Genomic DNA, 60,948 nt, shown 5'->3' on the forward strand with positions numbered 1-60,948 from the left:
ATGGCTACGGGAGCGGAGCCACATAGCCAGCACCAGCCGGGGTGCCTCCCAAGGGGCACGGGAGCGGATCCCCATGGCCAGTGGAAGCTGGGGTTTAACCAGATGGGAACAAGAGAGAAGCCCCTTGGCCAGGACCAGCTGCGCCATCTCCAGAGCTGAACGGGAAAGGAGGCCCATGGCCAGCACCAGTTTGGGTGTGTCCAGAGGAGGACAGGAACGGAGCCCCATAGCCATGACCAGATGGGGTGCTTCCCGATGGGGACGGGAGCAGAGGCCCACGGCCATGAACAGCTCAGGTCCCTCCCGAAGAGGATGGGAGCGGAACCCACTGTCCAGCACCAGCTTGGGTATCTCCAGTCAGGAACAGGACAGAAGCCCTGTGGCCAGGACCAGGTGGGGAGCCCCTGGAGGAGGATGGAAGTGGAGACCCGTGTCCAGCACCAGTTTGGGTGTGTCCAGACGAGGACGGGAACGGAGCCCCATAGCCATGACCAGATGGGGTGCTTCCCAATGGGGACGGGAGCAGAGGCCCATGGCCATGACCAGCTCAGGTGCCTCCCGAAGAGGATGGGAGCGGAACCCACTGTCCAGCACCAGCTTGGGTATCTCCAGTCGGGAACAGGACAGAAGCCCTGTGGCCAGGACCAGGTGGGGAGCCCCTGGAGGAGGATGGAAGTGGAGACCCGTGTCCAGCACCAGTTTGGGTGTGTCCAGACGAGGACGGGAACGGAGCCCCATAGCCATGACCAGATGGGGTGCTTCCCAATGGGGACGGGAGCAGAGGCCCATGGCCATGACCAGCTCAGGTGCCTCCCGAAGAAAATGGGAGCGGAACCCACTGTCCAGCACCAGCTTGGGTATCTCCAGTCGGGAACAGGACAGAAGCCCTGTGGCCAGGACCAGGTGGGGAGCCCCTGGAGGAGGATGGAAGTGGAGACCCGTGTCCAGCACCAGATTGGGTGTCTCCAGACGAGGACGGGAGCAGAACCCTGTAGCTGGCACTAGCTGGGGTACTTCCCAAATGGGATGGGAGCTGACACCCCTGACAAGCAGCAGGTGGCTTATGTCCAGAGTACGATGGGAGCGGATGCCCATGACCAGCACAAGCTGGGGTGTCACCATAGGAGAACAGGAGACTAGCTCCGTGGCCAGCACCAGCTGGGGTGCCTCCAGAGGGAGACAGGAGCAGAACCCCATGGCCAGCATTAATACTGCCTCCCAAAGTGGACAGGACCTCAGCCTCATGGCCAGCAGCCATCCTCCTGCCTCCCAAGGGGCCCGGGAGATCAGCCCCGTGGCCAGCACCAGTGCTGTTCCCTCCCCAAGGGGGACTCCTGAGCCCGGACCAGCCCCCTCTGCCACCGCTGCCACAGCAGACACAGAGGAACTGCCGGGCACCTCGACGGCTGCTCTTCAGGGAGGGCCCAGCTGCCCCCCCGCTCCCATCCCTGGGCAGCAAGAAGAGCTGCAGGGGGAGCCGGGGGAGGCTGCGGCACCTGACTCTGCTCCCGGGCGGGCAAGGGGCAGCTCGCTTCGGGGTCCTCAACGCGCTCTGAAGAGAAAGGCCAGTCGTAGGTCCATGGACTGTCCCTCACCTGCCAAGAAGCCACGGTACTCCTGATGCTGGAAGCAGGCCGCAGGGGCAGCTGGTGAAAGGAGGCACCTCTGTACCATCTGCCTGACGGAAATATTGTCAAAAGATCATCTACAATCTTACGGGAGTTGTTCGTTTTACCAGGAGTTGTAGATGCTGATTATGAAGGGGAAATAAGAATTATGGCCTGGACCCTTGTACCCCCGTGTTCAGTAACAAAAAGGTCAAAAAATTGCTCAGCTTGCTTATTTTACTGCGGCTCCCCCTAAGAGTATGCCAAGAAGCCGCGGTGACTCAGGATTTGGATCAGCAGGTACTCCTTAAATATTTTGGGCTCAGACAGCGACAAGGTTGACTTCTGGTAAAATGTACTCTCACTAAAGCTAATCTGTTGAGCTGACAGGCATCTTAGATACTGGTGCGGATGTGACCGTAGTATATGTGAGCAGATTGGCTCTTGGCTCCGGTAACTCAGATGCTTTTCAGGGTTGGTGTCATGCTGTAGCAATTCAAAGCAAGGATCTCATTCACGTAAGGGGCCCAGAACACTGGGTAGCAAATGTTCACCCATTTCTATTGGAAACCCCTGTTACATTTTGGGGTTGTGACTGTATGGCTCAGTGGGGAACTCAAATTGGATCAAATTTGTCTTAATCACCACTGCAGCACAACCCACCCTGAAACCCACCCTGAAACTAACCTGGGAAATGGAATCACCTGGCTGGGTGGGTCAGTGGCCCTTGCCAAGGGAAAAGTCGTGCCACCTTAATGATTTAATTCAGGGACAATTAAGTTTCTTACTGTAAAGACAAGTAGTAAATAGTGACTTTTACATCATCTCTGACATATTAATGATACCATGGAAGATAAAAATACTTTATAACCATAAATGCCCTCCCCAAAAATGATTACCTGAAATTGCCATCTTGTAGTAATTGATCTAAAGGATCGATTTTTTTTTTTTACCATCCCCTTGCATCCCAATGATGCACCGAAATTTACCTTTTCTATTCCCACTATTAATGTTAGTGAACCTGCAAAACCACTAGGTTATTTTAACATAAAAAAAATGTCCCACCAGTTTTAGCACAGCTATTATATATCATTGTATGATGACATCCTTACAGCAGCAGAAACACAGGAGAGCATGGAAAGGCTCTTGATTAACGGAAGACTCACAATCTCAAATGGAGTTACAAGTAGCACCTGAGAAGGTACAACAATCACCACCGTGGCAGTACCTGGGCTGGACAATTTGTGAACAGACTACTGTCCTGCAACAGGTTGAACTAAAACTGATATTAAGACTATATGATTTACAGAAAGTGTTAGGAGCCATAAATTGCATAGGGCTATTGTTGGGCCTAACTAATGATGATCTGCATAGCTTGATTGATATTTTACAAAGAGATCCTTCACTGACATCGCGCCAAGTTCTTACAGAGAAAGCGAAACAAGATCTCCACTGTACAGGGAATGCCATCTCAAACAGACAAGCAACATGAGTATATGTCACATCACAGGTATACTGCATTCCCCCACGGGACAAGCCATCGCGGAAAGAGCGCACCAAGACTTGAAAGCCCTTTTGCAAAAACAAAAAGGGGGAGAGATCTTGGCTCCAGGGCAGCCATATGCTCTGCTGTTTCAGTGGGATGAAAAACACATGCATTTTTTCCACCAGAATGCCAGAGCAATATGAAAACAGTTTTCTTTATCAAGACATCAGGCTAAAGACATCATTGCGACTCGTCCTGAATACCAGAAAGACTCCATCTCTTCAACAGGGAAGTGGTGTCGGCCCTTGGGGACTCACCTCCTCAGAATTATGCCAATCTGATGTCACTCACTTAGCTGCATTTCAAATGTTAAAATATGTACATGTGTCTGTTAACACCTTTTCTGGAGCACTGTTTGCATCCTGCCGTACAGTGGTGTCACGTCCCGCTCAGACGAGGGGGACAAGTGACTCAGATTCGCAAATCCCCAATTGGAGCGGACAACAAGTCTCCAAGTTCAAGCATTCATTAACTACCTACAATGTACTAATTGAACACACGATAATTGGCTAAGTACAGAGCAACTTATGGTGAGCAATATAATATGTCTTGCATTTCTTAATAGAAAAAGGAAAAGAGGGACATAGAGGGAATGGGGAAATACAGATCACCGGTCTAGGTTCCTGTGCTGATCCTGCCGGTGAGGGTTCCAGGAGATGGCCGTCTTTTTCGCTGGCACTCGTCTTCTTCGCTTCACTGCTCTCTCCAGATGGCCGGGGGGGCAGGGAGAGGAGCAGAGAGAGGGGGGCATCCCCTTTGATTTATACCCACTTTACTTGGGTCCGTCCCCTAGGTCGACCCACAGACCTACGTACCCCATGTACAGGGAGGGGTAAGGTGTTCCATGGGATGATGTAATTAGCATGATCATGTCAGCCCTCGTTAGCATATTGAGGGGTGTTAACTTTAATATGCATTTTGTGGATAATGATGCAAAGGTCATTCACCGGACACATGGCCCTTGAAATTTGCCCAGGTGCCCCAGGGCAGAGCCGTCCTGTCTCCACAGGGCTCTCTCCCCCAGCTACATCGGGCAGCGTTATCAGCTTCAGCCTCCACAGCATGCACCCTGTGACTCAGAGTTTTGTCTTGCGAGTGTTTGAGGCATTTCTTCAATCAGCCTCAACTTTTGCCTTCCCAGGCTGTTTGTTTTAGTTTCTCACAGGCCTGGTTTCTCCTCTCTCACAAGTGAGGAGTCAAGCATCTGACCGGCATTCCCCACTCACCGACCAGTCAGGCCACTGTGGAGCATACAGCTGGCAAGCTAAAGCATCTATTACAACAACAACAACAACGAAAAAAAAAAGGGTGGAAGATGCAAGGTATCAATCTACACCTCACGAAAGGCTAAATAAGGCATTATATGTCATGAACCTTTTAAACATTTCCCCTGTCTCACAGGGGCCACCAATATTGTGTCATTCCTCATCACAGATACCTGATCAACAAGAAGTCCAGAGCAAGGCTCAAGTGTTAACAAAAACCTAGAAAGGGGTAACTGGGAAGGACCATTTTCTTTAATAACCTGGGGAAGAGGTTATGCTTGTGTCTCCACAGGTCTCAGTCTCCAATGGTCACCGGCAAGGTGTGTGCAACCACACGTGAGGGTGAGAGGCAGCCAGCACTCAGGATCCAGCTGTGGGTGCTGTGAGTGCCCCTGTGCGGACAGTTTGAGGTCTCTTCGACTGATGTTTTAAGCAGAATGTCTGGGTAATGTTTGCTCCTGCAGCAGGACAAACTACACCACGGTTGCCAACTCTTAAAAGAGAAAATGCTAACAGTAATGGCAACTCCTTAATGAAATATATAGGCTTACTAGTCATTAGTGAAAGATGTAGTTTAGATTAAATGTAGTTATTACTAAGGATGAAATGCTGTAAGAATGTGTGTATTCCACTTTCTTTGTTTAGCAATATTAAGAATTAAGAGCTCAAAGTGTTTAACCTTAGAAACTCCCTTGGTTTTCCCCCTGGAGTGCTGGCCAGGCTCTGGGTGGAACCCAACAGGAGGATGGAATCAGATGTTCCTGCTCAAAGAAAATTGCCAGTTATTTTGGCCTGTTGATTTAGAGGCCGGACCTGCTTGCAGCGACGTTGGATGCCTCACCTACGGATGGACGCATCGCGTAGGGTTTCCGGTTTGTGAGGAAGGGCACTCTGGATTCTCGCTGTATCCAGGGTTCCCCAGCGATTGCGGATCTGAATGTTAGTACCCCATTACTCCGTGTTTTCCTTACAGTTTATTTTGTAGTATTTAGTCATATCCCTTATTTATAGGTAGTGAAATCAGCCTACTCTTTTAACTAGTAATTGTAACTGCTGTATAGTTTTAACCTTCTGTGGAACTATTCTAAGTACGTTATGTTTTTGAAGTTTGTCTAACCTTAACTGATACAGCTCTCAATTGCAGGGGCCGCTGCAAACCCAAGAAAGGGGAGATCTGGGAGGCATCGGCCTTACACAGCCTCTGACAAACAGCTAAGCTTTGATGAAGAAGGGGCCTCGTAAGATAGATAAGAAACTGCTGAGCTGTGCCAAGGTGGCAGGGAAAAATCAATCAGGACAGCAGGCATTTTGCCTGGGCTTAGCAACTGCTGCCGACCCATCCCAGACCTGTTTGATTGGAGTTAGAGCTGAGAGGCTCTCTTCCCCCAGCAGCTGGGAACAGCATGCAAGATCAGGCCTGGGGATGTATATAGTTTGGTGGACAAAAAGCCGATCTGACAGATGGTTGGTATAATCAGACAGTCTGGCTGGAATGGCAAAACGTGACTCCTTCAGCAGTACCGGTAAATGACATTTGGTTTTGTAGTGTCGCTTACACGATGGGTTTACATCTTGAAGAAGGAAGAATATTTAATAATGATTTGGCTAAAAGGTTACCAGTTACTGGATGGTTAAAAGATTAGTTTTTATAATCCTTTTAATGATGCTAAACTGTGTGTGGAAGCGTTTTGAGAATGATAGACTGAGCAATAAAAGGGGTCTGGATTGCTCAAAAAAGAACAAAAAGAGGGATTTGTGGAATGGCTGGAAAACAACGGGCATATTATGAGTGATCCAGACGCAGTGTCCTCACTGTAACAACAGCTGTGAAGAACACCTGCAAGGCCAAGGGGCTGAGAAACTGCGCGCGTAGCAAAAAGGAAGCTGGACTGTGGAAAACAAGATGTTTGCCTGGCAGGAGAACGGCTCGTGGACACCACACCAGGACCAGTCATAGAGGGTAAAAGGGCGCATGGACAAGGACCTTTAGCCTATGAGCAATCAAGTAGCTGCACGTGTACTTTATGGTGGTCTATAAATTGCTGTGTGTCCTTTAATAAAGTGGCATTGTGGAGGCCTGGAGAGATTGTCACTGCATCTCTCTTAGCCCCTGGGAGTCGGGGTTGTAAAAGCTCTATCCACCTGGAACAAATTAGCCTGTTGGAGTGTAGAACAATTTAACTTAACATCTATTATAATAAGCAATATGTTGACAGATGTAGATAGTGTAAGGCATGCTGTTTTGCAGAATAAAGCCACTATAGATTTTTGTTACAGGCACAAGGACATGGATGTGAAAAATTTGAGGGTATGTGCTGTGTGAATCTTTCTGATCACTCTCAATTTATATTTAGGCATTGTTATTAACTGCAAGACAACGTGCATAGTGGGATTATTGACATGCTGTCTTCCTGTTGTAATGAGATGTTGTCTGTCTTGTGTGGTAAAGAGGATGGAGGCCTTAATAAAAAGAAGAGGGGGAATTGTGGGTGCGTATGCCGGGTCGCGAACCATCTGCGTCACTGACAATGTAAAAGTGTCATCAGCATTCAGGTTAGAAGATTAATGATGTCTAAATTAACGACACACTTGTGTTAGAAGACTAACGGCGTCTAGACTAACGACAGCTAAAAGTGAAAGGATTTGTGCTTGTTAGGGAAGAAACAGAGAAGAAGGGAATCTTTAGAATAACAAAACAGAAATTTATCTACCGGTTGTGCACGCTTAGTAGTGCTTGTTGAAAGTGCTGAGAGGAACGAGTTTGAAATGAGCATGTGCCAGAGCAACACACGGATTTGCTGTTACAAGAATATATAATATATATACTTGTTTTTCTAATAAACGTTGGAGCTTGACTGTTAACCATATTGGTCTGTGTCTTGTCTCACAACCTCATCTTGCAAATAAAAGGTTCCCTGCAACAGGGCAGCAGCTCCAAGAACTTAGGGCAAACCCTCTGTGCTGACCTGCAGGAGGCAGGGTGGAAAAGAGAAAGCAATGAAACCACTCAAGCTCTTTATCTTAAGGCTGAGATGGATTACAGAATCATCACAGAATCATTCAGGTTAGAAAAGCCCCTTGAGTTCATCAAGTCCAACCATCAGCCCGACTCTACAAAGTTCTCCCCTACCCCACATCCCCCAACAGCTCATCTAAACGACCCTTAAACACACCCAGGGATGGGGACTCCACCCCCTCCCTGGGCAGCCTGTTCCACTCTCTGACCCGTCTTTCTCTGAAAAATATTTTACTACTGTCCACCCTGACCCTCCCCTGTTGCAGTTTAAAGCCATTCCCTCTTGTTCTGTCGCCAATCCCCTGTGAGAAGAGACCAGCACCAACCTCTCTACAATGTCCTTTCAGGGAGCTGTGGAGAGTGATGAGGTCTCCCCTCAGAGGCAACAGTGGCTGAAGCAGCAGAGGCAGGTTTTCAAATGATCCCTGATCCTCAAGATCTGTGTCCAAAAGCTGACCACTAATTATTGTAGCCTCCACAGGAGGAGACCTGGCAAGTGCAAGGGGCCAAGTCTTGCTTTTCACATGCAAATAAATGACCTCATGGGAATCAGACTCAAAACTGCAACGGTCAGCTTGACTTCCTCTAACTGTGCTACAAAGGAAAGAGAAAGGGCTACAAAGGAACTGCAGGAGCAGCTTAAATTTTCACCACTACTAACTGCTGATGGGGGAAGATGAAATAGATGATGCTGTTACTGCTTGGCTCCAAAAGCCTCTGCATTTAAAATCACTAGCGAGATCCCAGCATCACCCACACTATAATTATTTCAGCCAGGTTTTTTTACAGCACAGTTGACAAGCAGCTTACCAAGCTATTCCCTCTCCTGCTGCCAGACTTCCCAGCCCTGCAGACAGAGCAGCCCCCATGCACCCTCCATCTGCCTCACTCAATTGCCATACCCAAACTTCTCCATTTTCCTGCCAAGCAGGACACCCCACTGGGTACAAGGTGCTGCTGGCGAAGGGAGCGGCATGAGCTGCATGTCTCTCCAGAGGAAGGACAACAGGGCAGGTGGCTAATGCTGCTCCCTCCACCTATGCCAGCTCACGCCCTTTAGGTAGCTCTCCATCGCCAGTGGCACCAACTGCTGGGGGACTGGCTGGGGGCACAGCATCCTCCAGAGCTGCTCTTTCCATTGATCACAACTGTGCCAGGATCCAGTTGGCAGGAGTGACAGCGGGGCAAGGAGTGAGACTGTCACAGCAGCACCAAGCTCTGCCTGGAAGGTAACAAGCCTCCCCCTGATTGGGACACAGTTTTTAAGCCCATTGGTGTCTCACCAATGGTAAAACATTACCCTGACCACTTGGGAACCTCACAAACATATGTAGATGATTCTGAAATCATATATTTTGATTATGTTTAGGCACCTTGACTCTTGTATGGGTCATCACTCACTCTGCCTTTGGGATATGACCATGTCACAGCCCAGTTGTGCTGGTTTAGTCGTGTGGGACTCCACACAGCAGCCTTCCACTGTTGATGTTTTCCCACAATTTGACAAGACCCATCAGTGAACAGGGCAGATCGCTTCTCCTCATCCGGCAGCTCATTATATGGTGGGGCTTCCGTAGCACGTGTCACCTCCTGTTCTGGTGACATCCCGGAATCTTTGCTCTCTGGCCAGTTCGTAATCACCTCTAGTATCCCTGGGCAGCTGGGGTTCCCTATTTGAGCCTGTTGTGTTATTAGCACAACCCATTTACTCCACGTGGCATCGGTTGCATGATGCGTGGAGGAGGCCTTTCCTTTGAACACCCACCCCAGCACCAGCAGTCGGGGTGTCAGGAGGAGCTGTGTTTCAGTGCCGACCACTTCTGGGGCAGCCCGAACTCCTTCGTACGCTGCCAGTATCTCCTTCTCAGTTGGTGTGTAATTAGCTTCAGAGCCTTTGTATCCCTGGCTCCAAAAGCCTAGAGGTCGGCCTCAGGTTTCCCCAGGTGCTCTCTGCCAGAGGCTCCAGGTAGGGCCATTCTCCCTGGCTGCGGTGTAGAGCATGTTCTTAACGTTCTGCCCTTCCCGGACTGGCCCGAGGGCTACTGCTTGGGCAATCTCCCGTTTAATCTGTTCAAAGGATTGTTGTTGCTCAGGGCCCCATTCAAAATCGTTCTTCTTACGGGTTACGTGGTAGAGAGGGCTCACAATCAGGCTGTAGTTCGGGATGTGCATCCTCCAGAACCCCACAGCGCCCAGGAAAGACTGAGTCTCCTTCTTAGAGGTTGGTGGGGCCATGGCTGTGATCTTGTTTATCCCCTCCATTGGCGTGTGGCGACGCCCATCTTGCCATTTTATCCCTAGGAATTGAATTTCCCTTGCAGGCCCCTTAACTTTCTTTTGCTTAATGGCAAAGCCGGCCTTCAGGAGGATCTCAATGATTTTCTTCCCTTTCTCAAAGACTTCCTTGGCTGTGTCCCCCCATATAATGATGTCATCAATATACTGAAGGTGTTCTGGAGCCTCACCTTTCTCCAGTGCAGTATGGACCAGTCCATGGCAAATGGTGGAGCTGTGGTTCCACCCCTGGGGCAATCGATTCCAGGTGTACTGGATGCCTCTCCAAGTGAAGGCAAACTGTGGCCTGCACTCTGGTGCTATCGGAATGGAGAAGAATGCGTTAGCAATGTCAGTCGTGGCGTACCACTTGGCTGCCTTCGACTCCAGTTCATACTGGAGCTCCAGCATGTCCGGCACTGCAGCACTCATTGCTGGCGTAACTTCATTCAGGCCACGGTAGTCCAGTTAGCCTCCATTTGCCACTGGGCTTTCTCACTGGCCATGTAGGGCTGTTGAAGGGTGAGTGAGATTTGCTGATCACCTTCTGGCTTTCTAGTTGACGGATCAGCTGATGGATGGGGACCAGGGAATCCCGGTTGGTGCGGTACTGCCGCCGGTGCACCGTCCTGGTAGCAATCGGCACTCGCTGCTCCTCACCCTTAAGCCGCCCCACCACTGAGGGATCCTCTGAGAGGCCGGGTAAGGTGGACAACTGTTCAACCTCCTCCAGGGCAGCTACACCAAAAGCCCACCGGTACCCTTTTGGGTCTCTGAAGTGCCCTCTCCTGAGGTAGTCTATGCCCAGGATGCACGGGGCGTCTGGGCCAGTCACAGTGGGGTGCTTATGCCAGTCCCTCCCAGTCAGGCTCACTTCAGCTTCCAGTAGGGTCAGCTGCTGAGATCCCCCTGTCACTCCGGAGATGCAGATGGATTCAACCCCACTGTAGCTCGATGGCATCAGGGTGCACTGTGCACCAGTGTCCACCAAGGCCTTATACTCTTGTGGGTCTGATGTGCCAGGCCATCGGATCCACACTGCCCAGTAAATCCCATTATCCCTTTCCTCCACCTGGCTGGAGGCAGGGCCCCTCTAATCCTGCTCATCATCATTCCTTGTGAGAATGATTTACTGGTCCCCTCAAGAGAGTCAGACATAACATTGGCCATTCTATTCTGTCTGGGGGGTTTCTGCCTGGACACTGGAGCTACGCTCTTCTTGGAGGACTCCCCTTTTGTGATGGTCTTCCCTTTCAGCTGCTCTACTCGTGCAGCTAGGGCGGCAGTGGGCTGTCCATCCCACCTCCTCATGTTTTCTCCATGGTCGCGGAGGAAGAACCACAGGGTGCCTCGTGGTGTGTACCTTCTGCTGCCTTTCTCTTGGGTGGGGAAACGTTTACTTCTAATGGCTGAGACATCAGCCCGTGCAGGTGAAACGTATGACATGTCCTCTTCCATTTTCTGGACCTTCTGAGACAGTTCCTGCACAGCTGAGACCCAGGAATGCTGAGATGAAGGGAGATTTCCCTCATATTGCCGGAGCTTGCCAACCACTCCATCCACTGTTAGAGTCTGGGTGTCTGTACACCAGGACACTATTGCCAGTGCTTTCAAGTGTGCTTCTGGTGCGCTCTTCAGGAACTTTCGCCACATCAGGTGTGTGCAAGGGGCCTGATCTGGGTCCATGGGTTCAGATCACATCAAACACAGCCAGTTCCCTGTGATTCTGAATTCCCTTCTCAATGTTGGTTCATTTGCTTAGCTGACATGGGATATCATCCCTGTAGGGGTACCTCTCCCTTACATTGAGCAGGACTCAAAAAGGCTGAGGGTTTGAGTCTGCTTCCCTATTTCCCTATCAATGCCAGCATCCTTGGCCAAAGACCCCAGCTGCCTGGCCTCTCTCCCCTCCATCTCAAAAGCACTGGCTCCATTGTCCCAGCATTGGAGCAGCCAGGTTCAAATCTGCTCGCCTCCACGGTGGCCGAAATCTCTCCGCATATCTCGCAGCTCAGTCGGGGATAGAGATCGGATGATCACCACTGGCCCTTCCTCCTGTTCCCCTGATGGGCCTGGCTCATCCCCATCCCCCAGTTTGAGAGCTGACTTTCTGGTATATTTTATTTTCTGTATCGGGGCGACTGACACTGGCACTGCCTGGCTCTCTGGCTCAGTCGCTGTGCTGGTGGAGGCGACTGATGCTGGCTCTGCCTGTTCCCCCGGCCCGGATACTGTACCAGTAACTTCACTCTCAGATTCTGTAGCCCTTTCTTCCCCTTGAGGGCAGTGGGTGGTATTAAAGAGGACCCGGTAGGCATGGGCAAGTCCCCAACACATTGCAGCGATTTGTGTCTCCTGGGTTTTGCCAGCTTGGTAACACACCCTTTCTAAGCACGCCATCAGTTTATCAGGGCTCTGCATTTGTTCGGGAGTGAAGTTCCAAAGCATTGGAGGTGCCCACCGACTCAGGCTTCTGCCCATCTTTTCCCACACCCCTTGCCACTCACTATTATCTGACCTCGGGGCAGGTTTCGGGCACTGCTACTGTTAGAGAAATACCACATGGCCAAAACCAAAATTAGGCAGGCATTCAGAAGGCATTGCGCTGCAATCACACTGGCCTGCAGGCTCCAAGGATAATTGAAACTCTCAAAAACCGAGAGGATCTCTTCCCCTGGCTCACCCATAGAGGGGGTGAGACCCCTAACAAAAGCCCAGGCAGCAAACAGGTACTGCCCTGCCCCCACAAACAGCGATACAAACACGTTATAAGCAGTCAGTAGCCAGTACAGCAAAATAAGACCCTTTATACATTTTCCACCAATAACAAACACCAGCTCTGGGCTCATACACTGGATATAAGGATTAATCCAGCCTCACCACGCAAGCAAGTGGGCCAGCATTGCAAACATTTTCTTATCAAACAAATACAAACAGAAAAATTACACCCAACAGATTGCTCTAACACACTCTGGTCAGGGTCTGTCCCTTTTTGATTCCTCTTTCAGCCCTCTTGTGCCCCACGTTGGGCGCCAAAAAAGGCTGTGTTGGTTTAAGCCCTGCCGGGACGGGAGACCACGTTGCCGTTGCCCCTCCCCCACCCTCAGCCTGTCAGGCTGGCAGTGAGGCACAAACCCCGGGTTAAAATAAGAAGAAATTTAATACAACAGTGTGATAAATAACGATTTGAACAACAACAGTAGCAATGATAACAACAATAAACAATAATAACAGTGAACAAGACAAAAGATACACAGAGAAATACCGCAATGGTTACAGACAGCTCGCTCGCGATGCTCCCCTCCACCAAAGCCACAAAGGAAAAAGTTCCTGCACTCCCACCTGAGGTCAGCATGGTATGAATAACCCACCTGGAGATCCCTTCCCCCTCTCTGCTGGGGAAAACTTAACCCTATCCTAGCTGAACCAGGACACCAGCCTTTCCCCAGAATGCCCAGGTCCATTTTGGGATAATGGCTCCATGTAATGACCCATTTCAGGAAGATGCTCTCAGCCTGCCCTGCTGCAGTTGCAGCTTGGAGCTCTGTACCACATCCTGAGGGATGTGGGACAGACTCTGAGGAGAAAACAGGCTTGAAGGCATTTTTACAGCTGATGCATTTTTAGACAGAGGCACCTTTGGTGTCTTCTGGCTTTGGTCAGCCAGAGAAATTTGCAGTTAGACTGCACCCTCCTGTGTGCTCTGGGGTGGATGCATGTGGTGGCTGATGAAGGAACATGGCTTGAACAGCTCAGGAAGGGTCAAGAACCAGCTCGTGCTCACCAGGGCTTCCCCAAGCCTGGATGAAACAGTGTCTTTTCCTTAATCTAACCTTTAACTCCCATTTGGTCAAACTGGGAGTCTAACTCAGGGGTCAGGGGAATGTTAATTATTATTTGCTAAGCCATCAGCTACAGACAGTGGCTTCTATTAATACAGAGAGGTCTACCCCTGCTGCAGCCATTAACCATTTGGTTCCTCTGTCTTTCACTACACTTCCCAAAAAGTGAAACTTTCCAAATTAAAGACTTCTTAATAATGTTTTGTTGCTGCCTTCTGGCATCATCACCCACAAAGCTACAGAAATCCTACCGTGTTGCAGACCATGCTGACAAGTGTATCCTTTCTTTTCTACCCAAAGCTGAACTGCTGTGACAGCAACAACCAGCTCAGCTCTCAGGGTGACAAAAATCCACAAGGTCATGTGCTTTATTTCCCCCTACACTAGCTGTGGCCTGGATTTGATGTCCACTCTGTAGAAAGCAAGTTTTAATATATGCAATAATTTCTTAATGAAAGAGGCAGACTATCTGTACTCTGAGTGAGAGGAGAAATTTTGAGTGGTAATAAGAAAACACCTAAGAATTACACAGAAATTTGAAATCTGCTTTAATACAAGAAGGCAAAGCAAGAAAAAAAGAGTTAATTTTCACTTAACTTGAAGGTGACTCACACCCGGAAAACAATAGAATTAATCAGGATATAAAGGAAGGAATCAGGACCAGCATCCAGTTCTGTGTCTCTCCACGCTACAGGGATTTTGCTTGTTCTTTATGTAAAAAAAACCCTCACCTGTTTCAGCCCTTATGAAATCTCAACAGCATTGCATGGGATTACACCCATGGAGAGTTTTGCCTCTAGAAACTGATTCCTGTTAAAACAGAATATGAATAAAACACCGTACGCAGCTACAGAAGAGACTTACCTCATCCTCCCACAAGACTCAGACCGTGGTGCAGCGAGTGGCAGAGCAGCAGAATAATCCAAACTCCCTCAGACTTGCCAAGAGGAGAACTGATGGGCAGGACTAGGCTCTAGTGACCCCCCAACTGTATGGTGGAGAGGAGAGCTCAGTAATGAAACTGCAGCAGCTTGGATAACTACAGGCAGGAAAAGCAGCAGTTGATTTATAAGAACAGCTTGGTTTTGCTCAAAATCCTCCAAAAGCTGGAGGCTCTGGGGTTGCTCTCACCAGGGGAAGGTCTAGGAGATGCTGGTAAGTGGAGCACAATCCTTGCGTGTCAAAGATGCAGGTGAAGCGGTTGCTCTGATGAGCAGCACGTAGGCTGATCCCACTGAGCACCAGGGAGCAGGGTCCAGCTGCAGCAGAAAGCATCGAGGGGTGCAGAGCTCAGCAGGGTTGAGGTGACACTGCTCCCCCAGACTGCTGGAGTGCCATCAGGACAGTGGCAGGGCCACATGGGGTGAGCTGGGCAACCAGCTGGGGTTTCCAAGTGCCACAGACACTAATAAATGTGAGTAGCTGTAACCTCAAAAGCAGAATCTGACACCAAAGGGAGGGCTTCAGCTCTTTGGTTTGACCCAGCCTAAGACCTCAGCAGTTAAATCCAGCAGTTTTGGGGTGCTGTCTACTCTTTTGGCTTGGTAAATGCTGCAGATTCAGTGGAATCATAAGATCTGGATGGGGAGGCACGCCCTGAGTCATACCAAATACTCCAAGCAAGCATCATACTGTAGGTCAGAAAATGTGAATTTCTGAAACTGTCTCCCTGCTTCCTTGACAAGCAAAAAAAAGCTCTAGAGGGCTTTGCTAAGATATTCAGAAGATTATCTCTGGCATGTTGACTCCAGCAGTCTTCTGGTCCAAGCCCAACTCATGAAACTCACTGCCACCAGCTCTAACTTGTACAAACCCTTCGCTTTGTAAGGCAGGACAACATCCATCACTGAGATTAAAAGCCCAGAGGGTGAAACCCTGATGCTCCATCCCAATGAACATTTTGGGACCAGATGGAAACAGTCCCTGCAGGAAAGTTATTCCATGGATGGTCAAGACTTGGTGCTTTAAAACCTCCCTGAACGCTCCGGCTAGCAGCCAGTGCGGGGGTGAGCTGGGCTTTCACTTGCTCACTGTGGAAGGGTTGGAAACTCCTCTAAACTATTTCAAGCCAAAAGGGAAGTTTTCTTAGAAAAGTGTGGATTAGTGTACAGCCCACAGCTCACGGACTCTATTTAGAGCAGCACCAACAGCCCCCGCAGCCTCCCGCCCCTGGCTGTCATCTAAGGCGGTCTGAAGCCACACAGGGTGACTTCCCCCATCGCAGCACCCAAGGAGAAGCGTGGCCTGGGGCAGGGGCTGCACCAGGGCTTACAGTAAGTGCTGTATTCTTTTCTGTACGACAGGGCCTGGAACACGTTGTACGAGGAACGGATGAGGGAACTGGGGTTGTTTAGTCTGTTTAGAGGAGGCTGAGGGGAGACCTTACGGCCCTCTACAGCTCCCTGACAGGAGGGTGCAGAGAGGGGGGATGAGTCTCTTGAGCCAAGGAACCAGTGGCAGGACAAGAGGGAATGGCCTCAAGCTGCCCGGGGCAGGGTCAGGCTGGCTTTTTTTATACTAAAAGAGCACAGCTCAGTGCAGCGGCTGAGCTGGTTTAGAGATGTGGCAGTGCACGGGGTGTCTTCTCAGGAGTTCCTGTTTGGAGTTATTTCGCGTGTATTGTGTGGTCACAGCACAGCCCTTCCTTGCTGAGGAGTCACCCACCTCCCCTGTATGGGGGGTAAATGTGTGTCCAAGGGTGCTCCAGGGGAACAGCGGCGTGTGAGTGCAGAATCAGACCCAAACCCCCCAGAGGACTTAAGTTACCTCAGATTCAAGTTGGCTGCCCTTGTCTGCCTGGACCATCGGTCAACCCAGTTAATTGTGCAAATACCGATGTGAAGGTGAGCCCCTGTGGGGGTCCGGACTCGGGCCACCGGGTTGTGTTGCTCCCTCAGCTCTCAGGGGGCCACGCCACCAAAGACTGATGGATCCCGAGCTCACTGCCATCACTGCCTCCCACTGTGAGGTGCATTTCTTGAGCAAGATTTTCTCCAACAAAGCTGTGGAGTAACTTGAATATTTGCAAAAAAAGCCAAACCAAAGCAAAGCCTACAAGCATCCAAAACAGGACTCTGGTTTGCAGTCACATGTTCCTCTGCATAAAGGACGAGAGAACAAACATTTGTGCTATAAATTCAGCCACAGTGGCTCACCCCCTCACACCGTCCCTCTGCCAGCCACTGCCCTTGCTGGCTCCCAGGCTGGGAAAGCCAAAACCCATAGAGAGATGCAAGGCCTGAATGAGAACAGAGACAATCTAAACACCATATATGTAAAAGAGTTTATTGGAGGTAAACATGACATATTTACAAGGATAAATCCAGCATGTGATCAGCAGAGCAAGGCATTCCTGTCCCTTCACCTTTCCTTAGGGTGCAGCAGTCAGGACATCTGCCTGCCCCTTTCAGGTCCGTCTGTCCTGTGGAGGCTGGGAGCCCAGTCCTATCCTGCACCACTTCAATAATTAATCTAAACACTTTTTGCATAGCAAGTGCTCCCAGAAAATTCACACACAGTGTAGCAGAAGAGCAGGGAGACGCAGCTACACATGCACCATAAGACCAGGGCAGGCTCAACTCTAGGAAAGCAAAGAAACACCCAGAAACACTTCCTGAATATTTTTCCTCCTCGCACCTTCTCCATTTGTAGCTCTGTTACTCGTGGATGTACCTGCATGTGTTGGGATAGGCAGTGGGCACCTTGGGAAATAGCCACAGTGTCACAGAGCTGACGCACATCTTTGCAGTTTATACTTTGAAATGTGCAGAAAGTGGTAACTTTTATCTCCTTTTAGAAAAATATCCGAACACAAGGCGTGAACTTCATCTCCCAAGCCAAAAACATCATCTCGCCTAACAGTAGAGGTCTACATCCAAGTTACTTATCCAGCCTGCCTAGGGTGGAGGATCGGGCACTCCAAGAGCACGGTTCAGTCAGCTTTCTTTTGACGTTTAACTTCAGAGGAGATGAATCACTTCCCCCCACGTGCCCCTCTGTGCCACACAGGGGTCTGGATGCCCAGCTCAGGTGCAGAGCTCTACCTTGGGCCAGGTGACTGCTGCTGTGGGTGACTGAACAAACACAGTGTCAACTGACAGGAACATTTTGCAAACAACTGAGCAGCAGACAAATGTGCAAATGTATCTGGTGGTTACTTCTGGATAATGAATGCATAATCTATTCCGACTCCCTTCCCTATCTACTTCTGGATAATGCGTCTGTGAGCCTGAGTCAGGTTTATAAATGGTTGGCAAGGAGAAAAACAGGCTGCGTTTGAGCCAAACATTATGTTCAGCAAATAAGGCAGGCAGTTTGGCCATGGACATTTGTTGTTAGGAGCTCAGTGTCAGAATCCCTCCAGCACTCAGTGATTCCCATCCTGCATACAACTGCTACGTGGGGTGGCAGAATGTGACAACTGACTTTTGCCTCTAAAAAAATCTGATTTTATGCCTAAATTGCAGACTCTAGTAAAAGAGCAATATTGTATTCCTTCCCCATCTATCTGCTCATTAGAAAGTCACTCTTACATTTGGCTCAACTGCTGGGAATGCTCCAAAGAAATCTAATTACAGGGTCATTGCAGTAAATTGCATTTGGAGGCATAATTCTGAGTCACTGGTTCAAGACACCTTTCCCTTCCACCCTGGAGTAACTCATTTATTAAGGATGAAGAAAAGCCAAACAATATTTACAGACTCCCAGTGTATGAGACTTAACCCGGAGCCAACATTTCCAAAGTGTCATGACTTCTGGGTGCCCTGGTGGAGGCAAGTTCTCCTGGAATGGTGACAAACTGGATGCCAAAGACTTGCCAGTCACTTTAGGAAATGCTGCTTGCGGGTCACACAGTCCTGGGGTGGAATGAGAGGAGACTGAAACCATTTGGAGGCTTCCCAGGGTTGCCCATGCAGGAGCAAATTTCGTTCTTCCCCCAAGAAACCTGCTCTCCATCTACTAGACCCTTTAGGAAGAAGAAAGAAAAGTCACTCCACTGTGTTGGGTGGCAAAAGCCTCGTCCCACCTCTGGCGATCCTGTTGCTGGCTGAGGTGTCTCCACCACCTCGGCTCCTCACCACACAGGGGGCGGTTCCCAGGAGGAAGGAGCTCGTTCCTTCTCGGTCATGCCAGGCTTGGTGCAACGGAGAGAGCTGCAGGTTGCAGATCATGGTGCCTGGAGGATGCCCTCACACTGCTGAGAGGTGGTAAGTCGGTGCAGACCTTGTGGGGGACGGCTGCCTCTGGCTCAGTAATCTCTCCCCACACTCCTCAGCAGATGCATCCTCACGCTTTCCGGATGATCCGCCCTGGTTTCCTCCAGTCCCTGTACCTCTCCCTGCGCACAGAATGGACCAGAGGCCTGGAGAAGCTGGAGTGGTTTGATCTGGTGGTGTTGCTAGTGAGGAACAAAGTGAGATATCGTTACTGGTGTGGGTCAGAGCTGGGGCACTAGTGAAGGCTCCTAAAAGGACAGGGAATTTTGGTCAGCAGAATGTGATTCACCACTGCTGCTGCCAAGAGAAGGGCTAGTGCTGGATCCCACTGCAGCTCCTGATGCTCAAGGTGCCTGGACTGCAGAGACCCAGGGGTGAGCACCCGAAGTGGCAGTGGGAACCCTCCCTGTCCCAACTCGTGAAGGTCTTGGAAACACTAAACTACAAATGTCAGCTCAGGACCCAACAAATGGCCTGTCAGAGCCCCAAGGACTGTCCCCTCTGGCCAGATGGGTCACTGAAACCAAACCCCTTAGCTCTTCAAAACTTCCACTTCAAACACTTCTGAGCAATTTTCCTTAAAACCACCAAACCCAACATCATGCACACCTAGCACTTCTCTGGGCTTTTGCCACCCTATTACAGCCTACGTTCTCTCAGGAGTTATCCAGGGCGCAAACCAACCAACCATGCCATGAACCAACCACACCATGATCAACCACGCCATGTGCGGGGATGCCCAGGACAGTTAGCAGAGCTGGCTCAGCTTCAGGACTAGCGGGGCTGTGTTCACCTAGGGCTCTTCTGCAGTAACTTAATGCTCAAGCCCACTTGCCCTGGGCATTTCTACTCTCCCAAGGCACCGAGTCCCAGGTTTTTCTTTCCTTCCTCACGGCTAACACCTTCACTACCCATTTTTATATCTAGCTTTTCTAAAGATTGCAAAGGACTGGCATGATGAACGTGCACATTCTCCTGCCAGTGCAGAGGGTGATGTGGGGCACAACACAGCAGATTGTAGGAATTTGCAGAGAAATTCATATGGGGTGAAGTGGTCCCCTCCCCATCCCTGCAAAAAGGACGGTGCAATGGGGATCTCGGTGGCTGGCAATTAGAGATCTCTCCTCTTTCTAGATCCTGCTCAGACACATTCCTCCTGTGATCTCCAGTGGTTTTGTCAATAAAAGTCATTTAGATATCATTTCCTCTCGTGCCCGTAAGTGGTGGAGGGGGACAGCGAAGAAAGGCTGGTGGAGAGCAGAAGTGACGTGGGATGCCAGAAGTGGCTGATGAATGGAGGCAGGGAGTGGGGGAGCCGCCAGCCACTCCAGGAGCGGAGGAAGACAGAGCTGGGGAAAAGCTGTGAATGTGAGAAAAAGCTGCTTTACAACACAGCTTGTTACTATTCAACATCCACAAAAGGAAGAGCCCTGAAATCCCTGCCTGTGCTGAGGCTACAGTCAAGAGACAGTTCTCTCATGTCCTAATTAGCTGGCTGCTTTATAACTTAATTTCCTAATTGGTTTTCAAGTTAATTACTCTTATCAAACAGGCTGGGGAAGTGGCAGCTCAGGCTCTGTGGCAGGAGATGAAGCTTCACCTCTACAGCATGGGCCCAGTTCCAGGCCGTGCTGGGAAGCAAGGTGGCCTTATACCCATCTCTTCCAAGGAGGTCTGCCTTGTTTTCTCAGGTTTAAGCTCTTACAGGAAGGTTTTGGGTGCCTTCCTGGGCAATGTCTGCAAATCCTTCATTAAAGCAAATAATCCTGGGATCTCTGATTGCTCCAGGCCCTCGCCCTCCTTCCTCCCAGCTGGGGATGCACCCAGAAGCGAGAGGTGGTTCGATGGCTGTGTGCAGAGTGGGAGCAGCCATCACGCTCCACTGCCACTGACACCGGGGCTGGGCTCAGCTGGGTGCCCCAGATCCGTGCGGATGTGGGTGTACAGTCACTTGCTGTCGATTAAATCAAAACCAATATTGCGGTTTTCTTTATGTTCTCATTCTGGTGCTGTATCAGCTGTGACAGGACAGGTGATTCTCAGGCCAGGCTGCCATGGACAGATGGTACCTGGTCCAGCATTAAACCAACTGGTGTGAACCTCACTTCTGAGCTGGCTTTGTGCCGTGGTGCTCCTAACCTGGCGCAAGGCATGAGGAAGCTTGGGCTTGTACTGCTGAGCCATGGCTTCAACTCTTTGGAGAACCAGTGACAGATGTCACAAACATTTCTAAGCATTTTCTAAGCCCAAGGCTATGATGAGGTGAAAACCTGGCTACAGCTGTGCTCTCTGAGCACTGCGAAAACTGGTCTTGAGGGCTCATCACTCACTTCAGCATAATATTGCAGCAGGGGTGTATGAGCCCAGGCTACCTCACAGAATCATTCAGGTTGGAAAATCATTGAGTTCAACCATCAGCCAGACTCTACAAAGTTCTCCCCTACCCCACATCCCCCAACATCTCATCTAAACAACCCTTAAACACACCCAGGGATGGGGAATCCACCCCCTCCCTGGGCAGCCTATTCCACTCTCTGACCACTCTTTCTGTGAAAAATTTTCTCCTAATGTCCAGTCTGAACCTCCCCTGTTGCAGTTTAAATCAGAATCAGGGTGTCCAGGCAGGACAATCCACTAAGAGGATCCCCATTCATCCTGTAATTTTCCCATTCTCCAGGCCACAGTTTCCCCTGTTTATGGTGCAATCTGTGAACAATCCCTGTGACACATACAGACCTGGTGGCTCTGCTTTCCCAAACTGGCTGGAGTCAGCTGGAGGAGCAGCAGGAGCAGGTATCAGGGCAGGGACAGGCTGGGCACAGCCTCCTGTGACAGCGGGCAGGGTGGGCTGCACCTCCAGCTCTGATGGAGATGGCTAGGATGCCCCCAGGGTGCAGGACCCTGCACAAATCATCCAGCTTGGTCCCACCTCCCCAGACAAGTCCGGGTTAGATGGAAACCCCTAGAGCTTTTTGGTTTTGATGGGTTACCTAATTCCCTTAGGTTCTCTTTAAAAAAAAAAATGAGTCCTATGACATCATCCTGGCTGCTTGATGCAAGTTGTTTGGTGGCCATTAGTAAACAAAATGATTCCATTAGGTTTTCTGCACTGCATCCTATTTCTAGCATTAGGGTACCTCAGACCTCAGTTACCGTCCAATGCCTCCCTGCACTCCTCCTTGAAGACAGAGAGGAAATCTGCCTCTGACCTCAATTACAATCCAGCCAGCCCCATCGCTTTCAAGCTATTTCTGCACTGGAGCTGTCTCCACCCATGGCTGCATTCCCAGTGCTAATCATTTTACTTGTCCAACTAGACAGCGCAAGGTGCAGTTCAGCTTTGCTGGTCTGGAAATTCAGCCAGTGAATTTATCCCTGAACTGCAGACGAAGAGACTGGTATCTGCTGGCTACTGATTTTCAGCAAGCCACGGGTGCATCCTCACACCACGGCTCTCGTTTGGTGGTCTCGTCTATGCAGACGGCTTTTTGGGGTGTGGGGTGTGTGCAGCACCCAGCACAGCAGGGCTGGGATTGCAGCTGGGATTACCACACGTCAGAGGATTAGGGTAAGGAGCGAGCTGTGAGCTCTGCGCACTCGTACTGCAGCTGTCAGACCCAGAGCAAACTGGGTCACATGCATCTTTTTAGGTCCAAAGCTACAGGGTGTTGGTGTGCCATTGCCTGAGATCTGGAAGGAGGTTCATTTTGGGTCCCAGGGCGTGAGTCGCTAATCACGCAGCCGATGGATAGCTGTCAAGATATCTTTCATCGTAAGATCTCAAAAATATTGAGATCACCATTACCCCAAACGCTATTACAAGTGAACAACATGTAAACAACATTTGCAGAAACATATCTGAATTTTAAGGACATGCAGCGTTTTTCTTTTATGTGTCTATTTCTTCAGCTCGTTTTTGTTGTTGGGCAGAAAATAAGGAAGGGATTAGTGTAGTGGGCACAGCCCAGAGAGTAGGAGGAGACGGCAAGATAGTGACATGCACACTAGTGATTTAACATGAAATACTCTGATTGCAAAGAGTCTCTAGAGGTTTGTGCCTCATTGATGAATATCACGCATGAAGCGTAGCTCCTTGTGCTACCTACATTTTGTCTTCCAGGTATGTTGATTTGAAACCTGAGTCACAGGAAATATGCTGAGTTACAGCACATTTCCACACAAAAAAAACACCAAATCCCAAGCATATTTATCTGCAAGTGTGTCAAATGCAGAGTAGTTCAGACAATACAGGCTCAGAAGATTAACAGACCCTAATCCTACCTCTGTGCATTAATATACAGCAGATGATACACACATACACATCTATAGAGACCGACGTACATACACAAAAGGCAATCTTCCCCATCAAAACATAACTGAGCTATTTACTTTTTAGAAACATAATAGGCATTAACTCACCTAGAAGACCAAACTGGACCCGCCTGCTTCTTCGGCTTGGCTATCTGCTTCTGGTACTCCATCCAGCCACTCACCAGCTCGTGAAGGATCATCACGTAGAGAAGGAAAATAAGAATCCTGGGATCCATTCGTGGCACTTCGGTGTCTGCTTCATTGGGTACAGGTGACATTTGATCGAGAGCAATGAGAGGTCAGCTGGAGGGGTGCAGCTCCTGCAGACAGGGCTCTCGGGAACAAGGGGAGCTGGAGGGATGAAAAGGGCACTGCTGAAGAGGAGCCTTGCAGGCTGGGTTTTGTGCAGAGTGAATTAATGCTGTAAAAATCTCCCGGGGGGATGAGAGGCTGGTGCCTATTGCATGAAGCAGCATAAACACAGCTGCAGAGGCTACGGACAGTTCCTTTAACAGAGTGGATCACATCTTCTGGGACTCCACGTCCCTTTTGTCTCCCTCTCACTTGTGCTTTGTCCGCATTACTCTGCAGCCATGAGCTTCCTACACTTTTATCGCAGGAGCAGCCCCGCTTCGGCAGCGCCCCTTTGATTGGCGGCGGGGGGGAGAGTTGGCTGCTGTGCCCGCAAGTCGGCAATGGGAGCACTGTCTGGCTGCAAAGAATAAATTAAAAACCTCAGTCAATGACAAGGGAATCTCCGAGCTGTCTCTTCCCAGTGTCTCAGGATTCTGGGCTGCACTGAGCCAAGATTGGGAGTCTTACAGAGTATTTTACAGCTGAGAAATCTCCTCTTCTGCTCGCTTTTCTCACACTCTTATTTTGTTCTCCTTGTTATTATTCCTTACCTAAATCTTCAGCTGCTGTTTTCCCAGTGGTAAAGCTCTGGTGGGGGACCTGATGTGCAGGAAACCCCTGATGCCACAGCTTCCAGCCTTTTACACACCACAGCTCCTCTCCAGCCTCTCCACCTCTTTCTGTTTAGTAGTGTAGGATCTTGCTCAACTGAGTTCTGGTTTTGACACCAGATCCCCCTGGCCTCACCCTTCCTTCCCCCATTGAGAACCCCAGGACACAATGCTATACACGACCTAGGTATTTCTAGCAGGAAAAAGCATAGCCCAGTCTTATTTAGACACTTGTATAAATAAAATAAAATTTTTTAAAAAGCTCTTTTTAAATAATTTAAAAATCAAGCCTTATCAGTGTCTTGGTTTTTTAAGACCATCTTACATAAAATTTCTATTATTCCTGTGAAATCTTCCCATAAGTGAAAGAATAAGCCCTGAAAAACTATTTAATTACCTGGATCATCTAGAAGCAAGAAGGCAGATTGAACAACCTACCTTTGCTCAATGGAGCTGTGCCAATTCAGTGCAGAAAAGGAGGCGCAGATGAGGGGCAAATACAGTCACCCTCGTGATCTCCAACTCCACAGCTCCTACATAAAGACATGGACTGCTGGGCTCGCTCTCTAACATGGGGCAGGGTTCAATACACTGGTCACTGTAATTCTTCAAGGACAGGCGTGACAGCCACGTAATACACAATCTCACAACAAACAACAATGAGGAAGATTCTTCTCAGCTAACTCAGGTTACATTACCTGTGGGTTTAACACCTGAGGTTAGATGTTTCTCAGAAACTTTCACCCTTTGGAATATAACCACAGATAAGCATGCAGAAGCCAGGGATTTTGAGTTTTCTATTAAGTACAAATTTCATACACATTAGGGGATGCTAATTACACTGTGTGTCTGTATATTAAATAAACCCAACAGCAGTATCACGTCCCAGTCAAATGTGCACCTCAAAGTGCTGTGTGACTTTCCTTCAGCTAACGAATGTTCTTTCATTTATAAGTCCAGAAGTGCTGAGTAACTCTCTAAATTGGGAGGAGAAGATCCCACGGACAGGAGTGATCAAGTGAATGAAGCAAGCAAGGACGGGAGGTGTTCTAGCAGCTACGAAAATGGGAATACTTAAGGTTCTCCATGAAAGGATAGTGGAGCTGTTGCTATAGCAACAGAGACAGTTGCCAGGCTGCAGGAGATGGGTTCTGATGTATGGTACAAGTCATACATAGTGAGGGATTTTAGACTAAAGACAACACTGATATTTTATACATATGCAATTTTTAATGAGTAAAGGCAACGTGACTCCTTTGTTTCGGGGGAGAGCAGCTTTTTACACAAAATCAAAAATTACTTGGCTAAGAGTGGCAAGATAACTCATTACAACTTAATCCTAGGTTTGTATTAGATGCTCCATCTTATGAACACAAAATCACTTTAAAAAATCTGCCTGTTGCTGAACATTTCAGCTTGATTGACTATCGCTCCTTTTAAAATCTCAACTTACTGCAGACTGCCTCTGCCCTGCCTTTGTTCTTTTACCATCCTCAATACCCCAGCAAATATCACCTAGGTCTGAAAAACTTCTTGAGTCTTAAAAAAGTCACTTTAACACACAATTTTTGTTAAAAATTTTACCAGTTCAGCCTTAATACTACATAAGTTAAAAAAGCCAACAACCCATGAGTTATTGCCAGAGCCAGCAGCTATTAATACAGCAGCTGTTTTCCAAACAGCTTGGTGACTAGTCACAGGCAGCAAGTTCTTTGTCAAATGATTCAAAAAAGGAACTGGAAAGGCTGATTTTCAGAGCAAATAGAGCCCAATTTGGGAGGGGCGGGGGGGGGGGGGGGGGGGGGGGCGGGAACTAGCCGTGGTGCTGAAGGGCCCCTCCTGTGGCTGGTGGGTACGGGGGTACAGGGGGCACCCCGACACCCCCCACAAAGTTCTGGGTGTTTCCCCTCTGCCCCCCAGCCTGCACTGGTGCATAAATTCAGCCCAAGGGCACAACCCTGGCATTGTCCTGGAGAGGTTTGGTGGGAGCAGAAGCACCTGCGTGGGTCCTTCGATTTGTGCAAATACTCTCAATAGAGTCAAGAAGCAGTTGGCAACCTCCCTGGGGACTCCCGAGGGGTTGGAGCAATTAACAACTGGGCTGTTGCACACTTTAATAGTCATCAGTACAAGACAGACATGCAAATAAAATGTGCATACAAGTCTATCGTGTTACATAGGCAATGGAGTGCTGAAACAGACCTTACCTGCAGACCAGAACCTTGATCGACTTCTCCACTTGTCCATTGTTCTGAAAATGGTTTTAATTAAGAGCCAACACTCCTCAGATACATCGTATCTCTCTCCTGCTGTTTTCAGACAACTCTACAAAAATGACAAGAAGGTGAAATATGGATGAAGACTATAAGAAACAAGAGACATGGAAAAAAGTTCCCCAAGCCTGAAGTGAGAGAGAGAAGCAGGACCTGAGATGGTATCAGAGATCCTGGAACTCAGGCAGGCGCTGAAGAACAGAAAGAACCAAAAAGCAGGCTCTGGGGTACAAAGCAGCTTGCCCCAGTTTTGGTGGGGCAGAAACCTGTGCAGAGGACAGCTCTTTCAACTCATAGTTTAAGCAGATACAAAAGGAACGGCATTGTAGCTGAGCCACTGCTGCACTGACAAAATATCATTGTGAAGTGGTGCAAACAGCAGCATGTGCAGGTTTGCAATTCCTTTGTGAAAACAGGGTGGAAATGAGGCCAAGCTCTTTTGTCCAAGGCACTAAGTCCAGCTAGTTGGGCTGGAAGAAAAACCCAGAATACATGAGTAGTTGCTAAGCCCTTCATTCCTTGCAAGCCTGACTGCTACAGCATTCCCATTCTTCTGGGCTGTGTATTGTCGGAGCAAAAGCACTGAGGAACAGGACTATGTCATTCTGCTACACAGGGCCTATTTCCCTCTTTCTTGGATGACTATCTAGGCCACTCTACTGCTAAAGAGATTTTAAAAAACAGAGGTGGTAGGTGCCAGTTAGTATTTATGTTATTGCAGCCCCAAGGGTACACTGCAACACCAAAGATCACCTTCCTTCAAGGCTCCCTGGAAGCACCCATTGCCCCATGCTTCCACGTGGAAGATGGCTTAACTTGGAATGGAAAACCCACCCTTCCTAAGGCTCACCATTGACCCAGAACTCACAGAAGCTCCAAACTGTATCACAGAAAGGCAGCAATAATTGTTTTCTTACAGTAAATCAGGGTTGACTTAAAGTGTGTGACTTGCTGCAACTATTAGATTTCTAGGAGCTTCACTGAAAAAACAGTGATCTGCATCCCCTCTGTACAGGGCCCAAAGGCTGCAGGGATTCCTCTAGCGAAAAGGATAGTCAAATACTGGAAACACCAAACCTCCCCCCCACAGGCTGAACTGAAAGATCAGACCAAGCAGCTCCTACCAGGGGGTGATGGTCCAAAATTCCTGTGGCATCCAGAAGATACAGTGATCCCCCAGGCAGCAGTCAGACCACAAGCATCTGCAAGTGGATGTACCTCAGATACAGGGCTGGTACAGGTAGGCGGCTCTGAGGTCCTAGGGTCTGGTGTCTTCAACCAGCCCATGCAGGACCCTGTTAGTTGCAGGGGTGCTTCCTGCTTCTCCATACACCCTTGTCCTCAGCCAAAGCCCACAAATGCTGTCCTGCTGGGACAGGCAAGATGGAAAACAGATTCTTTTCTCCGTCCTTTGGCTGCTCTTCAAGGAACCTTCTTGTAAAAAGTCCTCTATAATTATATGATTATTCATTAAACAGAGACCGTGGTGCTCATTTGGAGTAGGTCCTAGGCTGGTAATAAGTCTGGCTATGACCTACTGGACCAGACGTATTGTTACAGAATCACAGAACCATCCAGGTTGGAAAAGCCCTTGGAGCTCCTCCAGTCCAACCATGACCCTCACCCTGACCGTTCCCAACTCCCCCAGATCCCTCAGCGCTGGCTCAGCCCGACTCTTCAACCCCCCCAGGGATCCCGGGGACTCCCCCCTGCCCTGGGCAGCCCATTCCAACGCCCAACAGCCCCTTCTGCAAAGAAATCCTTCCTCAGAGCCAGCCTGACCCTGCCCTGGGCAGCTTGAGGCCATTCCCTTGGGGCCTGGTGCTGGCTCCTTGGCTCCAGAGACTCATCCCCCCTCTCTGCACCCTCCTGGCAGGGAGTTGCAGAGGGCCAGGAGGTCTCCCCTCAGCCTCCTCTTCTCCAGACTGAACCCCCCCAGTTCCCCCAGCCGCTCCCCAGCAGACCTGTGCTCCAGACCCTGCCCCAGCTCCGTTGCCCTTCTCTGGACACGCTCGAGTCATTCAATGGCCTTTTTGGGGTGAGGGGCCCAAAACTGAACACAGTAATTATTGTTGCTACCCAGGCTTTGTTTCACAAGTCAGTAATGACTCCAGCTCAGTGACTCTGAGATCTCAAACAAGACTTCATGTGCAGTTCAGGGAAATAAACATCACCTGCAGACTACATCTGTCTTTCCTCTCTCATTCATAACAGTGCTTCCTTCTTAAAGTCAGAAGTAGTCAAACAGATCTGGAACCAGAGAGGAAAGTGGAAATACAACTGCCAACAGAGCCAGAAAAGAGCAGATCTCAGCCTTCACAACTGGCAGGAAAATGGATTTTCAGAGTTAAAAAGAAGTACTGCAGAATCCGTCAGCACCTTCCACAGCCTCACACGAATCAACAGTTAATAAAAGACAAAGAACAGATGCTCTGAGACATATTCTTCTGATGATTTTTAATTACTTCTACCTACAAATGTTGAAAAAGTGGTAATATGAAACTTGTACTATTAATCATCAGATTGCTTTGTATCAGATTGTTAATGACTCATCACTAGGATTTTATAAACATTTCAATTCTGTTAACCCTGATCAAACAACAGAGCTTTGACACAGCAAACTGATACTAGTCTGAGAGGAAAAAAACAGTATTAAAACTACAAATAATAATAATAGTCTCCTGAGTTCTGGACTTTTTTTCTATGACAACAGCACAAGAACCAGCAAGGGTTTAGTCTGACTCAAGCTGAATGGTGGTTACAGAAATTCTTTCTTACTCCCTTGGCATAGAACTGACATTTGCAGATCCTGGAGAATGAAAGACACTGATACTCACTTCTGGGCTGCTGCCTTTGATACAGGCGGGTGCAGAAACTGTGGTCTAATACTGATGCTTTTCCTCTTTCCTGAGCACAGGCCCTGCTGATCAGGAGAAGCAGCAACATGGACTCATCTCAGTGTAGCAGTCTATAAACCCAGGTGAGATACCTTTGCCCCTTGTGCAATTGTTTTGCAAGAAAAGGAAGCTGGTTTCACTGCATCCAGTTGTTCAGCTTTGTCCTCATCAAACTCCCCTTGCAGGTCCAGCAGGCCAAAATCCACCCACAGAGGTGGTTTAGTTGCTTTCTGGAAAGTTATCCTTCAAGATGGACTGACTTCATTATCTTTAGTATGGTCTCTACATGTTAATGATACTCCTCTATTCGCTGATGGTTCTTCTTGTGCTATAGAGGATGGTATCAGCCAGGTTTAAAATCTGATTCCCCTAGAAAGCAAGAAACTTTCCAACATCAGTGTCTCCTGCCAGAAAAAGCTTATTATTAGGGGGTGACATATAAACCCAGCACAAATGTAGAGGCAGTTTGTAAGTGAACTCCCAGCACACAAGATTGACGAGCTGCTCACAATGTGTGTGAGCCCCAGGTCCCTACACACCCCAGACTGAGCTGTGCTTTGCCCCCAGGCAGAGACCACCAAGCCGCAAACGCTGCATCTTGTAAAGACAAACTGTGACACACGTGTAAAGAGGGAGCGATTCCAGCTCAGTCCCATGCCAAACGGGGATTTCAAGCAGCAGTGTGTTACAGGCAGGGCAGCCACTGCCCTCTAGTGTGCACCCACAGCAGTGCACGCTGCACAGCATCCGCTGGAGGCACCATAAAAAAGATTAAAAAATAATTCTTTTACACAGTCCAGCTGTGCTTCACCTGGTAGTTGTGCCACAGGACACCACCACCCAACCCCACAGCATCTGGAGGAGCCGAAGAGAGCAAGCTCCTCCAAGCAGGAACCCCAGAGCAGAGCCCAGAGGTGTCCTGGCGCTGGAGCAGCAGGAAGCCAGAATCCTGCAGCTGCAGCCAGCTCCTGCCCCAGGTTGTGTGGGGGTTTCCCTGTACAACAGGAGTCTGGGTAATTTCTGGCCCTGGAGTGAAACCATTCTCATCTCAAGGTAGGTCAGGAGAGCACGGACCAGCAGCCACCTCCACTCTCCACTGCCCAATTTCCCCTCCTCACCCGAAGCAGCCAATGGCCAGTTTGTGCTCTGGGATTCTATTTCTTTGTGGACCCAAAACCCTTGAAAAAAACCACCGGCATGTATCTCAGTATGTGGGTACAGGCTGAAACACAAGAGGCTTTTCTACCAAGGAGTAAATCACACAGCCTGGATTAAAAGAAGTTTGTGCTGCAGGAGAGTGCCAAGTCAGCACGTGGAGTAAGGAAACCTTTAGTGGCAGAGAGAATCCGCAACACAAACCTAAAATAACCTTTGAGTCTGAGCAGAGCACGGGCTTGAGTAGGTTCATTGCGAAAGGCTTGCCAGCAGCGTGGGATGTTATTTTGTGTAAGTTACCATGACAGTTTAAACCCAAACCTTTGCAAAAAAAGACCCGATTGTTACACGCAGTTCCTGTTTCCAACCACAGATGCCAGAAGTACCGAGAGGCTGCCAAAGGCAATACTGACCCCAGGAGCTGCAGTGGAGATGAGGTGCACAAAGGCCTGTGGACCCGAGGACAGTGCCCTTGTCTCACACACTTAACCCACCTTCCCAGTTCTCCCACAAGATACAAACAAGCCCTTGCATAAAAGGAGAAATAAAGCACCAAGGTGATGAAGACACCTCACACTCGCTTCCCTCATGCAGTGCTTGAGAATTCAGGAGGAAGAAAACCATGCAAAGAGGGAGTCAGCTTTGGGTGGGGAGGGATTTCCACCTCTACTTAACTAGCATCCATTTATTTATCTTTTTTTTTTTGACACAGCTTGAGGAAATAGAAGTCTCATCAGCATGACTTGGCACTGGGAGTGCTCAAGTCCCAGGAAACAAGGAGTTTGAGGAAAAAAAGCCTCATATCCAGAAACATGATGGATAAGGGAGTGACACAGCATGGATGGGTAAATTCCAAGGGTTAATTGTGCCTGACAAACCCAATAACCTCTATGAAGAAGTGCCTGGCTTGGTGGATAGGGGCATGTGGTGGATAGCTTACCTTGGCTTTAAACAGGTTTTGGCATAACTGTCTGAAGAATCCATATAGCCAAATTGTTTTGCTACAGTTCAGACAGCCGCAGGGAAAACTGCCGGGGCACCAGGCTCAGAGGGTTGTAATCAACAGCACAAAGTCCAACTGGCAGCCTGTTACTTGTGGCATTCTTCAGGGGTCACTAAAGGAGTTAATATTGTTTAATGCCTCTATTTATAACCTGAAGACAGAACACACCCTCCACAAATGTCTGCAAATCACACCATGGTGTGGGCAGGGCTGCTGCTCACAGGGACCCCCTCAACAGGCTGGAGAAATGGCCTGACTGAAACCATGTGAAACTCAACACAGGTGAATACAAAGTCCTGCTCTTGAGCAACCTCTCCCAGGCTGGACCACAGACCCTCCAAGGTGCCTTCTTACCTGAATTATTCTGCAATTCAGAATAACTCATGTAGGCAGCTTCCTGCTTACAGGGGACTGGCAAGACTCTTTTCAGGCATATTGTACCTACTGAGAGGAGTGTAAAGTCTGTTGTAAGCTCACACAACTCATTCTTCTTCCTCACCCATCTTCCTTCATGCTCTACCTGAGGCTACACTGAGGCAGCAACAAAAGCAGAACAGGAATTAACTGTAACAGTGCAGAAAGTGACACAAATGAGCCATGAAGAACAGGCTGTTTTTTCAAAGACAGAATTTCACTCCACCTACACCCAAACCCTATTGTCATTGAGGAATACGCTAATCTTGGGGTTTTTTGACTGGCTCCAGGACTCATTTCAAGGTACTCCTTTGGAGAAAAGTGGGGAGAAAAGGGGAGAGAATGATTCCATTTCTGGCTGTGAAGATGGTGACTGCTTCTTGGTCTAGTGACAGCGGCGGACATCTCTGACTAATGCAGCACATCTTATCACGTACCAAAATAGCCAGAACCTCAAACAGGAAATTGTATCAGTGGAGCTTATCTCCTCTGACATTTCCTCTGCTGAGCATCTTCTCCAGAGACACAGAGGAGCAAACTAACGGCCGAAGAAAGCTATGGTTAGCCTTCAGGAGCAAAACACTCACTGATCAGTTCTTAAAGTAGAGTTTAAAAATACAATATGCCAAGCTTAAAAATATGCGCTTTTTTAAAAAAAAAAAAAAAAAATGTACAGTCAGATTTTAAGTGAATCTACAAGACAACACTCAGCCATCTAAGAAAAGTAAACCTTTGCAATGCACTGCATACAGAGTTTTCTAACCAGCAAGAGCCAGTGCGTTAGGTAACCTGCAGTGATTCCTGAAAGAGCTTCAGTGGCTTTTTTTTGTTTCTACCCTGTAGGCAGAGACACTTGAAAGGCAGCACAGTGCCTTCACACTGCAGAGCACTAGGTTAGTTCTTCTGCTGTGTCACTCTTGCACTACATAGCTCAGCGTGAGGCTGGTGTGGGCACAGTGGGCAAGGGCAGTTCCATGGAGGGAGTCTCAGTCACTTCAGCTGGACTTGGTTTGCGAAGCTCCAGTTTCTCAGTGAGTTGGTTATAAAGCTCCTTCACAGCTTCCCCACTCTGCAGAATGAGAATCAGGGAGGGGAAAACCAGAAGAGTCATACTTCATTCTAGCTGGTACTAGCTAGAACACTAAGTATGCAATTACCCTCTGTGTTTTAACACAAGCCAACACAGAAAAAGGAAGTTACAACGTAATTAAGACACAACTTGGTGCACTTGGAGAGCAGAGCTCATGTTCCATTAAGCAACGTCTGGAAAAGCAGCTGCTTTCATTTGCAATTAATTTTCCCTTTCTTATGCTTCCCTTCTTACCTGCCTGGTGGGTTCCAAAGCCTTCTGGAGAGACTCTAATTTGGCAGGCACCACTTTGTGATGCAGATGAAGCAGCAGTCTTAGCACGTGCCTATGTACGTTCTCCTTTCTGCAAAAAGCAATTTTAAAGCAGAGTAACTCATACAAACAAACACCATCTTGAAAACAGGAAAGCTACAGTAACAGTACCAGAATAATTCACAGACTGGCAGCTTTGTTGTAATTTTCCAAAACACCTTAGAATTGTAGCCTGTGTGCTGCAAAGTGCTAACCCTGCCTTAGACTTATAAGCAATTCATGTCATTATTCAAAAAGAGTGGATTAACTGTAGCAACCACGAGGAAGGAGGGGGAGATTTTAAGCACATGGCAGCAGCTGGTCTCTGCCGGACAGACCATATGTACACGCAGGAGGATGTCTGTCCCTCCGTATGTGTGGAGGAAGCAGCAGCAGCAGCAGCACACGCTGCTCTGCCTGAACAGCAGTTAAAGTCACTTTTGGGGAAGGCTCCTGGAGGTTAGGTCTGGTCTGCAGGCCACCACTTGAACCACACTGACTTCACACAATTAACAGATACAAACAGATTTTCTGTATGCAGCTGATACTGCAAAGAGCTGAACTCTCCATACTCAGAGCTACTGCAAAGCATGAGGATGTTGTCCTTTGCAACTCCGACTTAAGGATAATGAATTACAATTGAGGTAATAATTCATAATCAACACTTAACAATTTTGCTGATAAAAACTTGATCACAAAATATAAGCCTTTCCTTAAAAGAAAACAGCATCAGGCTAATATTTCCACTATATGTCAAGAGTTTGCTGAACAATTATTAAGCTATAGTTCAAATCATTATAACCCCTCTCAGGTGTCCTCACTTTCCCCCGAGGAAAATCAGATTTACCTTGAGCAGGCAGTGAGAAAGAAGCCATCAAAAAGACTGGTGCAGAACTCCTCAAGTGCAAATTCATCACCCAGCAGTGTGAGGTTACCAGTAAGCAGATGTAGAAAAATATCACCAAAGGCCAAGTCACTGAATGTCTCAACTATACAATGTAAAAAGGAAAGAGACTGAGACTAACAAGAATGTGCCAAAACCTGACATCACAGCAGATATTCCTGCTGAAAACTTTGCAGTGACATTTCCTTTTAAAACAGGTAGCCGGGGCAGGTGGCTTTAATCTTTCAGACATAAATGATTAGAAGAGGGGTGAGAAGAATATGTAGAAAGCCCATGTCTCCATCGAGGCTGAAGTCACAGAGCAGCTTGCTTCTGCCAAAATCACAAAGTCCCCTACTCTGTTCATGGCCACATCCACCTCCTGGCACTCCTCAGACCCCGTGGTGAGGAGATACAAATCACTTACCAGCAGAAAACTCACCCATGTAAATGAGCTGACAGTTCAGCAAAGGGTTCACAGAACACCAGAGCTGGGGTGAGGGAGTGAGAAGTGAACCACTGCCATCATTACCAGGAGCCACAATTCCTAAGAGTGCTTCAGATCTCTCATGCAACTTACCCAAGAGAAGTCAGTGAAGAAGGTAATCCCAGGGAAGAATTTCAGTCCTGCTTTGTTACATTTTTTTTCACCACAGAAAGCTAAGTCCCAAGAATTTCTGGCCATCTGCAATTACTATGAGCAGTGGCAGAATTAAGCCACCTGCTCTTCTATTTTTCAGATTCATTCCAAACAGTTCTCAACTAATCCCATTGTTAATACAGCCTTTGATCTAAGTAACTACTGACCTTCAGCCACTATCCCTAAATTCTTGGATCAGCAGAAAAGTATCCTAATTGCAGGTGCAAAACAAGCAAACACTTCTACAGGACCTTACAACTAAGTCACCAGAAAAGCCAAAGGCAGAAGATCACGTCTGAGTCTGAAATCACTTTCACTCCAGGTTTACTTGCCTCCTGGGTTTCCAGTACAAGGCAAACAGCTATACAATACGAGACAAACAACTTACCTAGTGCTGGCAGAAGCCTAAGGAAAGCGTTCTTGTTCCTCTGTTTAGTGATGTGAAGGATGTAATACAGCCCAATCTCACAAGCTATTCTGTTCTCCTGCAAGAATCTGTTACAGCAGAAGCAAAGTTTCTTAATCAATAAAGTTAAAACAGATTTTTTTTAAAAAAAAAAAAAGGGTTTAAAATAGCATTGGTTAGCAATCAGTTAGAGCAGTGGCTAACCTCAAACCCACTGAAGAGCAGCTACTCAGTGACTGAGTAGATGACCATCATTATATGTTCACTACCATGGTCCCAAAAAAATTTACCATTCAGCAAACATTGTGCTGTCTCACAATCAAACAGTTGGTTTTGACCGTGAAAGTTTATAATTGTATTAAGGATAAAAGTGCTAGTCAAAATGGGTTTTAGAAGAAGCCACATAGTCAAAAATTATACAAAGTCCAATACTGTTTTGGTTTAGTTTCCCAATGGTCAAATATCAACATTGTCATAGAGGAGAGTACAACTACCAGGATACAGTGCTCCATATTCCAGCATACAGATGAGAATTGTGCTGAAAATTACTGCAAGATCTGAACACAATACAGCACACAGAGGTTTTATTTAACGTTTGATATCCCTGGAGGGATAGGTTACCCACAGAGAATGAGTGTCTGTGTGACAAAAATACAAACTTTACTGTTCGGAACCAAGCACTGGCACTCGTCCAGCTGCACCCAAATATCACTCCAACGCTCATCATTCACTGACTGGGAAGCAACACAACAGCATATTTGAAAGCAGTAATACCAAATAGTTTCATACTCAATCTGCCAAAAGAATGATTGTTAAAAGAATTTTTAACCTATTTTTAATCTATTTTTTGTAGGAAATTTGAGGAATCATTGTGGGAACCTCTTCTGCTAAAAGAACAGTTCTGGCTTGGTTAACCAGGACTAAATCTAACTCCAAGAAGGTTTTCATTTTAACACATGCAGTGTTTTTTCCTGTCGGTGCTGGCTGGCTCCTTGATGTTTTACTTTGGTAACAAGACTACATGTACAAAGGTGGTAAGGCAGGTTACATACTTGGTGTAAGCTTCAGGAATTGTGCTGGGGTAGGGAATTGGTCCCTTCTCCTCCGAGGGCAGTCTTTGATCGACATTGAACATGTGGTCATCCACCACAAAAGACATCAGCATAGGCAAGAACTTTGTGATCAACTCAGCTTCCTTGGAGGGATGGAAGAACAGAGGGAAAGAACAGTGCTTTCACCCAGCAGTTCACACCATGTAGTGGTCCCAGCGTACCGTAACAAATAGTGAGGCAATATTATGAGCCCCATCCGACACTTAGGAAAACAAGCTTTCAGACATTCAGTTCCAGTCAAAGTTCTTGAATAATTCACTTAGATGTGTTGCACTGGTAATTAGGAAAACTGTAGTTCACCTCTTCTACAGAAACACTCCTGCTTAAATCCTTTCTTTTGACAATTACATAGTATGTCTTCTGAAAGATATTCACAGAATCATCAAGGTTGGAAAAGCCCTTGGAGCTCCTCCAGTCCAACCATGAACCTCACCCTGACCGTTCCCAACTCCACCAGATCCCTCAGCACTGAGTCAACCCGACTCTTCAACCCCTCCAGGGGTGGGGACTCCCCCCCTGCCCTGGGCAGCCCATTCCAACGCCCAACAGCCCCTTCTGCACAGAAATCCTTCCTCAGAGCCAGCCTGACCCTGCCCTGGGCAGCTTGAGGCCATTCCCTCGGGGCCTGGCGCTGGGGCCTTGGCTCCAGAGACTCATCCCCCCTCTCTGCACCCTCCTGGCAGGGAGCTGTAGAGGGCCAGGAGGTCTCCCCTTAGCCTCCTCTTCTCCAGACTAAACCCCCCCAGTTCCCCCAGCTGCTCCCCAGCAGACCTGTGCTCCAGACCCTGCCCCAGCTCCATTGCCCTTCTCTGGACATGCTCAAGTCATTTAACGGCCTTTTTGGAGTGAGGGGCCCAAAAAAAAAAAATCTTTTCCAATACTGCTGCAAGCACTGCATGTTAAGGATGGTACCTAACTGCTTTTATCAAGAATTACAAATCGGTTTGTTCATTCCCCAAACTGACAAGGATCAATGCGCAGCTAGAATAGCAACAATAAAGAGCATCTCCTTGTACAAGGCAGATCAACCTACGTTGTATCGGATTCACAGAGTGGGAGGTTACAGCTTGTGGCAATCACAGATTTAAAATACAGATTTGGAGATTCCCTTTAGGAAAAACGTCCATAGCTTCTTTCTAAGAGATTCAGAAGAGAACCTCTGCAAGTCAAATCGCTACGTTAAGAGCGAATTTCTCTTTGTTGTGCAACACCATGGTTAGCCTTCCTGCCATCAGTTGAACATACCTGCTCCCAAACTAGGCTAGGGTTGATTGCTACAACAGATATCCGGAACATAAAAACATTCTTCATGTCCATGAAAAGCTGCTACACTGCTATCAGAGTTTCAGACCAGCCACTGAAATCCTGCTTTCCTCATACAAGACCTGTTTTACAAACTTGTTAGTTTTGTAGAAGTTTCCAGGAACTATAAGCAATGACTGAAGAATTTAATAGAGGTACAGTTTGATTATAAAACAGTCAGGACCAGGCATTTATGTAAATAAAAAAGCAGGTGAACAGAGCTTACATCTTGTCCACCTGAGCTGCTGGTGAGCTATTTTGATGTTTAGAATTTAACAGAATTAACCAAATTTAGACTTGTTCATTATTTTATTGCATCCCTGATTTAGTGTCCATTCTACATACCTTTCATCGTAACTTTCTTAGAGAAAACATGTAAGTTGTCAAATAGCTCACCATTTTTGGTTCCTTGAAGACTTGACTGTCAATCATGTCCCAGGCCCCCTGTCCCAAAGACAGCATCCTAAGGAGCAGCAGCAGATCTGGGCTTTCCTCGAATTTTAAGGGAAGAAGAAAAACAGCTATTTTGATCTTCCACAAGTTGCACATACAGATTTTTATTTGGAAGTAGTGGTTGACATTTAAAACTCTCCTGCCTTAGCAGCTTTATCAAAGACTGCTAGAGGCATTCAGTTCTCCGATTTAATTGACAGCTGATTCCTCAAATGGGAATCAAATAACAGACACACCTGGGATTTGTGGGGTTTTTGTAACATTTTATAACATGCCAAGAAGTATGCAGCCGACCTCATCACAACATTGTTTTTAAATATGTTGAGCCAAATTAGTCTACTGAAATATAACGTGTGATAGGATAAATCAAGTCATCTCAGCAGAAGTAAGAAAGGAAAAGCATGCATAAGAATGACAATGGTTTTTCATTTATACTGTGCCCAGAAAGCAAAACAATTTTCAGTCTTGAACTGTCGTAAAGAAGTTACTCAATTCAACAATAAAATTTAACAACTCAGGGATAAAACCAGCAAATGCCTCACACTGTTCAGAGATCTGTAAGGCCACCTGCCTTTAACATTTAAGCACCTCCTGCAGGCACTACTTGCAGGAACTGTATTATATCGCAGCCAACAGACCAGAACAGTGTAAACTAATCCATCACATTTACTGTGGCAGGAAAAAAAAAGCTGCTGCTTAGACAAACTGACAGAAAGACAAAGCAGGAAGGCACACATTCTATATATGCATAGCTGTTAGGATAGAATGAACCATGAAAATAATTTGTTATCAGTTTGGAGAGCTCCAAAATGCTCGTCTCCAAGTAGCGCTCCCGCAGAGCTCTAAGGTATGTGCTACAAACAGATATCATGTATTTCATATTTCCTTGTTTCAATTTACATACAGATTTGAGAATTTAATTGTACTTCTACAGTGCCAGCCCTTTGTTGATGAATGCTACTCAATTAAGACTATAGTTCAGACAAGGCACACAAGCTGCAACACTCACCCTGGGTAAGGTGTCCTGCCCAACCAGGTCTTGCAGGTGCCTTATGGTACTCAAGGCTAAGGTGTTAATGGCAAAGGGATCGCACAGGATCATAGATAAGTCCCTGAGAAGCAAATATCAAATACATGTCATACATAACAAACAGCCCTACCATACAATTCCATATCCAGCTGTAGGACAACACTGTGTTTCACCAGTGTAAGACGTTCAGCCTATTCTCTGTTGTAATCCTGTCAGCTATCAGAAGTAGCACCAAAGTAGCGTGTGTGAGTGTGTGTACACTGTATTTTTATAAGCACATGCACACTCCTGTGTTTAAGAACAGAGGTAGACACAAGGCAAGTACTGTAACAATACCCTTACTATGATAATGGAAAACCTAAATTTCTGTCTTTTGTTACCTACAGGTGTCCAACTGATGGAACCTTCTCTTGCCATGTAAAAACACCACAAATGTTATTTCTTTGAGTTGAAAGGGCACGTTACCTGAAATAATTACTAAAGGTGTTCTGCGCTGAAGTCAAGCAGGAGAGCTCCCACAGCCAGCTACCAGGCCACAGGGGAGACTCAAGGGTGGTAACTTAAACAGTACAGGCTATGTCACCAGAACAGGCCTGGCTATGCCCCAGTGCATTAATGCTCTGGATATGAACTCACAAAACAGCTACTGGCTGTTAGCTGGCTCTAGGGCAGAATTAACACCTATAATACCTGTCAGATGTTGTGACTGCCAGGAACCCATTTTCAGTTTCTCGATAAACAGCCCAAGTGTCTTACCCCAACACTTGTTCTTGTCCTTTCTTCACTCCATCCAGAAACCCTTGTAATTCCCGAGCTCTCTTGTTGTCCACAAACTTCTCCCGAATGCAAGCGTCAAGGCACCAGGTGAACTGTTGTAAAAAAGGAGAAAGCTTTATGGAACACAGCAACTCAGTAAATCAGCGATAAAATACACAATGTCAGAGAAAAGAGGTTTGAATGACCTGCAAATATCTGGAATATGTTTTGTTAATATACTTTGGTATGGGAGCAAGCTGATCACAAATACAGAGGAGGTCAGAAATACACCATTCCCAAAAGAGGTCAGAGATAAGTTAACCTGGAGTCACTTTCTCCCCTCCCTAGAAAGGAATTCCCTGGCAACAGAGAGGCATGAACAAAATACACTGCTGCCCAGCACACCTGATCAATGCGGATTTACGCAAGTAGGAGGCTGACAAAGCAGCATCACTTAACAATAATAATTTAGCCATTGCAATACCACTCCCACCCTCTAAGTAGGGGATATTAACAGTGGAGGTGCTTCTGCTTCAGAGCTGTATTATCAAAATGGAAAAAGACAGTTAAGTGAAATGTTTCATCTGACCTAAAATTAAGGACTTTTTTCCTCTTTCAGCAAACAATATGTAATTTCCCCCAACATTTCAGCTCTCAGAAAACAACAGCTTGCTGAATTTTTGAAATGCTTTCATCATGGCTTCCTCTCCTTGCAGCAGTCACTGCATTTTGCAGTGGCAAAATGAGACCACTGAAAATGATCTGCAACTTGAATCAGAATTGCCCTTTTTTATTCAGTCACTGTCTGTATACTGATTTTGGGACTCCTGATCAGAAAATATTGAAAAACATGCAGTAACATCATCACTCTAGGACATATTCTCTATAAGCTGAATAAATATAAAACTTAGCAACATTACTTAAGAGAAAAAGCTTTGTTCTAGGATCAGAGTGATGCTGACCACAGATAAAGGACAAGTAGCAAGATCCTGGTATAACGTTAAAAGCTCACCTGTCACCCCCTAATATTTCAATAGTTTTAACGTTTTCTTATAATTCAAGATCCAAAGTACTTAGTGTTACAGTTTACTGACAGATAGAGTATATCACACCAGGCACAACAGGGAGGGAAGCAAGACTGGATTAAGAAGCTGGGCCTAACTAATGTTTTTGATTATTTTTTGCAGCATCTACACAGGACAGATAGATGTTGTGTTTAATACTGCACAAGTACCATAAATTTCAATTATTTATGGGTTATGAAATGAAAGCAAGCTGCTGCTTAACCAAGATGAAATTTTCACCTGAGGTTCCCAGGAATATAAGATGACTTTTGGGTTTAAGGTCTGAACTCTCTTCACAGAGAGGAGTCATCTCTGGACTAAAGTCCCACAGGGCAGCAGATATGCACAGGACTGGGTGCAACAGAAAATCCTTCAGTAATACTCCTATCTGTCCCACATACCTTATGACAGGGGTCAACATTGCAGATTTCATTGACTTCCAGGTCATGCAGCGACATCAGGAGCTCTGCCCGTAGCGTGCAGTAATGAACATTCCTTGTACGAAGGAACAACGTTCTCAGAAACTGCAACACCATATCATAGAGCTTCACATTCTTACCAATCATTTGTGTCAGCTTCTGAACCACCTAAACCCAAAATGGAAAAAACGTGCACTCAGTACAAGAGATACTGTTATTTCACCTACATGAAACATACGCTAATTCTTCTATAAGATTTATTAAGATGGAACATCCACATTGACCTGAGTTCCTGAAAGGGATCTATTTTACACAAAGATTTCCAAAAAGCATTTGTTCAAGAGATGTTCACCAAATCTTTCACAGCCACAAAACAAATATCAGGAAAAGGCTCTCTTACAAAAAGAAGTTGAAGCATTTGTAAAATAGAGTGCTCAGTTATGTGAAACAAGTAAGAAGCAGTACCCTTTACTGATGAATATCATTTACAATTATTGTAACATGAACAAAACTCACTTTTCTTTAGAAGTCTTTTAGTATTTCTATCTTTAGGCTACGGGCATGAGAATGAAGGTGAAGGCTTCTACTGGTTTTGTATGGGACAGAGTTAAATTTCTTCATAGTAATTTGTATGGGGCTACATTTCAGATTTATGCCGAAAACAGTGTTGATAACACAGGGATGTTTTAGTTATTACCAAGCAGTCAGAAGGTACAGAGTCAAGGTCTTTTGGCTCCTCACACCGCCCCACCAGCGAGCACTCCGGGGGTGCACAAGGAGCTGGGAGGGGACAGAGCTGGGACAGCTGATCCCAGGGACATTCCATGCCATGTGACATCGTGCTCAGCCATAAAACCGGGGTGGAGGGTTGGGGGGGGTGGTGCTGCTCAACAACTGGCTGGGCATCAGTTGGTTGGTGGTGAGCAACTGTTTTCATTTGCATCGTTTGTTTTTCTTGGGTTTGATCTTCCTCTCTCTTCGCTGTTTGTTTCTTTTTTTTTTTAATTTCATTATTAAACTGTTTTTAGTTCAACCCACAAGCTTCTTTCTTGTACCCTCCCAATTCTCCCCCCAGTCCCACCAGGGGAGGCAGTGAGCAAGACTGTGGTGCTCAGTTGCCAACTGGGGTTAAACCACAAGTCTGCAGTGTAAACGTGAAGTAAACTGCACCAGAACACTTACACTAAATGGGCTTTTGAAAGCAAAACAGACCCAAACCAAACACCACACGTAACAGATGGGCTACCCTCTCTCAAATTAAAGCTTTATACTGCAATTTCTTAGCACTCTTGATAGCAAGGTCCTTACAGAAAATCTGACATTTCCCTTTTGGAGCAAAAGCCCCCTGAGGTAAAGCGACACATTATAGCTGAACCACTGTACTGGCTTGCTGGTGCCACGAAGAGGAGGGCCCTACTCTTCCTAACACCTCTGCCACCATTCCCTCCCACATCAAGCCTGCCTGCACCATCCAGCCCACCTCCTTGCAATGGCTTTGGTGCCAGCTGATCTCTTCTTTGAGCAGATCCAACTGACTGTCTTGGAAAACTACTTACTGGTTTTATCTAGTAGAGTTTCTGTAGCAAATACTGAACTGAATCAGCTCATGAAAGAGTCTGATAATCACCAGAGCTACAGGTAGGGAGGGGAGGAGCAGCACCTGCCCGTCCTGTGTCTGAGTGTTGGATCAGCTCAGCCACCTCATGTAATTTCATTCAAAGAGCAACTTTTCTAAATGCCAAGTTAGCTACAACTTTCAATGTCCCTTTCCATTTTTATGAAAAAAATAAAAATAAAAGCTTCTGTTGGTCTCTGTCCTGCTAAACAAAACCCCACAAAAGTCCCAAGAAAAGAAATTTAAGAAATTCAAAATGATTTGATAGAGATGCTCAGCCTTTAGAACAGCTAAGGGTTATTAAAGCCAGACTGAGCAATAACAGAAAAAAATGTGTCCTTCCTATTTTTTTAAAAGTTCATAAACAGCTTAGAACATTAATCAATTATTACAGACCACTGAGTAACTGTTAAAATAATTCCTGCTGCTTTCATCAAAATATGTAAGAGAAAACGCTCTGGTATTTCTTGCAAATACTTTGTCTAGCCAAACAACTTTAGTAGAAAAGTTGGGTGGGTGAAAATTACACCGTTATTTAATGAGGTTGACTGAAAGCTGATGAATTCCATTCACAAGCATGTTGTAAGAGGTTTCCTTGTCCTTACCTCTCCTTGACGTCTTGTTTTGGGAGATGGACTGAAGAAATTGTGCAAAACAGAGATATCATTGCTGAAGAGAATATTTTCTTTCTCCAGGATATATTGCTTCAGCAGTGGAGACACCTCATCGCCAAACAGAGCCTGGTTATCCTGCCAAATCTGACGCTTCACCTCCACTGCACATGCTTTATACAAATCCTTATCAGCCATTACTAACTTCAGCTTCTTTTCAGGGACCTGTGATCAACAGAGCAGTTACCAAGGGGCAGGGCAGCTTACCTGCCTGATTGTCCAAGTAGTAAGATGTCCAAATCGTAATCTCAGACAGTTTGGTAATTTATACAACAATGCAATTAAACAGCAGGCAGTATCACAGACTCATCTTTTGTCTTCCCTACTCCTGTAACAGTAAGCCAACCCTAAGACACTTAAGACTTCCTTTAAACCTATGATGCTAAAATTTGGGGTGATGTTTCAAAACTCAATAACTTACAGAAGTTCTAGTAGCAGTTTTGAATCCATTACCTTAAGTACAATATGCTGATTTTAATAAGGCTGCTCCTAAAGATTCCTGTTTCACTGATCTGAATCTCACTCCTATCTACTTCTAGTTGCATTTTTCAAATCTTATTTTCCACTTGTCATAGATTTTTAAATCAGCTGTGGAGAAATTCACCTATCAGTGAACTGGATTACTTTTAGGAAGCGGCATGTATTGAATAAAATAGGGAAATAGTCTCATGTGATTCTGAATACTTAAAACTGTTTTTGAATTAGTCTACAAAGTTGCTACCGGATACAAGAGCATCGTAAATGTTCAGTCATTTCCTAATGCTGAATGGCAAACTTGCAGAAGGTCTGCAGATGGAGCATGCAGCCCAGCCAACAGCACAGCTGAGAGAAGCCATACAACAGAGATGTAACGCAACAGGCCAACGGCAGAGCGGTTTTACCTTGGGTAAGTGCTTCATGACACACATTACCACAGGCTGTATGGAAGGCATCTTGACCAGGGAAAAGCTCTTCTCTAGGAGATCTTCCAACTTCTTGTATCTAAAAACATGTAAGAGCAAGAGACTAGGCACCACGTTACAGTGAAGAGGCGAAGTGGCTCATCTCAAAGCCAGTGGAACTCAATCCACCCAGAGCCTAACTCATCTCTGCAAAGTCACTCGTCCACTGTAACCCATTGTCACACAAAATTCCCAGCTCACTCCGAATAACCAGCAAGAGTGCCAACAAACCTCTCCTCAACTTTCCCTTCCAAAGCGATGGCAGAGACCCTCTCCAGCAGCTTCTCCCTCAGCTCGTCGAAAACCGACTGGTGGAACTCCAGCCGGGGGGTGCCGTGCAGGTCCAGGAAGGGCAGGGCTGACTGCAGCGAGGGCAGCAGCACTCCATTCTCCGTCTGCCAACACAAACCCCGGACAGGGGCCACGTTACCCCGCTCTGCCAGCCAGCAAACCACAGCAGGGACTGCTAAAGACATACCGGTTGACAAACAAAAAGAGGAAAACCCCCACAAAACAGGCCCCACTTCGGGCCCTCAGGTGCCCCCCCCCTCAGCCGCGGCCCCTCGCGGGCGGCCCCCGCCGCCCGGCACCTCCGCAGCGCCCCGCCCCACCTGGAACTGCTCGATGGCCTTCAGCGGCTCCGTGCAGTTGGTCAGCGTCTCCTTCAGGTCCTCGCCGTTGGCCACCCCCAGCTCCTGCAGCCCCGCGTACATGGCGGCCTGGCCGGGCCCCGCCGGGCCCGCTCCCGCCAGCTCCCGCGGGCCGCCCCGCTCTCGGGCCCCCCAGCCCAGCGCGGTCCTTCGCTCCTCGGCGCCCCGCGGAACCCGCTCCGCCGCACAAAGGTTCCGCCCTTACTGCGCTGGGACTCGCGGGCTCCCCGCTCTCCCCGCCGGCACCGGGGCCGCGGCACCCGCCGTGCTGGGGAGCTGCTGCGGCTGCCGACTGAGCTCTGGGGAGGACCCCGGGCAACCTGCTCCAACCCACAGCGAGACGGGAGCCCGGCAGCAAATGTCGGGGCTCCTGCGGGATCGTGAGGCCTCCCCCCGAGCCAGGCGGCCACCACTGCTTGGCAGACCCCTGGCAGACAGCGCTGAAAACGAGAAAAGCTGCCAAAAGCAGCTTGACAAAGGAGAAATGGCCTTTTCCCACCATGGTTTGACCTTTGCAGGCCTGTACTTTCAGGGTAGCTGCTACAGAGTGGGGGGAAAAAAATCCCAATTTGTCCTTCATGAGATCTACAGGCAGGCACCAGGATCGTAATAGAGCTGCACCAGTCCAACCCATTGCAGAAATCCCTCAGGATGTTCCCCTCTTGTCAATCTTTTAGCTCCTCTTGAAGGGTACCGTCCTTAGCAAGGCCTGCAGTGTTGATACGAAGCATCAGGCTTACAGACAGAGCCAGTGATGAGTGGTCCTCCTCAGATCAGTGCAGTACATTCGGCCTAAATGAAAGTATCACTATAGCTTAGGCTTTAACCCAAACACACGGTTTTACTTAGTCTACACCTGGGCATGAACAATCAGACAACCACCACAGTGTGAACAGCCACTCCACCCATCCCCGGTGCAGCATTTCTTTGAGACAGGAGGATGCCTGGGGCACCTGGTTTACCTGTGATGCTGCCGTGAGATGAACTGCTGCACAAATCCTTCCCACTGGAGCACCTGACAGTCTGTTTGTCCTCACAAGCAGATGTGAGAGGAAGGGGAGAAGGACTGTCAGCACTCTGGCAATTTAATCCATGTTCCCGTTGCAAAGTAGAGCATATCAGTGATAGGACAAGAGGGAATGGCCTCAAATTGTGCCAGGGAAAGTTCAGACTAGATATTAGGAAGCATTTCTTTGCAGAAGGGGTTGTTGGGCGTTGGAATGGGCTGCCCAGGGAGGTGGTGGAGACCCTGGAGGGGTTGAAGAGTCGGGTTGACCCAGCGCTGAGGGATCGGGTGGAGTTGGGGACTGTCAATGTGAGGTTGATGGTTGGACTGGAGGATCTCCAAGGTCTTTTCCAACCTAGATGATTCTGTGATTCTGTGTGATTCTGTGATTGTCAGCCCAAGTATAAGTAAAGCAAAGAATCACAGAATGGTTTGGGTTGGAAGGGACCACTGAAGATCACCTAGTACAACCCCCTGCCCCGGGCAGGGACATCTTGCACTTTGTCAGGTTGCTTCAAGCCCCGTCCAACCTGACCTTGAACACCTTCTGTGATGGGGCATCCACTACTTCTCTGGGCAACCTGTTTCTGTGGCTCACCACCCTCACTGTAGAATTTTCTTCCTCATGTGCAATCTAAACCTGCCCTCTTTCAGTTTAAAACTATTGCCCCTTGTCCTGTCACTATAGGACATCGGCAGATGCATTCTAGTTGCTGACCAGGAAAATCTGAACTGGATTCTAAAATCTGCAGGCAGATGAGGGAATTCTGGCGCTTTGCTTAAAACAACTCTAAGATGGAGACATGTGTCTCCAAATACCCCTGCAAGACCAAGAGGGTGTCATTCCTTTAGTTCTGCAGACAGAGGCCTGGCTGGTGAAGTCCTCTGGTAGGGAAAAGATGGCCTTGTCAATAAATGGTCCAGCTCACACAAACAAAAACATTTCTTAAAAGGACTTGCACTTTTACTCCTAGATCCAGATACTGGAAAACAGATGGGAACAGCCTGAAAGAAGCACCTCTCCTGGGATGTCCTGGTTCAGCTAGGATAGGGTTAAGTTTCCCCAGCAGAGAGAGGGAAGGGATCTCCAGGTGGGTTATGTCAGGTCCGGCGGGAGCACGGTAACTTTTTCCTTTGTGGCTTTGATCAGGGGAAAGCAGGCGTGGGCTGGCTGTGTCCATTGCGGTATTTCTCTGTATATCTTTTGTCTTGTTCACTGTTATTATTGTTTATTGTTGTTATCATTGCTACTGTTGTTGTTCAAATTGTTATTTATCACACTGTTGTATTAAATTTCTTCATATTTTAACCCGGGGTTTGTGCCTCACTGCCAGCCTGACCGGCTGAGGGTGGGGGAGGGACAACGGCAACGTGGTCTCCGGTCCCGGCAGGGCCTAAACCAACACATGGGACTAACACATTTTACTTCAGAAATTCTGTTTTCAGGGACATGTCTTTTTGGCACTGGAAAGGAGAAAGCAGGTGCATGTTTTGTAAAGTCTGGGGATTAGTTATCTTTCATGGGGAGGCTGTCAGCAAGGGGTGTACAGGCACCTGCCCTGACACTGGCCTTCTGAGTGGCAAAAGACCCGAGCAGCCCCCACTGTCTCCTACCCACAACAAAGACCAAACCAGCCAGAGTCTCCTGCGGGTGGAAACCCAAATGTGCAGATGTTTTCCTGTCCCAGGTGCCAAATGAGAGTGAACAAGGGGGCGGGAGCAGTCTGAGTGCTCACACTCTGCCCCAACCCGATGGACACATGCTTGCAGGGAAGCACTCCAGGTCCACCCTGCAGCCCTCAGATATAAAGTAAACCCAGTGACAAGGAGTTTCCCCACTTCTAATTTTGGCAACTAGCCCTGTCAGGCGCAAAATACCAAACAGATGAGTTTTGCCTGCTTATTACACAGCCGAGTTAACCCCACATTTCTGTTTACCTCAACCCTGTCACCTGGGGCAGTTTCGAGGTTGCACCGATGCCTTTGCAAAGCTAGCACTGGAACAGGCATGAAGTCGTCGTTTTATTTATTGCATGGAGAGATGGAAGGGAGAGCTGCCTGACGCATTGCAGCATGGCCCACGCGCTCCTTGTGGTCCCTGTGGCTTGGGGCTGGGCTGAAGTCAGAGCCTGGTCCCAGCCCCGCCTTTCTCCTCTTTTTAAAGGTTGTAAAAAGCAGCTGCTGTCAGTTTGCTGCTCCTCTGCTTCCTCTTTTGACTCTTTGTGAAAGGAGAAAGCGCTTCATGTCTTGGCGTGAACTCCTTCCCCCCTGGCTGGTGATCGCAGCGGGACTGACGGGCATTGTGCTCCTTTGCGTCTCCACTAAAGATGTGCCCATCACCCCTCTCAGGACCAAGGTAAGGGTGCCCGCCTGCCCAAGGTGTGGCCAAGCCGGGGGTCAAGCAGGGCAGTAAGCAGAGGACCTTCTCCTTGTCTCTGGGGCTGCTTCTTAAGGAGAACCTGCTTGCTGCCTTGTGCAAGCTGGACATTTAAACTAAAACCTGGTGTGTTTTGCTGCTTTTTACATTCATTGCACTACTGACTTGGTTACCAGCCCAAAACAAACTGAGGAGGGGACTAGAACAAGACTGAGGATGGGTCTTATCCTTCAACATGCTGTAGCTTTTCAAAGCAAAAACAAGACAACCCCTTTGGCTGGTCAGGAAAATACAGGCTGGATATCATCCAGCAGAGATGCTCACCACAGGCTGAGAAGAGGCAGCCCATGTCAGGAGCTACCCCAGAGCAGCAAGGGACCAGTGGTGTCAGTGGAGGGAAAGACCAAGTCCCTCTTGAAAGTCAGTTGGAATTTGGCCCTGAACTGCTGCTTCTGTCTTTACAAAAAATAATTATCTTCCATACCTTTTCCTCTTCTGTCCTCTTTTGATTTTAACCAAAGAACCAACCTGTTCTATGCAGCAGGGTCAGATCTGCCCAGTGACAGGGGGGTTAATGCCCATCCACTCTGCCTCTTGATGCATCAAGGCTGAGGCAAGATCAAGTGGCACGCTACGGTTTACTTGAACAGGAGTAGGTTAACCTGTGAGTTTAGAGATACTGCCCCTTCTCCACACTCCTCTTGGAAACAAAATTGGATTAAAAATAACCCCTTATTCCTCCATGCTCTGCCCAGCAAGCACTTTGCCCTTCCCTGGTGTTGAGCTGGGGCAGAAACACAGTGATCCCTCCTCCTCCCTTGTGTTCCCAGTAGCAGCCTCTCATTTTGTGAAGGAGGAAAAATATCCAGGTTCCTCTGCCAATACCATTTGTTTCTTCCTCTTTTGCGGCAGCCGACGTGTCCCTGTGAGAAATACGAGCTGTCACTCGTGTGGGAGGATGCCAGCAGGCTTGGGCAGGGAGCTCCATCCTCCTCCCGCATTTCTGCTCCATCTCCTGGCCCAGGCGCTGTGTCTGGTGCAGCTGGTTGCTCCCAGGAAGGCAGTAGGCAGACAGCTTTGCTTGGAGGCTGCAGCTAGACTCTGTTTCGTGCTACAACCCTTCCGACCATGTTAGCATCCACCTCTCAGAAGATCTCTCCTGCCACTCAGTTACAGCTACAGCTATTTCTGTGCAAGACACAGCTTAGACCGTACCCTGCCATGCACCTTCTAGATCTCACAAGTTTCTTTCCCATCTGTGTAGGACATGTCCCAGTTTGGGGTCATATAACAGGGGGGAGAGGAGGAGACCCTAGGCTAGCACTGGGGCTATTTTGAGTGTGGAGACATCCAAAACAGCCACAGTGCTGTGCTGCAGGGGAACCCAGTGGCATCTCACTTCCTAACCCTCACAGAAGAGGTGCAGATCAGCAAGCAGCAAATAGACCAGACACGGGGCTGCAGAGACTGAGAAAGCCCTCGACCTCACTGCTAGGCAATAGGAGAACTGTCAGTGGATAAGGTGTTGAGAAATCTCATGTCACTGCTGTGGTTTCTGCCAAGACATTATCCCAGTCACCTCAGGGCTGCTGCACTGGACAGTGTAAGTGCAGGCTGGTCCCAGCGTGCTGCAGCTCCCACGGGCCTGGCACACATCGGGGCAAACCCGACCCATGTCACACCACCTCTGCAGTGGGGCATCAAACACGTGTGGGAGTCTCGGGTTCCTCAGAAGCAGGAACAAGCCGCAGCCCTGCGATTCCTGCATGAAACCCCTTATCTCCTTAGCAAACCAATTCAGCTTCAGCAGCACTTTGAGTCCCAGAATCAGGTGAGAGCCTGCATAGTGCCATCTCCCACTGCTTTAGGACCTGTTTTTCCTGAGTTCCAGGTGGCTCAGCTCTCAGTGGAAGCCCTCTACCTGATTTCAGGAACAGCTATGGAGCATGCCACTGTAGGGCTGATGTATTTCTGGGTGTTACTCCATTCCTGCTGCTCCTCATGTATATTCAGAAATGCAAATGATTCTTTGCAAATCCACATCGGCTTCTGGCTTCACCTTTTCTTTGAATGTAAAAAGCTAACACAGATACTGCAGTGCACACCCAGGGGTTACTCAGAATACCTACATGATGCTGAGTAACCCTACAATAACAAAGCAGCATGCATTCGGTCGTGTTTATCTAGACTGTTTTGGGGGTTTTCCAGTATGCCATTGTTCTGGATGCTGGCCCATCCCGCACTATCCTGTTCATCTACCAGTGGACCACCACCAAGGCAAACAAGACTGGGGTGATCAAGGAATGTAGTTCCTGCCCTGTGCAAGGTAAGGTGCCTGATTCATACTTGGTGGTCTGTGGGACTGGCATGGGATGGATAGAAACCCAGAGATCTGTGCATGGACCGTTGCTGCAATTTCCTTGGCTCCTGTATCATCTAGCTGTACACTGAAATTGTGGTGATGGTGAAGCACAAACTGCTTATTTTCAGCACGGGTCTTCTCAACATGGGCAGATTTGGCCATACACAGCTGGACATCAGAGCACTCGGCAGTAGCAGGTGACAGGTTTTTTGGCCTGCTGCAGGCAGGGAAGCACACAGAGAGGATGGGACTCATCCTGATGTCCACGTGGATCAGTGGCAGAGCCAAGTTGCTGAGCTTCTCAACCAGGCAAGACAGTGAACAGCAACGGAGACAAATCTGGCTGCAGGGTGACTCCTGGTATCTTCTGCCTCCTCTTGACTGGGCAGTAAGTGGTGTAGCTCCAGGACAACAGAGGTGCAAAAGACTCCAGCCCCCTATGTGCAATTTGACAGCACAAGCATGAGTTCAGTTTGGTTTTAGGTGTCACATTTTGGAGAATATTGGGGTCTCCCTCACTAGTTTGAATGAGTTTGGCCCTGCCAAAACCAGCTGAAAGGGCTTCATGCATTAACGCTTGGGGTTTTTCTTCCCTATCTCTCAATCTTGCTTTGATGTTGAAGCCTGATTATAGCAGGATGCTGGGAAACCCTGAACTCTCAGTACCAGTGTGCTGCGGAAGGGCAGCTGCACAACAAGCAGGGCAGAGGATTTGTGCCCTTTCAGACTGTAAGCAATACAGACCACCCACAGAAGAAGATGCAATATGGGCTCCGTGAAACTTTGTAGGTGTCCCTTGACTGCTGCCACATTCCCCTGCTGGGTTAAAACCAGCAACTGTAGCGTGGTGCAGCAGTTTGTCAGCAACAAGAGGCCAGGCAGGTCTCTCACTCAGATGTGAGTAGTCCTCTGTGCGTGGCAGTGCAGTCACAGCCTTTCAGTAGCCATAGGCAAGCTGCAGCTCAGCCCTATACAGGGCCCAGGAGAGCCAAGCACGTGGTGAGGGAGTCATGCAGCTGGGAAGACAAGTGGGCCAGAGGATGGGGAAGTGAGGCTCTTTCTGGGTAGTAGTTAAAAATTACCATTTAAGACTCCATTGGAACTTGCTGGAAAGATGAGTCAAGGCTTGCACACAGCTTCTCTCTGCACAGCACCAGCTTCCTCTAGAGCAGGGGTGTCTTGCTTGCAGGCACAGGGCTCAGAAGCCATCTCCGCCAACACAAGAGGAAGTGGCTGGAGGAGAGGTGACACATCAGCCTCAGATCTGTCTGCATGACAGTGTGTCTTTTTGCTTATCTTTTATAGCAGCTAAAGACACATGTTGTCTTCTGTGGGCTGAGGCAGCCTCAGCTGTTGCAGCAGTCACGTGGCTGATATGTGGTCATTTATGGGATGTCTCAGCAGCAGAACTAGGGCTTTCTTAGTGAGATTTGGGATTTACATGCACATGTGTTTTGCTCCCAGTACCATACTTCAGCAGGACAGTTACCTGGAGGAACTCCTTAATTCTGCCTATGACAGGTCCTGTTTTTATCCATGCCCTAGGACAGCAACCTCTTGGGTAACAGCTCTCACACTTCTCTCATACTTTTCCTTAGAAAATTTCATTCTTTCCCCTGGTCCTCAGGTCCAGGAGTCTCCAACTACTCAGATTCTCCTCAGAAAGTAGTGAAGAGCTTGGAGCCATGTTTGAACTGGGCCCAGAAAGAGATCCCAGCAGATCAGCACAGCCAAACCCCCCTCTACTTGGGAGCAACCACCAGCATGAGGCAGCTGAAGTGAGTGAATGTTGCAAACCCACACCCAGAGATCAGCACACGTCATGCGGATCATTCCGTAAATGCATCTCACCCTGTCTGCTCTGCAGTGTTTCATCCCTAATCTGCTAGTCAGGTAAACCTTCTTCAGGTCCTGATGTACTCAAGAGGAATACGGTATGGCTGTGTCTCCACACGGACCCCCCAAGCATCCATGAGGATGACAGTCTTGCTACTGCTACCAGTCTTTGTAAAGTCCCCTTCACAATTAGGGCTTCTCAATTAGTGCTTGGGAAAATACCTGTCAGACTGGAAGCGGAAGCATTTTCAGTTTATGTGACAGCCCACATGGGCTTGCAGGGGTGTTTCTTGTCAGCAGGTTGGGAATGGTGGTGAAGATCCACCTTATACACACTTTTGTGGACCCTGTTCTCAGACACCTAATTTCTGGGACCTTTATCTCCTGTTAGATACTGGGGAAAAGTAAGGTCTGGAGGGGACCAGGTCAGTGGGGCAAGGCCATGGATTCCCTCAGTGACAGAGGGCACTAAACTCCCATATTCTTGAGTGGTGGCACAACTGTTCAAGTCATCCCTCTGCTGTTCTTGCCCCCAGTGCCATGCGAGGGAAGTAGCAGAAGTGGGATTGTCACTGTGTCTCTGTGTTAACTACCCAAAGTGGGGAGCAGAGCAGAAGCCCTGCAGCTGTGGCCCCACTGCAGGCTGCTCCTGGTAGGGTCCTGTAACAATAAATGTACCTTCTTTTTCTTTTCTCTTTAGCCTCACCGATCACATACTCTCTGACAGTCTCCTTGCAGCCCTGACTGCGGCCCTGAAGTCATACCCCTTCAACTTTCAGGGGGCACACATACTGTCCAGTCCAGACAAGGAAGCATTCAGCTGGGTTGCTGTCAACTATGTCCTGGAGAACTTCTTCAAGGTAAAGGACGATCTTGCCTGGCAAGCACAGAACTGAACTGAGCATTAACCAACAGCTACAGAGACATGTGGAGGGATCGTTAAAACCCTGTACTTTAAATAGTGCTTAAGCACAACTTCCACTGCCTTTTAGAGGAGGCAGGTTATATCCCACACCAGCTGGTTGGGGAACAAGATGTGAGACAGCTGTAACTAGGTTGAAGGACCAAAACTCTAATACAGCCTTTCATGGACACGTTCATGCAGTTGCCCTAACAGAGGTGAGGCTGACTGGACAGCACATCCAGCATGCTCACATAGATGACCGTATGTAGTCTGGCCCTGGGGTGTCAGCAAGAACTCTGGTGGTCAAACAGGCGTTGCTGCGGTCTGTGGGGTGCTGTGGGATTGCCGCTGGAGTCCAGCTGTCCCACAGGACATCTTGTGGATGGTGGACAGAGAAGCAGAGTCTTTTGCTGCAAAAGCCCATCAAATTTCCTCTCATTGAGACTAGTGAGAGTGCAGCTGGCTGTCCCCAGCATAGGGGCCTGGTCTGTGTTCAGAAGGCACTCATTAAATAAAAAGAGTACATTTTAAGTTTCCTTGCTCTACCCATGGCTTCTCCAGCCAAAGGGTCTCAAAAATAATTCAAAGGGCAAGAGAAAGGTGGGTTAGACTGAGTTGTTCCACATCAGGGAAGTGAAAGGCAGTTCTGATAACAAGCATGCACTGGTTAGGGAGTTGCTAGCCCTACTGGCAGCAATACAGCCTCCCCCAGCCAGGGACAGAGTGCTTACACCCATGTAAACTTTCCTGCCTGTACTTCAGCTAACTTCAGCATTGCCAAAATCAGTTCTGCAAGACTGCAGAAGATGAAACACAGGGTTCTTCTGACAGGACGATCCCTTTAGCATCAAGGCACCACTTGAAGCCCTTATCTTCCCACCTGGAAACCTCCCTCCCATTCCCTACCACCACACGCTCTCCTCTCTCCCCTGCTCCTACCTGCTGAGACCACTGCCTTGAACAGCCATCCAGGATGGCAAGCCCTGTTTGCTCTCGCTGGCTGTGCAGAGCTCTCTGTGCAGATGGCAGTGCTTGTACAATGGCTCCTCTGTTTCCTCCAAAGGCACCAGTTCAGCATCCTCATGTCCTGTGCGTAAAAAAAATAAAAAAATTTGGGCTGTACTAACGAGAAAGCTGCTTTCTCCCTCTGTGCACTAATGCATCTGACTGCAACCCTGATGTAGAAGTCTTAAGAACTGATCTCTCTGGTTCTTTTTGGGTCAGTACGACTGGCGAGGACAGTTGGTCCCCTCTGGAAAGGGGATGGCAGGAGTCCTCTCCGTGGGAGGGACCTCAACACAGCTCACCTACAAGGTGGAAGAAGAGAACCAGGCATCAAAAGAGGGAGTGAGGCTGCAGCTGTATGGGCAGATGCACAGCGTGTACACTCATCACTGCCCCTGCCATGGCATGGACCAGCTCCGCAGCAGGCTGCTCTCTATGCTCATTCGAGTGAGTATCTGCTAGAAGGGCAATTGCAAGGTTCCTGGGTACAATATCAATAAATGACAGTTGCACAAGGTGTAGCTTCTAATGGGCAAAATGTCTTTAGTAGAGGACATTTGCATATATCTAAAAAAGCCCAGTGCATTTGTGAAACATACTCTCTATGCCCAAATCAATGTCCTCCAAGCAGATGCAGAGGCACTCATTTAAGAGTTTCCTAACTGAAGACACTATTTGGCTCCTTACTTAATACACATGAACACAAAACTGCTCTCCAGAGGTGCTGAAGAAAGGCAAAGACTTCCCTTGGCTCCTCTGAACTCCTCCTCCATCTCAGAAGGGGAGCCAGGAACAAACTGGGACCTTCCATTTGGTATTTAACCCCAAAGCATCTTTAAAAGAGCAATATTTCATTTTGAAAAAAAGCAGGTGTTTTGGTTCTTCCTTTATTTCACTCAAGGGAGGCAGGATCTGATGCAAACTGAGGAATCATTTTAGTCTCCACCAAAACTGAATTTATGAGAAATAAAGCACACCTCCCCTTAATTGAGACCTGAGTGTCCTACATGGAGACCCACTTCACCACAGTTATATTAGGGGATTCTTAGAGATAAGAAGTATCGATTCTTGATGGGTTGAGCCATTTGGGAGGCAGACCAGAACAGCCCCTTTCCTCCAACAGTGAAGAGTACAGGATTCACTGAAACTGTATTTCTGGTCTAAGGGAGCAGGTAGGGCTGGGACTCCTCAGCCTCCCACTGCAGGTCCTGTCATTGCAGCTTGCCCTGAACTTTGCAGGAGCTGGGACCCTGCTGCATCAGTCTGGGCCTTGAAGTTAACTAGCTAAGATAAGGTTTGGCAAACCTTTTGCATCCCTCCTGCTCAATTACAACATTGTGGTGCCAGAGAAAAACTGTTCTTCACTGTTACATTTTGTCTTCCTTTGTGAAGCCTAGGGATGCCAACCTCCTCTCCTGCTGCCTCTGTCCTTCTTTTGTTCTGCCTCTAGGATCAGAGAAGTGCTAAAACTGTGTCTAATCCCTGCTGGCCCCTCACCTATTTCCGGGAAGTGCAGTGGAAATCAGTGCATGCTGGGCCTTGTGCTGTCAGCGATGACACATCCAACATCCCTGGCCCCGAGGAGTTCTTCAACATCACCGGCTCCAGCAATCCCACCTCCTGCAAGAGACTTGTGCAAAGCCTACTCAACTCTTCCTCTTCCTGCAGCTTCTTCAAGCATTCCTTCAGCAGTGTTTTCAAGCCCCTCCAGACCAGGTTTCTGGTGGGTTCTCATTTACACTGGGGTAGGCAACTGGTATGGAGAACCCATGAAATGAGACCAGTTTGATTATTAGTGAATACAGTGGGAACAGCCAAGCTGTGCCCTCTGCTAGCCAAGCGAGCCAGCACTCTGGCTAATGCTGCACATGTACACTCCTGCCCTCTCCCCCTCATTGGCACCAGCTGTTCGAATATGAACCACAGGCTTCCCACCAACAGCTGTGGTAGGGCTTTCTTCACCCATGTCTCAGCAACGCCTGCTTGTGAGACAAATTTAGGGGCTTCACAGAGCCAGGAGTGATAGGACAGCCAGGAGTTGCATGTTGAGCAGGTCTTCCCACATGAAGGCCGAAGATCCTCTGCCACTCCCCTCGCAAACATCTGGGCACACTCCACCACAAGCATGGATCCAGTGTTCAAAGCTGTTGGGTTGTTAAGCCAGGACCAGATCAAGATCCTAGGACAAACCTTAAACCCTTAAACAATGTGTTTAAGGATCGTTTAGATGAGCTGTTGGGGGATGTGGGGTAGGGGAGAACTTTGTAGAGTCAGGCTGATGGTTGGACTCGATGACCCCAAGAGTCTTTTCCAACCTGAATGATTCTGGGATTCTGGGATTCTGTGAAACCGAGTGCATTTCAGAGGGAGGAATTACAGAAATCTCCCCAGCTCCCTGCTCCTGAGAGCCTCCCATGGACAGCATGCAAAGGAGCATAAGGACTAGTTTACTTACCCAGGCAGGGCCGGGAAGGCCGCTGCACACGAGCTAGAAACAGTCCAGTTTCCATCTCCAGGCAGTAACAGATCTGCTTGTCCTCCCCACACCCATCAGAGGCACCGTAACCACCCACACTGAACGGGCACCCTGGCAATGCCCCCCAGCCACTGCCACTTACTTCCTATAGGCACTGTTTGCAGTGCAAGGGTGCAGAGCACAGTCCAACCCGATGATTATTTTTGCTGCTGTTGTAGGTGATTTCCGAGGCCATGGACTTCATGAGAGAAACTGTGCTCTCTCCTGACTTGGGTCAGGCTGTCGACAGGATTTGTCGGATGTCCGTTAAAGAGGTAACAGTGGAATAACTTCGGGTGAAGGGAGAGTGGGAAGCAAGGAACAGTCTGTTGTAAAAGCCCATGGGGCTCAGACTGACAGCCATAACTAACTGGCTCCCTCAGGGAAAAGCTTAGATTTGCCTGGATTTTGGTTTTGGTTTGGTGTTGGGGTTTTTTTACTTTCAGGAAACAGGCTCCACTTATTTTCATTCCTCTCAACTCCCAGCTGGACTTAACTAAATGAAAAGCCATAGCTGCCTTTTACTACATATTAAGGAGTAAATAGGAAGGCTGTCTACTCGCTCCTGTAGATCACCTTGGTCTTCCTGTTACCGTCCTCTCCTTAAGTGCAAGGAACACATCTGCTCAGACTCCAGGGGCTTTCCCATTTCACCTGGGTCCATGGAGACCAAGTCAGTGGGAATTTGTATGTTCTTTCCCTCAGTTGGTGGCTTATGGTGTCACCCTCATTCGCACCTACACTGACCAAGCATCCACAGTAACATTCAAGTTGGACAATTCCTACAGGGTTTGCTAAGGGGGTAGCAAAGCCCATAAGCACTTCCCTAAAACTTTCTCTTCCGAAGAGAAGAGAAAGATCTTGTTAATGCTCCTATTGAGAAAAAGGCTGAAGCATTAATCTAATTAGAGAGCAGAGAATCATAACAAGTGGTTCACCTGCAAAGCAACTGTAGGAGACCTGGCTGCCAGTCCTGCTGCTTTTGGAATTGTCTGGTCTTTAATAAGAGGTATTTCTTTTATTCCATGTCTGCACAGAGTGAGATGGTAGGTGATATTTCCACAAAGCTAGCACAGCACCCAAAAGAACTTCAGTGTATTTATACACTTGAAACCACACAAATACATGTTTACTGTAATGAACATTGGGGAGCTTCTTATCACTTTGTCCCTCACTGATTAAGAATGTGCATCATCTCAATTTAAAGTTACCATGTCTTTGAATTATTCTGTGCAAACTCAAAGGGTGAGGGGGGAGCACGTCTTCTTGGTCTTAAATTGAGTCAGTGGTCGTGGCCTCTCCCCACTGCCTTTACTTTTCCCCCAGTTACTGCCGATTTCTGCTGACTTCATGCTTCTCAGGCATGATTATCCAGCCTCTGGCTCCTTCTGGCTCAGGATGTTCCCCTCTTATCAATCTTTTAGTTCCTCTTGAAGGGTACCGTCCTTAGCAAGGCCTGCAGTGTTGATATGAAGCATCAGGCTTACAGACAGAGCCAGTGATGAGTGGTCCTCCTCAGATCAGTGCAGTACATTCGGCCTAAATGAAAGTATCACTATAGCTTAGGCTTTAACCCAAACATATGGTTTTACTTAGTCTACAATAAGGTGGGAACAAAGGCACAAAGAGATGACCCTGGTCCCCAGACCACAGCCCAGTGGGTGCAGGAAACAGCTTCAGTCTGCACGGGACACAAACCCTTCCTCCAGTCCCACAGTCAGCCCCAGAGCAGGAAAGGAGAAGTTATAGCAGGCCTGAAATATAGCTACTGAATATTTACTTTTATTTTTTCCCCATCTTCTTTTGGAAATGACACCAGCTGGTTAAGGAGTCCCAAACAAGCCTGGATACACTTGCTGATTACTGTGTTGTGTCTGCCTTCATCTTTCATCTCAGTACAGAGGGATACATGTTTGACTTTGACAGGTCTGTTTGGACTGCATTCCAGAAGGTCAGTTACATACAGTGTAGTATTTCCAATTAGGAGGGAGGGTTGGTTTCAGTAAAGCCAGCTTGTCCCCACTCCTACAAGCCCTAACCAGCTAGGTTTCTCCAGCACGATGTTTTTTGCAAAATAAATTCACAGTCGTGATAAGCAAGAAAGCCAGTGTCAGAGATCTAGAGATTACACTTGTCCCCACTGAAAAATAGATGGGTCAAAAACCTTACCTGGAGCAAAACCATGTTTATGGGTCTATGCCCAACGGGGAAGGAAGCATGGATTCATCACCACTTAATGCTAAGGACAGACTGCTGATAATATTTCCTGAGCTAAAAGGTGCTGCCTCACCTCTCTGCAATCACCTTTATACTAGTGAGGGTTTACAACTGGCTTATAAAGTCTGAAACTGCTTCAGGATCTGGAGCCCCTAAGGAAAGGAGGATTTGATTCAGGTCCTCCCCCTCACAAAAGCAAGCCTATTTATTCGCAGACCTCTTCACAACTCACAGCAAAGGCATGGTCCCACTGAGCAGGGCTGCAGCAGGGGCAGTGGGTCAGTCAGCCCTGTGGTGACCAGGCAAGGTAAAGACATAGGTCCGGGGTCCATCCGGGACCCCCAGGGAAAGCCAGAGACAAGCCACCTACAACATAGGTCTGGGGTTCAACCAGGCAACAGGACCAGAGACAGAACTACCCACAGTGTAGACCCGAGATCCACCTGGGAAAGCCAGTAAGCAGGAGAAGGAACAGCACACACATGCAGCACAGCTCAGGAAAGAGGCAGCTCCCAGGCCCATGGGCAGAGGGGGTGGGTACAAATGCCGGGTGAGGTTGGGCAGAGCAATTAAGGCCTATTAGTGCAGTCAGGGCACTGGGAGTGGGAGAGTTCCTCATTTCAAGCCTAATCCTTGGATCAGTCTCAAATATTAAGTATATGAGGCCTTGGGTCTGTGCACAGAAACACATTTGAGGTGCAGACTATCTCCTTCTCTTCTGACCTCTTCTCCTTTTTATTTCAATAGATGGGTGATACATCATCTGGCTGGACTCTTGGGTACCTGCTGAGTCTGACCAACACCATCCCACAGGACAGCCCAAGCTTCCTCAAAGGGATTGAACCAGGGGTCTGGTCTTTGCTCCTTATCCTTTTCGTTGTGCTGCTCACTGGCTCTTTCATGCGCATCTCATACCGAGTCATGGTCAAGGAAAACAGCTTCAGTAACAGGAACAGCAGTGTTTTTGATGACAACTGACATTCTGGGGCTCGATGCTCTTGCCAGAGGTATACAGGGTATACACAGAAATCACACAGGTGTAAGTCACTAGAGGATGCAAGTGATTTTCCTGCAGGACTCCCAGAGCCTCAGCGCCTTATTTCAACCTGCTAGCACTTACACTACTGTACCTTGAGACAAGGGATCCTGCTCCACAGGAAACCTGGGATTCCCGGTGGATGGCAAGCTACTCATTCTCCAAATGAGAGCAGCCTGCACACATCTTGCTTGGGCTGCAGCTGAGATTACTCACATCAACCTAATGAAACAATGCCTCGGAGCAGGCAGGCTCTGAGCTATTGTACAGTTAATATTGAATAATCCTGCCTAATCAGGAGAGGTGGTGACTGAAAAAAGGCTCTGTTCTCTTCTGTGCCCACAAGAGAGACAGTACCTGCAGTACTGCCACTACTGAAGAATGGAACAGCATCAAAATATAGTCAGAATGCTAACAGCCAATTCACTTCTGTGTTCTAGGGTAAAAGCAGATATTTTCTGCCTATAACTACTGAGCTGTCTGTTCTTCCACCTCAGTGATGGTTTCCATGTGTCCCTTCCAGCGAATGCTCCTGCTGACCAAGAATCCTTCAAAAGCAATGGTTTTTAGTCTTGCTCTCTAC

The 60,948-nt window shown here is 47.9% G+C and overlaps 2 protein-coding genes and 1 long non-coding RNA gene across 4 annotated transcripts; 1 reads left to right on the forward strand and 2 right to left on the reverse strand.

The window, feature by feature from the left end:
* Positions 1–16,848: 16,848 nt before the first annotated feature.
* LOC141968693 (uncharacterized) lies at positions 16,849–24,565 on the reverse strand. The gene is made up of 3 exons (XR_012634916.1): positions 24,481–24,565; positions 23,186–23,789; positions 16,849–18,948 (listed from the first exon to the last, which is right to left on the reverse strand). It is a non-coding gene; the product is annotated as an uncharacterized LOC141968693 (long non-coding RNA).
* A 7,415-nt stretch (positions 24,566–31,980) lies between these two features.
* NELFB (negative elongation factor complex member B) lies at positions 31,981–45,239 on the reverse strand. 2 transcript variants are annotated; one of them, XM_074923731.1, is made up of 13 exons: positions 45,069–45,239; positions 44,689–44,852; positions 44,398–44,497; positions 43,451–43,681; positions 41,213–41,398; positions 39,748–39,860; positions 38,971–39,073; positions 37,905–38,000; positions 36,147–36,289; positions 35,077–35,183; positions 34,013–34,154; positions 33,109–33,217; positions 31,981–32,853 (listed from the first exon to the last, which is right to left on the reverse strand). In XM_074923731.1, exons 1-13 carry the CDS (start codon positions 45,168–45,170, stop codon positions 32,716–32,718), a joined length of 1,734 nt encoding a protein of 577 aa, XP_074779832.1. In that variant the 5' UTR covers positions 45,171–45,239; the 3' UTR covers positions 31,981–32,715. The 2 variants fall into 2 exon arrangements, with proteins under 2 accessions (XP_074779832.1, XP_074779833.1); XM_074923732.1 differs by lacking the exon at positions 44,689–44,852 and having other exon boundaries at positions 45,069–45,182.
* A 3,116-nt stretch (positions 45,240–48,355) lies between these two features.
* LOC141968712 (ectonucleoside triphosphate diphosphohydrolase 2-like) lies at positions 48,356–60,307 on the forward strand. The gene is made up of 9 exons (XM_074923733.1): positions 48,356–48,469; positions 50,699–50,816; positions 52,480–52,630; positions 53,389–53,548; positions 54,817–55,044; positions 56,048–56,320; positions 57,292–57,387; positions 58,932–59,063; positions 60,077–60,307. The coding sequence occupies exons 1-9, from the start codon at positions 48,356–48,358 to the stop codon at positions 60,305–60,307; spliced, it is 1,503 nt and encodes a 500-aa protein (XP_074779834.1).
* The last annotated feature ends 641 nt before the right edge of the window (positions 60,308–60,948 follow it).

This window comes from Athene noctua, chromosome 20, assembly GCF_965140245.1.
Source record: "Athene noctua chromosome 20, bAthNoc1.hap1.1, whole genome shotgun sequence".
Lineage (NCBI taxonomy): Eukaryota > Metazoa > Chordata > Aves > Strigiformes > Strigidae > Athene > Athene noctua.

Excerpts from the sequence above, each read along its gene's own strand:
- NELFB (XM_074923731.1), bottom strand. The coding sequence starts at position 45,170 with ATGTACGCGGGGCTGCAGGAGCTGGGGGTGGCCAACGGCGAGGACCTG. Across the intron at positions 41,399-43,450 it reads AAACAAGACGTCAAGGAGAG|GTGGTTCAGAAGCTGACACA; the intron begins GTAAGGACAAGG and ends TTTTGGGTTTAG. Across the intron at positions 39,074-39,747 it reads GGACAAGAACAAGTGTTGGG|GGACTTATCTATGATCCTGT; the intron begins GTAAGACACTTG and ends TTTGCTTCTCAG.
- LOC141968712 (XM_074923733.1), top strand. The coding sequence starts at position 48,356 with ATGTCTTGGCGTGAACTCCTTCCCCCCTGGCTGGTGATCGCAGCGGGA. Across the intron at positions 50,817-52,479 it reads TAGTTCCTGCCCTGTGCAAG|GTCCAGGAGTCTCCAACTAC; the intron begins GTAAGGTGCCTG and ends CCTGGTCCTCAG. Across the intron at positions 53,549-54,816 it reads TCCTGGAGAACTTCTTCAAG|TACGACTGGCGAGGACAGTT; the intron begins GTAAAGGACGAT and ends TTTTTGGGTCAG.